The 72,089-nt window shown below is 37.7% G+C and overlaps 1 protein-coding gene across 1 annotated transcript; it reads right to left on the reverse strand.

Annotated features, from left to right (window-relative positions):
• Window positions 1-13,261: 13,261 nt before the first annotated feature.
• On the reverse strand, window positions 13,262-41,686 carry LBR (lamin B receptor). The gene is made up of 13 exons (XM_044676886.1): window positions 41,522-41,686; window positions 39,508-39,696; window positions 37,081-37,164; window positions 36,637-36,829; window positions 30,683-30,879; window positions 27,825-27,879; window positions 24,635-24,826; window positions 23,772-23,875; window positions 22,780-22,905; window positions 19,453-19,621; window positions 18,909-18,989; window positions 18,668-18,790; window positions 13,262-15,455 (listed from the first exon to the last, which is right to left on the reverse strand). The coding sequence occupies exons 1-13, from the start codon at window positions 41,684-41,686 to the stop codon at window positions 15,295-15,297; spliced, it is 1,839 nt and encodes a 612-aa protein (XP_044532821.1). The 3' UTR covers window positions 13,262-15,294.
• Between the last annotated feature and the right edge of the window lie 30,403 nt (window positions 41,687-72,089).

The raw sequence follows: 72,089 nt of genomic DNA on the forward strand, positions 1-72,089 counted from the left end.
CAATAAAAATAATTTTTTAAAAGAACCAATAAAAAAACTGGCATCACCTTCCCCTTACTCTCAACAAATGTGGAAATTATAATGTCCCTTATAGAAAGTGGGGGCAGCTAGATGGGTCAATGTACTGAGAGCCAGACATAGAGATGGGTGGTCCTGGATTCAGAGCTAACCTCAAACACTTCCTAGCTGTGACTCTGGGCAAGTCTCTTAAGCCCTGTTGCCTAGCCCTTCTCTTCTGCTTTAAAACCTATACATAGTGCTAATTCTAAGACAGAAGATAAAGGACCTTTTAAAAAGCATCTTTACATTAAACCTTGATTACCTTTCATTTGTTTTCAAACATTTTTCTTAGTTCCGTCCATGGTGCCAAGAATAAATCTACTACCTCTTCCAGAGATAACCCTTCAAATATATGAAGAGAGCTATCCAAGAGTGTGCTGATAAATGTATACAACTAGCTTTGGAAGGAAAGAGGGAGAGGCAATGTGCATGACACACATAAGTTTAATATCCATTATTAACATTTTCTCCTTTACTTTCCTAAGTCTAGACAACCTACAAAACAATGAAGCAAGCCCTGATTTATACTGTATTCCAATTTCTGAAGAATAAGTGTTCACACTAAAAATTTAACAATAGCTGGTTCTAATACAATCCTGCATCTATCTTATCCCACTTTGAACCTTTATCTTTTCAGGACTAAGAAGCCATAGATCCTTCAACGGTTCCAGGTTTGGGTAGCCCATATTTGTAATTTTTTATAATCAGGAAGCTAAGACTGGAGGGTAAATTGAGTTTGGGAGTTCTGAGCTATAGTAGGGTTAAGATCTGCACCAATATATTAAACCCCCAGGAATAGGGGATGGGGGCCACCAGGTTGCCTTTGGAGGGATGAACTGGCTCAGATCAGAAAGGGAGGTCAAACCTTCCATGCCAATCAATAATGGAATCCGCTGAATATCTGGTCTAGCTGAGACAATGAGACCCACTCTTTAAAAACACACAAAAAAAAACTTTAAGTGAAGTGAACTAGAGACTTTTCATCCTCCAGGTTGCTCTGTTCCAGTTTATCAACATCCTCCCTAAATTATGGTTCCTAGAACTGAACCCCGCATTCCCAGTGTGGACCAACCAAGGCAGAGTATACAGGAGGACTACCACTTCCCTAGTCCTAGACAACATGACTCCCTTACTATAGCCTAAGATTACAATAGCCTTTTGGCTGCCATATTGAACTGATGATTCATGTCAAGCTCGCTATCTACTAAAAGTCCCAAACTTTCAATTAGACACTCTTTAACCATGTCTCTCCCATACTGAACTTGCAAAGTGAGTTTTGAATTTCTAAATATATTACCTAAATCAAATATAGTTGCCTTTCCACATCCTAACTTTCCCCATCACAGTTTCAATATATTGCAGGTAAGCATAAGAAATTAAATAGGAATTTGGGGGGAGTTTTGTGGAAGCCGTAGCTGACACACAAAGGTCAGCAGAGGGCACAGAAAAAGTGTAGAAAGTCAGAAATGCATATTTAACTCAAATTTTACAATAAGGTACTGTTAACACCCCATAAAAGAAAAGAAAAATCAGACTTCTTCTCTGGTAGAAAGAGAGGACCAAAAGATCTTACACAGATTTTCCAGAATTCAGAGATGCTGTGCCCTAGCTCCTGCAATGTGGAAAGGGTAACTGTATAACTATATAAAATTTAATCCAATTTTGAAATGGTTAATAGTTAAGTCAATCAATAGAGTCCCCACCAGTATGCTTTCATCCAAGATTATCAGTCAAGAATCAAATTTAGTTATTAAGGTGAAAGAAGAAGAACAGTTGACACAAGACATCCCCCCCCAAAAAAGTCTCTGACAATCTTCCAAAAGGACCTGTAAATCCCAGAGAAAGTAGGCTCAAACTTAGAAAGCACATGTGACCAGGTTTGCTGGATCCTTTTTTTCTCATTTGTGAGATACTCAAGAAATTCCCTTTACATAAGGTTTATTAGTTGGTCTCCTTGCTGGCCTACCTAGATGGTAGAGTGGCTAGAATGTGTAACCATTTCTGCAAGTAGCAAGAAGATGGGGTTCAGATTTCGGAACCCAAAGAAACTAGAAGGCAGTTGGGGCCAGTTAGAACAGCACTATATAAGGGAGTGAGCCCCAGGCAACTCAACTTAGTCCTGAGTTTGGGTCAAGGGTGGAGGGAGGTCAAAGTAGGACTCTCCATAGAACCCTTGATGATCCATATCAGGATTATGATTGCCTGTTCTACTGTGCTGATTCAAGCTGTGACTCTGGTTCAATAGCCTGCTCTCTGCTGCAGGGAGAGAGAGAGAGAGAGAGAGAGAGAGAGAGAGAGAGAGAGAGAGAGAGAGAGAGAGAGAGAGAGAGAGATCATCAACTGATATCAAGATTAACATCATCAAATCATTACAGAAGATCTACAACCAATACCTGTCATCAATCTGCCAAGCTTACTTTTCATTTATTTAGCTAGTCACTAGAAACAGAAGTTAGACATAGAGTGGAACTCTGAGAAGGGCCTACCCCAGAAAGGGAAGGCCAGCCTCTGATCTATCTTGATTAGTTGATAGAATTTACCTCATCCCTCTCTTCTCTCCCATCAAACCCATATACCATTTACCTTCCCTGTTTATATCTTTCCCAGATAAACTAAAGAAGTTACCTTTGTTACATTAAAGCCTTGGTTTATACCGTTGATCAGTTACAACTTCATACATCCCTGAGTAGAATCCTTCATCATAACAAGGCTTGGCAGTTAGTGAGGGAATCTTGATTAGAGGGATTTCTGTAGATATCCACATATAATCTTATCTGTGGATCACACTTGTTAGCCTGTAATATCCACTCAACTGGCAGAACTTCATCTCTTGACTTATCCATCAGTTTGAGAGACTTTGATTTGATTCCCATTAGGGAGCCATAGCATTTGAGCCCTTTTGTAAGGATCTTCTCAGGCCAACCTCCTGGGGGAACTGGCAGCAACTGGCCCAATAGACTACCCATCCCCCCCCAAGGTGGTCCTGTTTGATTGCTTTCCATCTACAGCCCAGAAATCATCCTTACAAATGCCAAGCCTAGAGTCAAGGAAGATCCATCTTCCTGAGTTCAAATCTGGTCCTAGACAGTACTTACTAGCTATGTGACCCTGGACAAGTCACTTAACCCTATTTGGCTTGGTTTCCTCATCTCTAAAATGAGCTAGAGAAAGAAAGAAAAAAGACTTGCGAAACTGATTATATCTCCTCTCCATCCTCACCTCTAAGAATCATAAAACTTTTAAAGAAAAATTCCAGGTGTGTTTGGTGAGAGTTAATCCTAGGGACATACAACCTATCCCACTCATAATATATTCAGAGAACTCTCCTCCACTAGATGAGAAAAGGCCAGTCTGTTCTCTCACTTTCCAATCCAAAATTCAAAACTATTGCACAATGTTGACATACTGCTTTGCTCTAATCTCGTCCTCTTTATCTATTTTTTGTCCTTGATTCCACCCCTCTGCCAACTCTTCCAAGGATGTTGCTCCATCAGCACTCCCTCTTGTCAATCCTACACATTATAACTCTGTTGCCTACAAACATTCCCAGGTTTCCCCCATCCTTAAAAAACCTTCACTTAACCATGAAATGTGCTAGAGCAAGTGAGAGTCGATTGCTAAATTTTCAAAGTGAGCATTTTCACCCTGAAAATAGCCATAAAGCTACAAATCAGGACTTGATTTATTTTGGTTGTCTAGATTTTTTATTTTAAGGTTTTTTTTAATTTTTTAATTTAATTTTTAATTTTAATTAAAATATTTATTATTTAATTTTAATCCAGATTAAACTTCTATGCTATGAATACTGTTTTTCCTTCTCAGAAAGCCAGTTGTTAAACTATTACCCTACCATCTCTTCTACTACAAAGCTCCAAGTTAAATATTTTCACTACCCCCAATTCCTCACCAATCCTCTCACTTCAAAAACCCTTTCAATCTGGCTCCTCAAACCACTAATCCACTAAATCAGCTTTCTAAGGTCAAATGACCAACTTAATTGCAAATGGCCTTCATTCTCCTTTCTCTCTACTTCTCCTTTATCCCTAAAGAAACTGATCATCCTGCTTCCAAACTAGCCCAAATTCCCCTATAACTGTTGAGGGCACAACTATCTCTAACACCATGATTCTTCACTCTATCACACCATATCTCAAGTCACCTGCTAAAATTGGTCAATTGTCTCCCTAACAGCTATTCTCTGCACTCACAGAGTTTCTGGTCTCATACAAATCCACATCTATCTCCTGGATATAATAATAGCCTCTGATTTGTCTCCCTGCCATCAGTTTCTCCCTTCTCCAGTAAGTCATTCGGTCAACAAGCAGTTCTAATGCTTACCTTGTGTGAGGGGCAGTGCTAAGTGCTTCAAGGCACAAAAGCAAAAATAACCTCTGTCTTTTAGGAGGTTCTGTTCTAAAATACACAATGTGTTATCTAAAAGACTACATGAGCAAGGAAAAAGTATTAATAATCAAATAATTAATAAGTGAGGGGCAGCTGGGTGGCTCAGTGGATTAAGAGCCAGACCCAGAGACGGGAAGTGCTAGACACTTCCTAGCTGTGTGAGCCTGGGCAAGTCACTTGATCCCCATTGCCTAGCCCTTACCACTCTTCTGCCTGGAACCAATACATAGTATTGATTCTAAGATGGAAAGTAAAAATGTAAAAAAAAAAAAATGATAAGTGCATACTTCATATACTAGACACTGTGCTAAACTCTAGGGATTCCAAGAAAGGTAGAGAGTCTCTGCCCTTAAGGAATTCACATTCTAATTAGAAGGCAACGACATACAAATAACCATGCATTTACAGAGGTTGAACAGGGGAAATTTAAGAGCATAGGCACAAGCATTAGATAAGACTTGGTGCAGAAAGTAGGACTTGAGCTCAAATGAGAAGGAAACTAAAGAAGCCAGGAAACAGAGATGAAAACACTGAAGGCACTGAAGAGAAGTGAAAAAGCGTGGTGTTCAGAGACGAGAGTGTCACATGTGTGTAATTAGAATTTTGTACCCCAGGACTCCATTTCCTAGAATCTCACTTTTGTCCTCACATTATGTGCTTACATTTTGGAGATAAAGTTTCTGTAACCCCTCCCTCACACACTCTTCTTCTGCTAACGAGGTCAGGAAAACTCTTTACTCAGGCTTTTACTTTTGTCTTTTTATTTCCTCTACTTCAAGTGATTATTAATAAATATTATATAATATGGTACTTGGAGTTTTTGGATATTAAATTTAATCTTACATTTTTTGCAAGTCACTATGGAAGATAGAGTCCTTGATCTTCTTTTAAGATAGCCTTTGAGTGAAGATAGGAAGTTTTCCAGGTGTTGGGGGCCCACGCACCAGGAGAGCATGTCCGCCTGCCCTGCACCCTCATTGCAAGCTGTTCCCTGGCTTCTGCCTCCCACGGCTGATTCCCTGAGTCTCCAAGTCTCCAAAGAGAAGGTAAAGTATATATTTCCCCTATAATGCCCACTGCTTCCAGTTGTGGCTACACCCCTATCCCACCCTCATGTGGCTCTCAAGCACGGGGTAGCCATTTGAAGTTCCAATTTGCAACTGAGGTAGTTTTTAGACCAGCATTTCAGCAAGTAGGAAAGCAGCACCTTATAGGCTGCCCACCCCAACCCCCTCCTAACTTTCAAACTGATTTTTAATCTGACCCTGGGGGTTTTCATGCTCCTGGCTGATAGGGTGGAAACTGAGGGGTTAGCCCGCACAGGATGGGGGGGTATTCTGTGTCACCCTAATAACCCAGCATAATGGGGTAGGGGAAGGGGGAGATAGCAGGTCAGTGGATTTGAAGCCAGAATTTTTGGAAATTAGCCTCTGGGGTTTCTTGACCCAAACATCAGATGGAGCCTGTATTTTCTATTCAAATACCCTTTTGTTCTCCCTGATGTTTTTGCCCCTAGGGAGGAGGGGAAGGAAGAATGCTTTTCCAAGCCTCTTAACTTTAGCCAGTACATACTAGGGTAGCGCCACCTACAGACAGGAAGTAGAATTGTAAGCATGGCCCACTCTATGAAAGAGCAGTGCATTACAGCTTTAGGATGTCTTTTCTTACTACCATTCATGAGTGTACTGCTTTGGATACCTTGCAGTTGATAGCTTGAGTAATCTCAAGATTCAGAGGGGAGATTCATCTCCCTACACCCCTTTGCCATTTTGGCCTGCCCAGTCTCTGCAACACATCCAATATGGGGTTCATCCACACTATGCTCAGTGCAGGTATAGCGAACCCCAGAGGTGTGACCAAAGGAATCTAGATGGATGATGATACTCAGAAAGGGAAGGAACATTAAAGAGTCTGGAGGTGAATTTTAAGCCTTTTAAGACCCCATTGCTTTATTGATGTTAACTGTTTCAATTTGTACCTCTCCAAATAGTGAAGAAGTCTCTGTAATGCAGCTATCAGAACTGGAGAAAAGGACTCTTGGACTGACTGCTCACATCCTGTCACTATATATTGTATTTGCTGATTGTTTTAAGATTTAATTTTATTTTTTAAGTTCACATATTAATCTAATACCTTCTGTTACACTAAGTCATTTTCAGCTACTGTGTTTTGGCCATTAGCTATATGTTCTATTGCATTGTCTTTATTTGTACTTCCCCCTATGATTAGATTGGAGAAAATACCATTATAAAAGTCCATAAACAAGTTGGACTAATCCTTTTCTGTGGCAAAACCGTAGGTCCTTATGGATGCTGGGTTTGTCACTAGATCCATCAAGATCACATGTTGCCTTAAGAGCCTTTTGTTCCTTTTTGCCTTTGTCAATTGTCACATGGACAACAATGGATAAACTCTATCAAATTAGTTACAACCTGTATACAACCTTTGGAGAATTTAATGACCTAAGAATTTAAATTGACTTTAAGGGGTCTTCAGAAGTGATTTTTTTCAGATATCTAGTAGTACCACCACCTTTGACTGATCATTTGCCTGCCTTTGAGTTGTTTGTGACAAGAGGTAAGAGTCCATTTAGTAATTGAAGTGAAGTGCAGTAGCCCTATTGTATTCCCAAACTCTGCATTTACAAAAATGTAATGGATGAGACATCTGAAGTGATTTTCACTATTGTAGTCCTTGACTCCACATTGCAATGGATGGGACATATAAAGACATGCCTTTTATGGCTCTTAAAGTCTCATACCAGAGGAGATAGGTTTCCCAAGGGGCTTGGTTAACCTGTGATGGGTTATAATCTCATCCGGGAGGTAGGAATGTTATCCCAGGGGGCTTTCTAACCCCCAGACAAGTTTTTATATTTGTACTATTTGGCTTACTCTACACTTCCACCAGAATGGTCTAGATTCTTGGTAACATTTTAGACCCAAAAGGTTTTCGTCAGTAGTACAGAGGTTTGTTTGTTTTTTCTGGGTTTTCCTGCCAAATTTTGGAATGATGGCAGTAATAGACTTTTTTAAAAAATATCTGTTATGGTCGTACTGATGATCTGTATTTAGGGCCTTATGGAGAGATCGCCCAAGGTCCTTGGAAGGTATAAGGACCTAAGCTGAGTAAGGTTGTGATTCCTGAATAGCCACCAAGGTGCGATAGTGACCACCAGGTCTCACAAATATTTGTAACTCAACTGAACACCAGATCCCACCTACAGTGCCCAAGTCAAAGTGATTAAGTGAGGAGCTGTGATCTAAATCATGCAGCCTCTCTGGTTACTTGACTTGGGGTTGAGCTAATGTAAAGATGTTAAAGATGAGGATAAGTACTGAGGGTATTTGGATATTGCTGTTGAATGCGACTTAGCTGAAAGTATTCCCTTTCCCCTCTATATGTAGGGCTCTTAGATCTTTGAAGTAATAACAGCCTTCACCTGTTATTCACCACCAAGATTGGTTTAAAAATTTAATTGTAATGAACTCAGGGGAAGGGTTGAGGTTAAGGAAGAAGGTGTGGGAATCTATGCTAGACTAAGGATGGTAAAACTGGATGATCAAATAATATTCTAGTGGTGTCAGTTTGGCTGGAGAGGTTCCTTTCCCCTCTGGCCCTGGTCAGGCCTAGTACCTTGGCCCTGACCAGGTATAGTGAGTTTTGATGTTATTTTTCTTGGCAATCAGGTAGATGGTATATTTCTCATAGCTCTATTCAAAGTTGAAGGATTGGTGATCAATGCAACAGGATACAGGTAACTATGAGAAGGTTATTGGCCTACCCACCCACCACCCTGGGGTCCCCTTCTCACAACTGAGAGGAAGATTGGATCAGCTCCTGCCCTTTTATAGTGTTAGCAGCAACTGTCTTTTGCCCTTGGCTCATGGCATCTGGGTAGGATTCCAAATTCCATAACTGTTGGTTGTCACTCATCTTCATCTCCATTTTGTTATCAGGCTTTCCTATTACATATCTCAGCCAAAGTTGAAAGATTGGCTAGATCTAGAGAACTTGTGACAAGTATCCATGAGCTTCAAAGATTTTTTTAAATGTCACACACCAAGTGGCTATAAATACTCATGTGAATCCTAATGATAACGGGTTTGTTTGCTAAATGGGCTCTTGTGATTTAGGGATTTTGGTACTTCTTTGAATATGTGTTACCTATTATACTACTGTTTTATAAAGCTGTTACTTAGTGAAAATTATGTGCACTCACACTGAGGAATATGGCCAAGTTGAAAAAGGAAATGGATCTAATTTGGGCATGAGAAACCTTTGTATTGTGCCACTACATGGCTGACCTTTTCATTGAATGTGAAATATATATATATATATATACTTCTGATTTTTTTTATTATTGTTTTTCCTTGTATGTGAAATAAGAGTATTTGAGGGTTTTTTTCTCTCATTTTTTGTACTTGAAGCACATTACCAGTATTAATGTTTTTTTTTTAATTTTGCACTGGGGTAAGTTTAAAATGTCCGTTAGCTCTAATGGCAATGCATACCCAAAAGCTTTAGACTACTGAAACCTGCCATTGATTGTTAAATATTATGGGTCCAATTAATGATTGTGTCTGATTCCAGGAGAAGGGATCACTAAAGAGCCACTGCACAGTGCCAAGGAGTACAAACTTAATCTGCATGGTGCCAACGAGCACAAGGTCAAGGAGACCAACCAATCATAGTGAGATTGATTAGATTCTGTCCCAAGACAGGGGACTTGAATTTATTTGGAGGTTCAAGGAAGCAGCTATTTGCAAAGTCAGATGCAGGATTCCCTCATTCCATATGCACATTTCTACTAAGTACCTCACTTTGGCGGCCATTCTGGCTCCCCTATCCCTGAGTGCAAAGGTAAAATCAGACGAAGGAATATTTCCCTTTCTCCTTCAAAATCTAGTGCATTTTCTCTCTCTTTTATAATATGGCAATTTTCTGTAGTCCTGGTTGCTGATTGGGTAAGTGCATAATTACTACTATAGATTTGTGGGACATAAATCTCTTTAATCAGGCCCTGATTCAAGGACCTGTTATAGGTTTATTTTCCCTTTCTTAGAATTGTTACACGTGAGACTTTGATATTTTATATTCCATCCAGAAAAAGTTACTTTTTCTCTTTTATATGGGTTTTTTAATGATTTTAGTTTCCTTTTGACAATTGATTCATATACCTCATAAATCAGCCATGTATCCCTGGGTGATCCATGCATTTGTCAACACCCTCCTGTGCAGTTTATAATTATTCTGAGCCCTGGGAGACTACATCTCCCAGGACTCCCTGCTACAATTTCCCCCGACACCTCCCACTTCCTTTGTGAGAGGTGTCAGAGAAAGCATGAGAGGGTTGTGGTGCCTTTTCACTCTCTCAAGCCCGAAGGCTGGCTGTTGCTCTCTACCCTGAAACCTGCTAGTAGCTCTCTCTTGGCACCTTTTTTCCCTTCTATCTACCTCCTAGTTTTCCCTAGACCTTCCCTTTTCTGATTTAAATAAAACCTAGTTATTTTAAACCCTAAGTTGCTACCTAATCTTTTATTTGAACCCCAAAGGGCTCAGGTCAACTTCCCCCTGCCAGGGCCAAGGACTGCTATCTTCCTTTCCCTTCTACCTTCCTCTCTCCTTTCACCCATCCATCCTTCCTTCAAGCTTCCTTCCTTCCCAATCCTCAGGGGGAGTTGAATTATTAGTCATAAAATTCTAGATTTATAAAAATTTTTTCTTGTTTGAGGGTAAATTTAGGATAACAAACTTGATACCTCCCTGAATCCAGAAAGTGAACTGTTTGGAGAAGGCACCATGGAGATGCCTCAGAAACCTCACACTGCACCAAAGGATCCAGAGTGAACTTTAGGATGTGGTGATTTGAACTGTGTGGGAGTTGAAAGCATTTGTTTTGAACCTACACTTGTATGCCAAAGAGGACTGCACCCAATTGGTTTTTTGCCAATGCATCTAACATTGGTTTTGTTCTTTCTTTTATTTCCTTATCTCCAAATTATTATTATTTCCCCTTAGAAACTGCAATATTTTATGTACCTCTAGTTGAAGATCTTTAGAAATGTAAGCTGGTTATATGTACTGATTCCATGGGGAAACTAGGCATACAAATCTGGGAGATTTCTACATGCTCATTTTCCATTGGAATCTCAGAGGGATTTTGTAATTAGAATTTTGTACCCCAGGACTCCATTTCCCAGAATCCCACTTTCATCCTCACATTACGTCCTTATGTTTTGGAGATAAAGTTTCTGTAACCCCGCCCTTGCACACTCTTTCGCTAATGCAGCTGAGAAAAATTCTCTTTACTCAGGCTTTTACTTCCGTCTTTTTATTTCCTCTACTTCAAGTGATTATTAATAAATCTTATAAAATATAATACTTAGTTATTGGATATTACTTTTAATCTTACACAAGCAGGAAATGGCAAGAAGGCCAGTGTCACTGGATTGTTGGATATATAGAGGGGACCACACTGGGAAAAGGGAGGAAAGGGCCAAGCTGTGATGGATTTTTAAAAGCCAAAGGATTTTTTATTTCATTCTAAAGGTTAAGAGGAGTCCCTAGAGCAACAGTCGGCAACCTTTTTGGCTATGAGAGCCATAAACGCCTGCAGGAGGAGGATGGAGGCGGAAGGCGCTGGAATATGGGGCGGGGGCTGAAGGGCCTTCTGGGGCACATCCTGGGGCTCTGCCCGGACTGGCCAATTGGGAGGTGGAGCCAGATATGGCTCGAGAGCCATACATTGCTGACCCCTGCCCTAGAGTTTCCCAAGTAGGGATGTGCCATGTTCAGGCTTGCACTTTGGGGCAGGCAAGTTTGGCATCTAATAGACTTGAAATGGGAGAATGAGCAGATATGACATGGTAAGAGTTTGAGTGGTGGCTGTGTGAGTACAGAAAAGAGAAATCTTGGACATGTTAAGTAGAAACAAGGAGGCCTGAATATGGCCTTATGGCAATAATAGAGGGCAGAAGCCAGAGAGGCCTGGGTTCAGGGCTAATGGATCTCTGGGATAGTTCTATCCTAAATCTAACCATATCACTACCCTACTCAAAAAACCTGAACAGCTTCTATAATTGGATTGCATAACAAAATCTTTAGCCTAGAATTTAAGATCCTCTGTGGTCTAATTCCAAAATACCTTTCCAACATTATTTCACATTATTCTTCTCAAATTCTCCACTCAAACTCACCAATACCATTTGATCCACCCAATACTCCAACTCTGGGTATTTCCATAAACCTAGAAATGAATTTTTTTAACTATGCTTCTCAAAATTCTTAGCTTCAAGGAAGGCTCAATCAGGTGCCTCCTCTAACCATGAAATTTTTTTATTTTGTATTCTGAGGTTTTGTCCCTCTTCAAATTACCTTGTATTTAACTTCTCTATGTTTATGTTGTATCCACAAACACCTCCAGTAGAAAAGAAAATGTCTCATCTTTGTATACAGTCTATGCCTAGCATAGAATCTTGATGATTTATACAAAAATGCCAATTCAACAAACATCTATTAAGCATGCTTAATAGATGTTTGTTGAATTGGCATTTAATAGTTCTTCCCTTAAATTGGGAGCTTTTCTATATTACAGCAAATGAAATACAGGATGTGCTTAAAAAAATAAAGCCCCTATTAAGCTTACAATTTTATTAACACAAAAGAAGTTGCAGCAAGCTAAAGTATCTTGAATGAAGGAAATTGCTTGCCCTCCTTCCAAACCCTGAGCCTAAATTCAAAATAAAGTAATATTCAGATGCCTACACATAAGTGCAAATGGGTTCCAAATGTTCCAAATGGGGTAACAGGGGTAGAGGGGGAATAAACACCACAGGGATCTGTAATTGTAGTAGTAGAAAAATACAGGTCAATACCTGGACAATATGTGATTAGACATAGAATCCAATTCATCTTTTCCCTAAATATGAAAGTGCATTAATGATTTGAATTTTAAACTTTTTTGAAATAATTTACTCCATAAATACAAACTTGCTATATATTTACAAACATTTCAGTCTCCCCATTTCCTTAAATGTAAACTGATAAAAACCCTCTAGGTTTTCTATACAAGAAAGAAAGAGGCTTGGGTGCCTTCCCCCAGTCAGGAGATACAGTCAAGGCTAGAAACAAACTTTTGTCAAATGTCCATCTAGTGCAAAACTTCCAAAAAACCACTAACAAAATTAAAAGTCCAGTGGTACTGTTGTACCGAGGACATTGTGCTTCTTAAAAAGGCATTCAACAATAGTTCATTACACAGTGCACTGTACAAAGAGAAGCACAACACCCTTGGACTCAACTTGAGGAACACACAAAATACCGTAAGGTTTGTACAAGAATGGATCCGAGGTAAAATCAAGTTTGGTCTGCTTCCTTTTTCAAAGTATTTCAAGGGGGGCAGCTGGGTAGCTCAGTGGATTGAAAGCCAGGCCTAGAGATGGGAGGTCTTAGGTTCAAATCTGGCCTCAGATACTTCCCAGGTATGTGACCCTGGGCAAGTCACTTGATCCCCATTGCTTAGCCCTTACAACTCTTCTGCCTTGGAGCCAATACTATGTATTGGCTCCGAGACAGAAGGTAAGGATTTTTACAAAAAAAAAAAAAATATTTCAAGACTCATGGTGATTATTATTTTTTTATTCTTGACACTCTGTTCTTGTTTCTTTATAAGGGTAGAATAAAATAATCTCTTAAGGTTCCTTCTACTTAAGTATTTTCTAGATATGAGAACTAGTCAAATTAATACACTGTTACTTCCAACTTTATTTCAACTTAAAATTTTATTAAAAAAAAAAACTCCTACTTATCAAATTTGTGTCCAAAAGGAAAAGGAAGACAAAATATAACTAAAGTCACTCAGAAATCATGTCACTGTGTAGGAAAGTTAGTTTGTTTGGTTTTTACCGCTAGGAAGATTAAACAGCCTATTTGTCCCTTCCCCACCCCTCCCCTCACCAAGCTCATTTAATGAAAATAACATAGACCGAATGGTCTATATTATAGACCATGCCATTCTTAATACTGAAAGTGTTTGTAATAAAAAGAAACTACTTGCATACAACAGTGACTATACAAACATTTTTAAGTGAAATTTTACAATTTTTCCCAAAAGAAATATTCAAAAGCTGCAGGTTACAATGTGCTAGAGGAAAAAACATGATGATCATATTAAAACAAGCTATACTACATATACTTCAAATTGTAGTGTACAAGACACTACAAATCCAAATGGCTCATATACAAAATGTATAATTAAAAACCCCAACATGCACACTAGAGTTTTGTTACAATGCCACATATTTAAGACACTGGGAACTATTTTAACTTTTAACACAAAAATCTCAGTTTAAAAGAAAAACCCTTTCACATTTTCTGACTTTGCTACCATTCCACCACTGACAACTAATAATGAACCCCTATAAATTTAACTAGATTTTAAGGCAGATGCTGCTTCATAAAAAACACACTTCTAATAAAATCAAATAAGAAATACATTTTATACATGCTCAATTCATCTGCAGATGAGGCTTCAAAAGATGAAAAATAACAATTTTAAAAATAAAATCACAACAATGAAGTAGAATTTTTAACTACTGGATACACAAAATATAGTATAAACTGCATAAATGAACAGTAGCAAACACAGTGTTTTAATTTACAAAAGTCAAAAATATACAAAAATATTAGTCCGAAATGGCAAGTTTTCAACCACAGGTTCACGTAAAAAAACGTTTAAATAGTGATGTTATTCCAAAAATATATAAATATATATGTCCAAGCTATTTTTACTTATTTGTAATAGTATAAAAGGCAACTGAGAACCTATAATTGAGGTAGCAAAGCCAAATTCACAAACTTTGGATTAAAAATGTGACCCCTATATTTTCATAGCATTTTCCAATACAATATTTAAATGAACTCAGATTGTTTAAAAAACTTTAATTTCATATCAATACATTACTTTATAAAACTTTCATAAAAGTACAATTAAAAAATACTGAACTTTTTTTTGTTAAAAGATATTTCCTGGTCCTAAATAAGCAACTGCACCTCACATTCAAAATACTGTACAGAAAGAACATAAAGTCACCATATTATACACAAAGAAAGCATGTATTTACATTTTAAAAGTAATTTTAGAATTTTGAGTAAGCTGGCTGTTACTTTTTCCTCTTTTCTCTAGGGCCTGCAACTAAATTACTACTTCCTCATACCTTGGTTTCCAGCACTGAACACGGAATCAGTTTTAATTTTAACTCAAGGAACTCGAAATGATTCACTTAAATTGAAATAAATGAAAATCCTATCCTAATTGATGAAATAAAAATGTAACTAGACATGAAATTCACTCTGAAACCAAGTCAAAAGCTATCATTTTTCTTTTTAAAAAATTAAATCAACTGATCAAACCAGAAGTGCCTATCTGAAAAGCTAGGAACCAAATCCAGAAATCAAAAGTGTTCCATTTCTGTTTGGTGTATTTCCTATTAAGACTGTCCTTTTTTCATATATTAAGAATAGGAAAATTTCCATTAAAAGCTAATTCAAATATCTGTACTCTGATTTTATTTTCCTTTAAGTGTATTAAAACAAACTACATGAAAATCCCAGCTAACTTCAGTCACTATAATGGTGAACAAACTTAACTTGACCTGACAGACTTATTTCTTACATATCTATGACTCAGTATGTTGTCTTATTATGCATTTCTTCAAAAAACAAAACAAAGAACAAAATACCTACAGACCCAGTAGGAAAAAAGAGGTATGTTTTGTTTGCAAGGAAGCTAGAACTGCAGAAGCATTTAAGAATTTAAAACAAAAGATCTTAGTAAATGTATGGGAATATACGATATGGCACACGTTGACAATATTTTGCCCATGCCAAACCGTATTTCTTCTCACAATGGTGTTCATCACGAGCTTCTCGGTGGATAAGCAAGACGGTGAAATAAATCACATAGATATATGGTAAGATATGATTAAAACCTGTGGAAACACAGAGCATTAATATCATAAAGTAGATAAAGACATTCTTCCTGATTAACCCTTAACAATTTTTTTTTTACTTTTGTTTTATTTTTGGTTCCAAAATCTTTTCTTCCTCCACCCCACTCATTGGGAGGAAGGAAGAACAAAGTCATGACAAATATGTATAGTCATGCAAAACAAATTCCCACATCATCCATATCTTCAATCCATAAAGAGCCTCTCACTTCTCTAACTAAGAGTGGAAAACATGTTTCATCTTTTTTTTTTTTTTTTTTTATCCTGGGACTCCATTCTAGGAGCATAGGGCCACAACCAGTAGGCAATGGGACACACAGTCGCTCAGGGTCACCCAGCTGGGAAGTGTCTGAGCCCGGATTTGAACCTAGGACCTTTCGCCTCTAGGCCTGGCTCTCAATCCACTGAGCTAGCCCAGCTGCCCCTACTTTAGGTTGCAGTTTCTTTAGCATATGTAGTTTTTACAGGGTGGGGTTGCTAGCCCCACACCCAACCCTCCTCCTTTTTCATCCCCTTAGCCCAGGAGTTGTAAGGGTGGGCGATAGGGGTCAAGTGACTTGCCCAAGGTCACATGTTTCATCTTTAGTCCTTTGGAATTATGGTTGGTCAATGTATTGATTGGAGTTCTTAAAATTTTTGGTTGATTGACTGTCCTTACAATATTGCTGCTACTTAGATTGTTCTCTTGGTTCTGCTCACTTGACCTTATCAGCTTACATCTAGGTCTTTCCAGGTTTTTCTAAAATTATCTCTCATAATTTCTTACAACACAATAGTATACCTCCACATTAATATAACATAATTTGTCTAGCCATTCCTCAATTAATGGGCATCCCTTAATTTTCTAATTCTTTGCAACTACAAAAAAAAGCTATTATATAAATAGTTTTGCTCATATATGAAATCCCTTTTCCCTTCTTTTGACTTCTTTGGAGTACAGAAATAATAGTGGTGTTAATGAGTCAATACAGAGACTTAAAACAGCTTTTTGGACATGGTTCCCAATGGTTTTCCAACAGTACCTTAAAGAACATGTTTTCCCACAGCACTTTTGGCATCTGATATTTTCCATTTTTGTCCATTTAAACCAATTTGATGGGTATGAAGCACTATCTCAGAGTTATCTTAATTTCAATTTCTTTAATCATGAATGCTTAAGAACATTTTTTCAAGTGGCTATTGATAGCTTGGACTTCTTTTTCTACAAACAATTTAAATCAATCAGGGAATAGCTCTTATAATTTGACTTGGTTCTCTGTATTATCTTAGAAATGACACATTTATCAGAGAACTCTTAAGGAAAGATTTCTCACCTCTATTTTAATTTTAACTGCATTGGCTTTGTGCAAAAATTTATTTAATTTCACGTAATCAAAACCGTCCACTTTATTTTCTGTTAAATTCTCCATCTCTTATTTGGTCATGAATTCTTTCCCTCTCCACAGATCTGACAGTGTCTTACATGCTACTGTAATTTGTTTATGATGTCACCCTTTATAACTAAATCAAATATCCATTTGGAGCTTATGTATGGTAACAGATGTTATTTTAAACTTAAGTTTCTGCCAGATTACTTTCCAATTTTCTCTAATAGTTTTTGTCAAATGCTGAGTTACTGCCCTAATTGTTGGGATCTTTAGGTGTAGCAAACACTAAATTTCTGTGTTTATTTGTTTCTATGTATCATGCACAAAACCTATTCCACTGATCAATCTTTTACTTATCCAGCACCAAACTGTTTTGACATTTTTATTATATTGGCTCAACCTTCCCAGAAGCATTAATATTTCTCCAATTATTGAAATATGCCTTTGTGTAAAAAATATTTTGTAATTTTTTTCATAAAGTTTCTGCATGGGTCTTGGCAGGTAGAGACCTAAGTGGTTTATATTATCTGCAGTTACCTTCAAATGGCACATCTTTTTCTCTTTCTTCCTGCTGAATTTTACTGGTAATGAATAGAAATGTACTTAACCTGTTTGCCTTGAAGATAGATCTGGAGACAGTCAGACCTGAATTCATATCCAGCCTCAAACACTTACTAGCTGGGCAAGTCATTTAACCTCTGTTTGCCTTAATCCACTAGAAAGGAAATGGAAAACCACTCTGGTATCTTTGCCAAGAAAACCACATGGACAGTTCTGGCATGAGAAGGTCCACAGGATCACAAAGAGTCATAATGACTAAACAAAACAACAATGATCAAAGACAATTCCAAAGGACTTACAATAAAAATTTCTATCCCACTTCAGAGAAGAACTGATGGAGACTGAATGTAGATTGCAGCATACTTTTCCATTTTATTTTTTACATGTAAAACTGATATTACATTTCTTGCTTTCACAAATGGGTGGGAGGAGAGGGAGAAAATTTGGAGCTCAAATTTTTCGAAAATAATGTTAAAAGTAAATAATAAATTTTAAATGTTTTTTAAAAAGAGTTGCTTTAAAAGCATTCCTTTACCTTCCACTTTCCTAACAGAATATACAAATTTTCTCAACAAGAAACATCTACATTTGTGCTAAGTTATTTATTGGGTCCTGTGAATTGATACCAGCAGCAGCAGACTACAAACTGTTACTTGGTGGCAGCTACTTTGCACACTGCAAGTAAAATCCATATATACAGCTCTAACATTTAGAACTCAGTAGGTCTCCCCCTTTCTCCTCCCCCCACCCCCAATCATGAACATTTTAAGGCAAAGTCTTCTTAGTACTAGGGATAAAATTAGGATGTACTGGGATTATCTGGTTTCCTTGGCAAAAGTCATTTAAGACAAGAGTATAAGGAGCCATTTTTTGTAAAGCAATTTAGGGCTACAACAGCAAAAAGAAACCATTCACCCCCATAGTCCCTAAAAAGGAATCGCTGCTACAATGTATATATAATTATTCTTAATGCTGACTAAATCAACAAGTTAAATATTTAACAACATCTTAGAAAATTTTCCAGCTCCTCCAAAACACTCAAGTATGTTAGATATCAGCATATATGGTTTCTTCCTAAATGTAAAGCAGGAACAGTCTGAGATATTGAAACCCTTATAACCCTTATATAAGGCAGAAATGAAACATTATTACATTGGATTCAAATTCACATGGCCATTTAAGAACAGTATCTACAGATCTTTCATTCTGCTGCTAAAACACTCAATACAGACTTTCATTACAAGTACTTAAGTATCAGTATCTTACCACATGGTAGAGACCACGACAGAGCCATAATGAGATCACCCAAGTAGTTGGGATGTCGAACAAAACCCCACCAGCCAGATGCTAGAAGATTCTTTCCACTTGAAGTATGAATAACTTTTAGATCTGTGAACAAAGAAATATTATGCAATTCATTCATATAATCAAGTATGTAAGCACATGCAATTTTAGTACATAAAAAGAATTATTTTGTATAATAATTTATAATAATATAACAACTTACGTGCCAAACTGGGATCGTTGGGATTTTTCCGAAATGCATTTTTCTGAGAGTTTGCACATCGGAATATTATATATCCTGAAACTAAAAATTAAAAAGAAAAAGAAATATCCTATTTTAAATGACTTAACAAACTCTAGTAGTTTTCAAAAATTTACTGTTGCCACATTTTCCTTAGTTATGTCAATACTTATTAAACCCTTGGGATCAAGGATGGACAAAGATTAAAAGGAATGTCACGTGAGTGAAAATTATGGCATCAAATTCTAATACATAACCTCAATTATTAGAATAGGTTTTTAATATGACCAAAATATGACTTTCCCCACCCACTTCTAAGGATCACCTAGTTTTAAGGCCATAATATCTTGAATTCTAAGACAGAAGGTAAGGGTTTAAATTTTTTTTAAAAAGCACTTTTGAAAAAGCTGTTTCTGCCATGAACTATGTGCATTTTCAATGACTGACATGCAATAAACAGACATATGGGAGCGTAATGAACGCCATACATAATAATGAACATTAAACAAGTAAAATTATGACTTACGTTTCAAAGCAATAATCACGGATGCAAAAAGCCAAGAAACTTCATTAGGATGACTGACTAAATAAAAGGCTTGTAAACTATAAACAAATGGCACCCACACCAAATCTCCAAATGCCAACATGAACCCAAATCCATCATGGATAATGTCCATTGTTGTCAGCAAAGCCTCCTAAAAATATAGTAGGGAAAAAGACATAACTTTCCTCTGAAATCAAGGTCTGACAATTAAGTTCTAATAAAATTAAAATTAATGATAGTATTCGTTAGTAAACATTAAATAGGAAGATATCAGTTAAGAAGTCATATTCACCTTCTGATTTTAAAAATTATAGTGATTTATCATCTGAGTCCAATTATGTGAAACAACCAGGAAAAAGGCAAAAAAGATGTCACACTAAAGCCCTGAACTTGAACTGTGAGTTCCACAAATCATTATTCTGAGCCTATTACTCCTTTCTAGAAGTAATTTTAAACATTCTTTTAGTCTCATCTCCCTCCCCATCCAGAGACTCATCCTTTCAAGTCAGGAACTTTGCCTTATACACACCTTCTCATGTGTCCACACACTTATTAAGAAGGTGCTAGGAACTATGCTAAGTACATAATTACAAACATCTCATCTTATCCTCACAACCCTAGAACATAGGTACTCTTATTATTCCTATTTTACAGCTGAGGCAAATAGGGTCAGGAGTGATTTGCCCAGGGTCACCCACAGCTAATAAGTTTATGAGGGGAGGTATGAACTCGGGTCTTCCTGACTCCAGGCCAAATGCTCCATCCACTGCACCATCTAGCTTCTTCAAAGAGATTTATAGCCTAACGAGCGGGGGCGGGGAGAAAAAGCAGAAACAAGAACACAAAAAGTATATAGTTTGGGGCCACTTAGTATGAAGCTGAGTCCTACACATTAACCAAAATTATGGAATTCTGAGTTGAAAGAGGCCTCACAGCAGCCTCATCAGGTGGTGCAGTGGATAATGAGTTGGGCTTGGAGTCAGGAAGAACTCAGTTTAAATCCAGCTTCAGACACTTACTGGTTGTGCAACCCTGGACAAGTCACTTAACCTTTGCCTCACTTTCCTCAACTATAAAATGGGAATAATATAAGCACCTACCTTGCAGGGTTATTGTGAGGATCAAATAAGATAATATTTGTAAAAAGTGCTTAGAACAGAATTACAACACAGTAAACACTTAAATGCTTATTCCTTTCCCTTCCCTCCATCTAGTCCAAACCTGAAGTAGTATAAAGAACAGGGTCTCTGGAGTCAGTGGACCTGGGTGCAAGTCCTCTGAAGCTGAATGGCCTTGTATCAGCCATAACTTTCCTTGGTCTCAGGTATCTTCATCTCTAAAATGAAGGGGTTGGAACTGATAACAGCTACAGTCCATTTTAGTCAAAAGGAAAAGAATAGGTAACGGAGAGAGAAGGGAAATACACCATATATTAAGAAGATATCCATTCAAGATCATTAGGAGCACAAAAAGAGAAACCTGGTGGAAAGCATCTAGGTAAGACAACAGAGGGGAATGGTTAAAAGACTTAAATATAAAGAGTGAAATCATAAATAAATTAGGTGAACATAGATTAGTATACCTGTCAGATCTGTGGGAAAGGAAAGAATTTAAGACCAAGCAAGAGATAGAGAATATTACAAAACATAAAATGAATAATTTTGATTACATTAAAAAGGATTTGTGCAAACAAAATTAGAAGGGAAGCAACAAACTGGGGAAAAAAATCTTTGTAACAAAAATTTCTGACAAAGGTCTAATTTCTCAAATTTATAAGGCACTAAGTCAATTGTACAAAAAAATGAAGCCATTCCTCAATTGAGAAATGGGCAAAGGACACGAATAGGCAATTTTCAGATAAAAAAATCAAAACTATCAATAGGTACATGAAAAAGTTTTCTAAATCTCTCATAATTAGAGAAATACAAATCAAAACAACTCTGAGGTACCATCTCACACCTATCAGATTGACCAATATGACAGCAAAGCACAGTAATACATGTTGGAGAGGTTGTGACAAAATTGGGACAGTAATGCATTGCTGGTGGAGTTGTGAATTAATCCAAACATTCTGAAAGGCAATTTGAAACTATGCACAAAAAGCTTTAAAAGACTGCCTGCCCTTTGATCCAGTCATACCACTGCTGGGTTTGTATCCCAAAGAGATCGTAAGGAAAAAGCATTGTACAAAAATATTTAAGGCCATGCTCTTTGTGATGGCAAAAAATCTGGGAAATGATGGGATGCCCTTCAGTTGGGGAATTGCTGAATAAATTGTGGTATCTGATGGTGATGGAATACTTTTGTGCTCAAAGGAATAAAGAACTGGAGGAATTCCATGTGAACTGGAATGACCTCCAGGAATTGATGCAGAGTGAAAGGAGCAGAACCAGGAGAACATCGTACACAGAGACTGATACACTGTGGTACAACTGAATGTAATGGACTTCTCTACTAGCAGCAATGCAAGGATCCAAGACAATTCTGAAGGACTTATGAGAAAGAACGCTATCCACATTTAGAGAAATAGCTATGGGAGCAGAAATGCAAAAGAAAAACATAGGATTGATCACATGGTTCGATGGGGACATGATTGGAGATTTTGGCTTTAAAAGATCACTCTACGGCAAATATGAATAACATGGAAAGATTCTGAACAGTGATACATGGATAACCCAGCAGAATTGCTTGTCAGCTCTGGGGAAAGGGGGAGAAGAGTGGGGGGGGGGGGGAGGGAAAGAACATGAATCATGTAAACATGGGAAAATATTCTTAATTAATTAAATGTTTTTTAAAAGACTCAACAGAGGGAGAAATAGAAGCAATATGTGGTGGCAGTATCCCCAAAGAAGAAGGCAGGCTCAGAGCAGCACACTCTGGGACAGCTCAGAGCTAGTGTAAAGGTATGTTAATACAGTGGAGAACAATGACTCCCTGGATCTAAGAAGGGAAGGGAAACAAGGCCCAACACAAGCTCCACAGGGAGAGGAATGACAGGGCCATTCATGCAAGACCCATCTTCTTCTTTATCCCTATTTCAGAGTCTTGAGTTTGGATGGCCAGAGACTACACACACAAGTGTATGCGGGCAGACCATCTAAGGGGAGAGGCTTTCTGACAGCTAGAAAGATTGAGAGTGACAGCATATGGATTCATGGATGAACCCAGAAGAGTAGCAATAGTTTGGGAGAGCAAGAGTAAACATGAGAGAAGTACACATTAACAAAGATTAAAAACATACCACAGATAATTTTGGTGTCATATTCAGAACTATTAATAATCTTAAATTCTCATATCAGGAATAATTACCTCATACCAAAGAGCATCCACAACATATAAAAGCTGGAAACTGTTAACCAATATCATTGCTAAAGATGGGGTGTCACGACCTTGGACCTTCATCTCTGCCAAAAGCATTATTAAATTAATAATAACCTAAAAGAAAAAGTGTGAAAAAAGTACAAATGAATCCAGTTAAAGGGGTAAAACATGCTTTCTCACTTAAAGGATCTGTCATTTGATACGGTTCCTCCACGCACCATGCAGATCACAACCTTGACTTGGTAGACAGTCGTCAAGAGTTGATATGCCCACATCATCCTGTAACCAATAGGGCAGTGGACATTCCCAAATTTTAAAAAGCTGGTCTTCCAATAATGGAAACAGAGTATACAACAGGGTTTATGCCTGAACCTTTACAATCCATTAGGGTTTGCCACAGCTTATCTTCCAAAAACATGGCTCTTAGGAAACCATAGTCATCTCTATTGCAATGATGAGACATCAAAAGGAGGTTTTTTTTAGAAGACTTTTATATTTAAATGAAAATATGGATGATAAAAGCCATAAAGAAAGAACATTTGTAAATCTCCTTCTTAACAACATACCATGAAAGGGCAAAGTATTTTAAAATACTGGTTTCCATGTAATCTCAACATCAATCATCTAATTTTGCATGACTAAATTTGTGAACACCTTATAATTAGAATTAAAAATAAAGCATCAGGGGGGCAGCTGGGTAGCTCAGTGGATTGAGAGCCAGGCCTAGAGACAAGAGGTCCTAGGTTCAAATCTGGCCTCAGACACTTCCTAGATGTGTGACCCTGGGCAAGTCACTTGACCCCCATTGCCTACCCTTACCACTCTTCTGCCTTGGAGCCAATACACAGTATTGACTCCAAGACGGAAGGTAAGGGTTTTAAAAAAATAATAATAAAGCATCAGGTATTTAGTTTTTTCTTTTTTTAAACATTAATATAGAACTTGATCATCCATATTACTGAATTTAAGAAAGGACTAACCCAACCAATCAATCCTGGACGCAATTCACAGAAGTATTTGAGGTCAAAATGTCCAATTCGTGGATTTAATTCACGGCCAATAAAGAAATCATAGACAACATTTCCTGCAAAAGAAAAAGTATTTTTCCGAAATCATTTCAGCCCAATGATGAGGCTTTAAATTTTCAGCATTTTGTAATCTGAAGCTGTTTTTTTTTGTGTGTACATCTGAAAAGAATGCATATACAAAGAATTGAGGCATGAGAAAAGCATTGGTTAAACTCTAATGAATCTATAAGAACTAGGATTTTAAGAAGAGAAACAAGATTCCCCAGATATTTAAAATATTGGAAATTGCAAACCAATAGTTTTCTGATAAAATCTCTATTAACACTTTTTAAAGAAAAACTATTCACTGAATCAGGATTTAAAATAAAATTATTCATAAATGACACTGCTTGTTAGCCAGAAGTAGGTAATTAGTATAATAGAAAGTGTACTTAGAATCTGAATAACAAATTCTGACCTTCTACTTGGTATAATTCTACACCTGATCTTAGCCAAAAGGCTGAGAAGCAATACATGGTATAATTCTAGGCAAGTCGTTTATGAATTGCTTCAAATGATCTATGAAAACCTAGGTTACTCTAAATCATAGGACCCTATAAGCAAGTTATTAAAAATGGTGCAGTCACATTAAATACTTAATCTATCAAGAAATTATTTCCATTCTTTCTCAAAAAAATTTTCCTCATCTTCTCATTTCAGAAAAGCCCAACCTCCTAAGTATTTGAAAATAAGTACTTGCATCAAGTTGTAAAGTTCACAAAATTCCACATGAAGCCACATTCTAAAAGAAAAAAATGTTTTTAAAGCATGCTCACCTGATTTTCCTGGAGAGAGCTCATCACTGGATGCTTTCAAGGACCGCACATAGAGATAAATGCTCAAGGCTACAGAAAAAACTGTAGCTGCAACTGCAAACTGAAGAAAGTGGTCATACACATAATAGAATTCTATCCCCCAGTACAAAGATGTTCCAATGACTATAGATGTCAGGATAAAAGCATAGAATCCTTTAAAAAGAAAAAAAGTAGACAGTTAACAATTAAATGAGAAGACAGTTATGTAAGGTGCTACAGTCACATAGATTTTAAAATGTCTTTGTCTTCACTATTTAGACTAAGTATAGTTAATAGAAAGGCTTTCTGAGAATACACAAACCATGCTTATCTGAGAACACTTAAGAATATTAACGCTATATCAACTATGTTGAAAAACTGGGAGTAATTTGCTCTTTTAGGAAGATAAATAAGAAATTAATATTTTTTATCAGTAGATACCTAAAACCTTCAAAATTTGAACTGATAATCATAATCTTTTGGTAATGCTACTATTTTTCAGAGCAAAAGTCAGAGTTGAGAAGCATAAAAGAAGTTTGCTTAAGATTCTAGATGCCAAATTCCCACAACCATAATATAGACTTAAGGATAGCTTGAATCTTGCCATCTATGACAAATATGACCATTATCCCACCATACAGCTGGCTACTTCTCCCACAGTTCTAGTCCCTTCTTTTTACCTATTGCTCTAGGAAGAACAATTAAATTAATACCACCATTGCTCCTGAAAAAGGGCATATGATTTGATTATCCCATGGATGCACTTATTACCTCTGTTGACATCACCCTTCCTTAACCTAATGGCTATATGTGCTCTCTCTCCCATTAGAAGTTCCTTAACGCCAAGGATTATTTATTTCTCTTTCATATTTGTCTTCTCAAGATTGAGCACAGTATATGATACATAATGATGGTGAAATCAATGTGGGTGGGGGAATAGTATTTTAATGGAATTCTATGTTAACTGCTTTTGTAAAAATGCATCTTGAAGCAGCATTAAGTATCAATCTTACCTTGTCTATTTTTAGAATCTAGTCTGCTCTCAAATAGGGTTTGAGTAAATACAGAGTAGACTTTTTAATTCTACTTGCTATACTTTGTCCAAACTTATTATATAATATACCTGATAAAGTGATAGGTAAAACACAGCTGCTATGTGAGTTAAAAATAAATGACTATATAAAATTAAATATGCATACAATTGATTGCAGACTTCTTTAGCCATTAATTTTTTAACCTTTACCTTCAGTCTAAAAATACTTAATACTGTTTTCAAGGCAGAAGAAAGGAAAGGGATAAGAGCTAGGCTTAATGGGGTTAAATGACTTGCCCAGGGTCACATAGCCAAGAAGTTTCTGGGACATATATTTTAACCCAGGACCTCCCACCTCTAAGTCTGGCTCTCTATCCACTGAACCACCTAGCTCCCCCTTGGTCATTAATTCTTAATATTTTACTCACTGAATAGACAAAGAAATGAAAGTATTAATCTAATGTAACGTTTCTCAGATCTCCCAAGCCTTAGTACTTTGCTTAACCTTTGAGAATAAAGAAAAAAATGAGACTGCTTAAAAAAACACAAATTGGCACTAAGAGAGAACTATAAAATACTTATGTTAAGAGACCTGGTGGCAAAAACTAAAACAACACAATTTAAAAGATTTCCAAAAACAGGGAGACATACATAGTTTTGTAGTGAAGACAGTATCCCAATCAAATTAAGCCCAATTTTGAGTACTCAATATTATACCAAGGATTATATTGATAAAGAATTTGGGGTTGTAAGCTCCTAGAGAGCAAAAGCTCCTATTACATTTCTTCTTTTTTTGTACTTTTCATATGTACATAGCAGATGTTTAACAGAGCTTAGTTGAATGAGTGATTATAAATTTATAAATAGAAACTGATAAAATATCATGAATTACATTTATATAATGCAATTATCAAGCAGAGGGAAAAGTACATATAGTCTAGACTCTAGGAAAAATGATGAGAATAAATATAAATACACACACATGTATGTGTGTGTGTGTATACACACATACATTTACATAAAAGGTATATTTATAAACAAACTAAAATACTCTCAATGTATATTAACCAAAACTATAGTGGTACTTAGTACTCACTTGGCATAAGGAAATTTCTACACACAGAAGACCCAAACCAATTAACAAGACAACTTTCTCATCCATTTACATGGTATAATCACATGTTTTGTTGAAGTGAACCTAATACTTAAGAATCCACTAAGGGTGTTAGACATGCAAAAGACCTAGGTTCAAATCCTGGCCCTACTTGTTACCCGAGTGACCTTGGGCAAGTTAAGAATTTCCTTCTCTATAATGAAACTGAATTAGTTGACTTCTATGGTACCTTTCAGCTGCAAAGCTATTATCCTATAATTCAAGTATGTTCATTATATACCAGTGGCACATGCTATAAACATCTAAGGCTGAACTACTTCCCTCAAAGGGCTTTTCCAGGTGTTGGAGGAGAGAGGGGACAATCAATTCACACACACAAATTACTAAAGTCAGGGGGGAAAGCACAAGAGAATATAGTGGTATCAATAACTAGAGGGAAAGATGATTTATCATTGGGATATTATGACAACTAGTATGTAGGCATAAAGTCCCACTTCTATTACTACTTATGGACTGAGTTGTCCTGGGCTCTTATAGACAAAGACAGAAGACAAGCATTATGGCAGGTCCAGGAGTCAGCAAAGCTCCAAGGATAAATCTGACCACATCCTTCAGAACAACCTAACTAAATGTGGAAAGATTGATCACCAAAAGATGGCCATTAAGCAATTAATTGTTTGGCCAAAGAAAGTCATAAAGCCCATTTCTAAGACATGGAAAGTCTGCATCCATGGAAGAACTGCCTACACTAACAAAATCAAGCATCCAAAGAAAGTGGGAAAAACCTAATAACCTTTGTAGGCAACAAGGATATAATTTGTTAATTATTGTAGGACAAAAATAAATAATACCACATCTAAACAACAATACAATTCTAGAAGTATTTCATTTAAGGTATAACTTGAGTAAATAGTTTACTCTAAAACTACATACTTATTTTATTAAAAGTGTTTCATGTGCTAAACTAACCCACCTAAAGAGTAGAGGACTCTAAATTACAACTGTATTAATTCAACAAAAATTACCATTTAATCTATACTTCAGTCTTCTTCCACTATAAAGAGGTGTTCCTTCTACTACCTTAGGAGAAAGAAAAAAAAATTATTAAAAGCATGCACAACAATCACCTAAAATTCAAGGTAATCATAATAGTCCTCATCAAACCTGCCTCAAACCCATTTTTACAAATCCTTCACTTTCCTTTTGTCTTTATTTCTAACACTACTCTCTATCATCCCCATCCCACAAAAGCTTTTTTTAAATAAGTTTGTTTTTTTTTATCTCATTCCTTTTCTTCACCACTATATCCAACTAGTCCTATTGATTCTTACTCCAAAATGCCTTTCCCAATCATCTCCTATTTTCTTTCCCAAATACCTGACCACCTTAGTGGTCCTAGCCTTTGTTACAAACAGACTACTGTAAGAGCCTCCCTAAATGATTTCTGCCTCCAGTCTCTTCTTCTCCTAAACTACTCTACACACTATTACCAGATTAATTTTCCCAAATTAGCACCACCTTCACCATGTTACTTCCATACTCAAAAATCTTCAATGGCTCTCAAACTCTCAGTCAATAAAAAAAAAAAAAAAAAAAAAAAAAAAACTCCTCTAATTGAAATTCAAGTACACAGAAGACCCATTCTTTTCAACCAAAATCCAAATACTTCATCTCACCCATTAAGCCTTTCCAGATTACTCATAGTACAATGAAAAGAGCATGGGGGGGAGGGAGGGCGGCAGCATGGGACCCAAATTAAAATCTTGCTCCACAACTTACTATTTACCCTAGGTGAGTCACTTGACCTAAATGGGCCTTGTTTTCCTCACCTCTAAAATTATGAGGGCTACACAAGATGACCTCTAGGACCCCCTTCCAGGTCTGGACCTTCCAAAGGCTTTTATACCACTCCAGCTCATACTTCTTTTTCTCTTCTAAATACAGTCTAAGTCATTGTATGGAACTCTTATTGTGGTACTTATTATACTTATATGGCCCTATTTGTTTAGGAAGTCAAAAGCACAGATGTATTATCTTCTCAACAGTAAGAACCAGCTACTTTCTTTGTATACCACAGCCTACAATACTTAATTATACATACAGTAGGCATTCAATAAATACTACTTGAATTGAACAAATGAAATATTTTCCCAATTAAAGTCAAATGTTACTCCTGAGAATAGCTATTCAGTTTCTTAATCAAACTCCACTATTTCAGAACTCATATTTTGACCTACTAGGCCTAATGTGCTTTCTCAATCTATAGTTATTTGCATTCTTTCTCTCCTATTAGACTGTGAGCTCCCTGAAAACAGGGACTATCTTCTGCCGCTTTGTCTCCCCAGGACTTAGAGCCAGCTTCACACATAGTAGGTGTTTAATAAATGCTAAAGCACTGACCAGATGACTGACTATAAAAAGGAACTGAAGGGGGCAGGGCATGCCAGGAGGGACACAGCTGGGTGGCTCAGTGAATTGAGAGCCAGGCCCAGAGAGAGGAGGTCCTGAGTTCAAATCTGGCCTCAGACACTTCCTAGCTGTGTGATCCTAGGCAAGTCCCTTAACCCCCATTGTCTACCCTTACCACTCTTCTCCCTTAGAACCAATACACAGTATTGATTCTAAGACAGAAGGTAAGAGTTTAAAAAAAAAAAAAAGGAACAAAGGAATGCAAAGATATTTTAACTACTTAAGAATCCCCAGCTTAGCATTGTCCCTGTGGTATTGTCAAATAAAATTTACCTACTCATTAAATCAATTCTAAAAACTCTTTCCTGGTCTTTAGTCTGTGCTGCCATACATAACAGTAAAAAAAATTTTTTTCTTAATAAATATACTGTAATCCCAAATAGCATTTCCCCTCATTTAAACTGAATTAGTAACATTTTACTATATACTATAACCTCACTATCAAAATATTAAGAATCAATATCATACATTTTTGTTGTTACTTTCAGAAACTAAAGTCCATGAAACAAATTCCAAGACAAACCTATGTTCTAATGTATACTGAATTTCAAAATAAATTGAGAGTTCTAAGTGAATCTTATTATCCTCAATGATACTTCCTTCTATAATAAAATTAACTCTAATCTTCTAAGTTTATAGGCAGCTAGCAAACTTGTAAAGCCCAAGAATAAGACCTTTATATCACTTGTTTTAGTAAGCATTCTCACATTGCATATACATTTAATTCAAAATACTATGAAATGCTCAACAATCTCAACAATTATCAGAAGAGGAAGTAGAAATTGAAAGTTTCTGACATAAAATATGAAGTCCAAAGTTTATTCAAGTTCCTTAAACTAACTCCATTTTTTTTAACCCTTACCTTCCGTCTTAGAATCAATACTATGCATTGATTCTAAGGCAGAAGAGTGGTAAGGGCTAGGCAATGGGGGTTAAGGGACTTGCCCAGGGTCACACAGCTAGTAAGTGTCTAAGGCCAGATCTGAACCTAGAACCTCCCATCTCTAAACCTGGCTCTCCATTCACTGAGCTACCCAGCTGCCCCCAACTATCTCCATTTTTAGTACAATCTTAATCTGAAACATGAGGTAATACAAGTGAAAGGAATTTTATTTTGTATCCAACTTCCTTATTATTCAGCTTAAATTCTTATTAAAAGTAAGAAACTTAAGTAGAATAGCTTAAGTCTTAAGTATTATATAACACAATGCAAAGAAGAGACTTCAAAACATGAAGCGTTGAAGGGCTGGGTTTTTTGAGTACCTACTATGTGCAAAGCAATGTACATGGGCTCTATGGAGAATACAAAAATTAAATATATAGATTTTTGACTCCAGAATCATTGAATTTATATTTACATGGGCAAAAATGAAAAAGTCTCATACTATCATGCATATAACAAATAAAAACTTACCTTTCCAATTGGCAGTAGGTGGAAGAGGGCTTGAAGAAAAAACCAAAGCAGACAGACTCCAAACACTCTGGTTTCCCATAAACTAGCCAAAGAGGGCAATGGAGGAGGAAGATTCACAAAACTGGGATCCTTCTGTTTACACATCAACAATAACATAAAAAGCATAACCGGCAGACCAATCATAATGGAAAAAGCTCCTGTAAAACAATTAGTATTCAAGAATTAATTGTGATTAAAGACCCATACGTACAAAATTATTTATAGCAGTTCTTTTTGTGGTGGCAAAGAACTAGAAAGTAAGGGGGTACCTATCAACTGGGACTGGCTAGACAAATAATGGCTTGTTAACACTTCTGTGCTTTAAGAAATGACAGGAAGAGGACGGTTTCAAGGAAAAAAAGACGAAGACTTCTATGAACTAATATAGAGAGAAAATGACAAAAACTGGAGGAAAACAGTTTATAAATAACAATATTGTTTAGACAAACAATTTTGAGAGTCTTAGGAATATTGATCAACACAATAAAAAATCAGAAATCCAGAACACTTTACTATAAAGATGGTTTCAGAAAGCAGACTAGGGAAAAAAAAACATGCAAATAGATACACACATGGGGACGATCAATTAAAGAATTCATTTTGGGGCAGCTGGGTAGCTCAGTGGATTGAGAGTCAGGCCTAGAGACAGGAGGTCCTAGGTTCAAATCCGGCCTCAGCCACTTCCCAGCTGTGTGACCCTGGGAAAGTCACTTGACCCCCATTGCCCACCCTTACCACTCTTCCACCTATGAGACAATATACTGAAGTTAAGGGTTTAAAAAAAAAATAAAAAATAAAGAATTCATTTTGTCTATAAATATTTGAAACAGTTTTGCTTTTCCCTGGCTTTCTCAAACTGGGAGTGGGAAGTGGGGAAGGAGAGAAAACATCTGATAATAACAAATAATTACTGTAATAACTAATCATGATTTTAGAGATGTCATAATGATACGGATGTGTTTTGAATTTTGTTTTTCTTTCTTTCTGTAGAACAGAGTAGGAAGGAGAGATAAAGATAGGGAAGCGGGAGTCTAGCAATACAATTACCAAAATGAAAAAAGAAAAAAAGCTATTAAAAGCATTTTTTTTTAATTCATAGAAGAAAACAAGATCAGTAAGAAACAGACAGGCAGGGCAAGTCCTGAATAATTTTATTAAAGAACAAGATTTTAAGCCCAAAGTCAAAATAATTAAATTTTAGAGAATTCCTTATTATTTAATCAACAAACTCATTATCAACTCACAAAATGCCATCATTTCTACCTATACTTAAAAATATAATATACAGTTTCTTTTCTCTCATTTTATCCTCACAACAACCTTCTAAAGATATTATCCCCCTCTGATTTTAAAATCATAGATACCATCTACCACCTCTTCCTCCAAAATCTCAACCTTGCATATTCCAATAAAGCCAGTTTGTCTACTTAACTCAAGTAGTTTCTTTCCCACTCCTAATATATCCTTCACAACAATACCAGATTTATCACTAGACAATGATTTGCACACATTAGTTTTCTTGCTCAAAAACTTACTAACCCCAATGCCTGCAGTCAAAATCCAAACCTCATTAATTTAACCACTCCCTCCAATCTGGGCCCTATCTATCTTCTCCAATCTTTTATCCTACTCTCCCCAAATAAGAACCCTTCCTTCTAGCCAAAAATTGGCAGTTCCCAGCCACTGTAATATTTTCTTAAATCATTTTCCCCTCAGGGAAATACTTTCCTCCTCATTCCATTTAGATAGGCCCTGCCTTTCTTTTATTTGCATTTACAACAGAGAAAGAAGGATCATAAATAGTTATCATAAATGAGACATCACAAATAGACAACCCAAATGATATAATGTGATCACCAAGAAATCTTATATCCCCAATTGACACATGGTCAAAGGATATGAACAAGCAATTTTCAGGTGAAGAAACCAAAGCCATCAATAATCATATGAAAAAATGTTATAAATCACTCTTGATTAAAAAAATGCAAATTAAAACAACACTATGATAGTCCACCTCATCCCTATCAGATTGGTCAATATGGCAGTAAAGGAAAGTAGTAAATGTTGGAGGGAATGTGGCAAAATCAAGACACTAATGCATTGTTGGTGGAGTTGTGAACTGATCCAACCATTTGGGAAAGTAATTTGGAACTATACTCAAAGGGCTATAAAACTGTGCATACACTTTCATCCAGTAATGCCACTACTTGGTCTGTATCCCAAAGATAAAAAAGGGGAAAGGACCTACTTGTACAAGAAATATTTACAGCTACTATTTTTGTGGTGACAAGAAATTGGAAATTGAGGAAAGATATCCATCAATTGGGGAATGGCTGAACAAATTGAGGTACATGTTGGTAATGGATTATTATCATGCTATAAAATAAATGATAAATAAGATAATTTCAGAAAAAGCTGGAAAGATCTACAGGAACTGATACAGAGTGAAATAAGAGCAATTGGGAGAACACTATACACAATAACAGCAATATTGGACAATGATTATCTCTGAAAATTTGGCTACCCTCAGCAATGCAATGATTTGGGACAAGCCACTGCTGAAGTCTTCTTTCATATCAGTACATTTTTGTTTCTATTTGGGAGTTTGGGTTATGTATGAATTTGCTCTTACAACAATGACCAATATGAAAGTGTTTTACATGAAAAACAAATGAAAAAAATCTTATACTATGAAAGTAACAAAATATACATCCTAATTTTATGGCTATCCTAGCTTTTAGTTACTGAATCATACTTCTTATAAGATTGCATTTTTATGGTATTTAAAGGTTTATAGAGGTGGATAGAACAAGCACTCTTCTTCCCATTTAGCATTTGATGAAACTAAGGCACAGATAATTTATGATTTAACTACAACTAGTGGGCAGCTAGGTGGCACAGTGAGTGCCTGGAGTCAGGAAGATTCATCTTCATAAATTCAAATCCAGCCTCAGACACTTACTATCTGTGTGACCTTAGGCAAGGCCCTATTTGTATCAGTTTCCAGATGTATAAAATGAGTTGGAAAAGGAAATGGCAAACAACTTTGCCAGGAAAACCCAAAAAGAAGTCAAGAAGAGTTGAACACAACTGAAATAATTGAAAACAAATTAAAGTATCAGGACAAGATCTTTTAATTCCAGATCCAAGGCACTTCACAAACTACCTCCTCTTAATACAACAACCACAATACTAATGCATGGGTCAGATTTCTAAAAGCTCAGCCATGTAATTGGGAAAGTAAAATATTTTAAACATATAAGTTCAGTAATTTGCAAATATAAGTACAGTACAAAGTAGTGGTACAGCATCATAGTACAGATTATCTCTAAAAATATTGAGAAAAAAAGTTTTTTAATTGATAAATTATTTTAATACAATTTAGCAAACACTATACTGGGTCAGAGAATATAAGTTCAAATTCTAACTGTGATTTAATACCTGTGAGTCACTGGGCAAATTATGTAACATTTCTGGGCTTCCATTTCCTCCCCTGAAAATAAACTGGACTGGATAACTGCACTTATATATGTTACTTTTTGTATTAAAAAAAAAATACAGTAAGTATTAATTACTGTCTTCACAACTAAATAGTTAACCACTTAAGGCTTGGACTAACTCATATTTTTCATATTCTTAGTGAGTAAGCACACAGAAGATACTCAAATATTTGCTCTTTCAATGACAAAAATGTGGTATATCAGAATTTAATATTATTATCATTTTTGCCAATCAATTGTTATGTAATGCCAATGGCCTCATTTTATACTATTTTACACTGCTACTGTGAACCAGGCATACTTTTAGTTGAAACTTATACCATTACAATAAATACTAGGAAATTTAGGATTGATTCATTCCACAAATTTATTGAGCATTCACTAGGGTTGAGGCACTCTGCTAGCCTCAATGAGGAATACAAAGATGAATAACAAAGTTAAAAGATTATGGATTTGGACCTGGAAAGAGACCTTAGGTTCCACATAATGTAAATTCCTTATTTTAGGAATAAGGAGTCAGAGAAAGGGCTCTGGAGTCACACAGATAGAAAGTGGAAGAATCTATATTCATAACCAGGTTCTCTGACTCCAAATTGAACATTTTCCAAAGCAACAACTATCTCTTTTTTTCTTAATCCCTTACCTTCTGTCTTAGAACCAATATGTATTGGTTCTACAGAAGTGCAGGATAGCCTAGGAATGCATGGGGGTCATGACTTGCTCATGGTCACATGGCTAGAAAGTGCTGAGTTCACATTTGAATCCAGGACCTCCTGTCTCCAGGTTTGGATTTCTATCCACTGAGTCACCTAGCTACCCCCAACCATCTCTCTTCAAGCCCTTGAAAACAACAGTGAAATACTTTCTAAACAGTATCTTCTAAACTATAAGAGAAGGCCATTTTTCATAAGACCTAAAAATAAGAGTTACCAGAAAGAAGCTGAAGGAGTTCAGATCACTCTCTGGAAGTGCAGCAACTGGTTTCAGAGAGGTACTACAGGAGGTAGAACTTGAAGGATGGGGAGAATTTCAATATACAAGTGAAAGAAAAAGTTGGGCAGCCATTTCTGACAGAAAGAATGGATGAGAAAAAAGCCTGAATATAAAAAAGGTCTTTTAGAGGATTAATGAACAGTGTTTAGCTAGAGGAACACAAGACATGTAAGGGTTAGTGGAAGACATAACAAGAATAGTACTTGCTAAATTGGAAGTTAGGCTGGAGCCAGAGGATGGAAGAACTTGACTTTGACTTTATCTAGGAGGTACAGAAAACAACTCAAAGTTTCTGAGGACAGAAGTGAAAATCACAACTATGGAAAAAAAATAATCCAACAGCAATGTATAGGATGAATTGGGACGATCCCACAACTTTTAAAAGTTTATTCAACAATGTATTAATTTTATACAATGCTTTACACAATATCCACCCAGAAATTCATCATGTAACAAACTATGTCCTTGTCTACTGTTTAAATGACAAATGTATCCCACAATGAGGATTCAAGTAGCTCTCTTTTATATTTGTTTTCCTTTTCTGATTCATCCCCAAATACTCACATTACCTTCTACCTCTATTATAGTGAAGCAGTCTGAGTTAGGTACAAATGGCTGCTAATTCTGCTAACAGAGACTTCTCATTTCTAGAGTCAGAAAGACAGTTCTGATAATTTGGTCAATTCTTTACAGTTCAGAAAGCATATAGTCATTACAGTAATGAGCAATAGGATATCTGAGCAAAAAGTAGGAGATAAAAATCAAGTGTTTTAGAATGTTCTTCCTGCAGAGCTAATGGGCTGAAAAGCTGCAAAGAATAAATTGAATTCTAATGTATTTCAACTAGATTAAAAAACAGATTGTAAATTTTCCTCAAATACACCAAATTATACAATGAAAGTATTTAATAGTTTGCATGACCCAAGTTATGCATGCTTCAGTTAAAGGAAGTAGACAGTAAATTGTTCACTAAAGAATTACTGCAATAAGCTGAAAACTTCCTGTTTAACTTGTTTCTCTATATATAATGGTAATTATAGAGCCAGCTCCAAACTTTTGAGATATTTTATTTATTCTTTCCAAGTCATCTATCAGGGACAGATACTGGAGGGAACCCCATGACATCACTACTTTTTTGTCTCCAAAGCTGGATTCTCCTATAACCCAGTCCAAAGATATAAGATTACATAATTTTAAATATTAATACTTGTATTTCGAGTAACAACTATCCAGAATGGTAACCCATAATGGAATCCTTTGGATGTGGAAACACTAGTTTAAAAAATACTCAACTTCTTCAAATCATAAAGGCTAGAATTCTGGTTCTCCCTTAAGACTTAACTAAAATGACCTCATAGTCCTTTTCAGGGTTAAGGTTGTGATTTCTTCAATAATTAAATAAGTAATTTCTTATATACATACCAATCCCTCCTCCAAACTCTAATTCCTCTGGTTCTGTAGATGTCATGTCAAAAGTTCTTATTGATTTTGGTTCTTTTACAACATTTCTCTCTTCTCTAGAAATAATTTCTTCAAATTTGATCTCTTCTTTTCTTGGGCGAAGGCTATACTGTGTGACCAGATAGCTGCTTTCTTGTGACAAATAAGATTTGTCCTAATTTATAAAAGATATTAATCATCATTAGATTTAACACTAGTGTTAGACATATCTCTCCCCAAGTTAAAATTTCAATATCTCTTAATGATAATTATTAATAAACATTTAGTATGGGACATTAGTCTTGCAATTTAAGAAGTTAGACAACGATTTGTGGGAAAACATTAGGGTGTGTAGTTTTTCTCAAAAAGCTACTGTATCAAAAAAGGGACTTATCGAAAAAAAGCAACAACCATTAATTTCCATACTTGAATGTTTCTATGAGAGATGTCATTCCTTTCTATCCGGTCAGGTTCACCATTGTATCTGCTAATGCTGTTTCCACTTTGCTTCTAATTTTAAAAAATGAAATAAGTTATCTTAAATGATATGTTATATCATTTTATATATATACATATATATATCTTAAAATTATATAAGTTAACTCTTAAGAACTTAGAAAATGTTATAATAATTTTTAAGCAATAATCACAAGCTAACAATATATGTGACCTAACAATACATGTAACATTCACATTTTCTTTAACAGTAGTTTTATGATAACCATAAAAACTAACCAATTGATGTGGAAAAGAGGAAAAGGAGGAAATAGCTGTACCACAGAAATTTACAATTGACAATAATAAACTTTGATGAAGACAGAAATGATGGTTAAGAATTTCTGCTATTGAGAGAAACAATGCCAATTTCAAGCAATAAAAATTGCCAACTTAAAATGTAGAACTTAAAGAAATTTCATGTTTTAAATGTTTGAGTGAAATTTGTTAATTGGATTCCATTTCTTTGCAAAGCAGTATTATTCTATGTTCTGCTTTCCTCTTTCCATCTCTCCTCCAAAAACAAAAACATTTTTCTAGTACTGGACTGAGTAATGGATATGACCCTATACATTAACAAAGATTCCAATGAAAAAACACAAATGAAGCAGTAAGATAATGTCAAATCATAGAATACTGATACGTAGTAGAAAAGGACCAATATGTCCCTTAGAATGTTGATGGAGTACAACATAAATACGTCAAGCTCCAGGTCAAGTTATAGGTCTATCCTATTTTAATCTACTTTTTAGGCTATGAATGTAAGCCATACTTCTCTACTAGTCTCATTTACAACCTGCACTCACTATCTAATAGTAAGACAGTAATCAACCATTAATTAGTCCTACAACAGTTGCCCACATATAGTGAAACTAAGTTCACGGAAACTTTGACCAGAAGACCAAAGCCATGACCATCATTAAACTATAGTAGAATAGAAAGCCCAAAAGAATGACTAGAATAGTAACATTCAGACCATGATTAATGAGCTTCAGATGGTTCTTTCAAAGGCAACCAGAAGTTCTTCAAAACTTCTAACTTCCAAAAATTGTTAAGTCATTCAGTGCCAAAACACAAAACAGAGATTAGGTTTAGAACAGGGAGTGGTGGGAGGAGGAAACAGATTCTTCTTGAATAGACTCTTTTTTTCTCTCAGAGTACGGGAAAAAAGCTATTAACAGAAATGTTCCTTTACAAAAATTAATGCTAACTCTACATTCAACTATGCATTATGCAAAAAGTATTGCTGGGCATGGTGATATTTTGTTATGCACACACTTGGGAAATAATCATTATACAAAGAATTCTGACAGATTGATATGACTAAAGTTGCTAAAATATTTACATAGAGAAAGCAATTTAAATACAAATAGTTACATTAAGCATATTTAGTTGATTACCTTCATATTCAATGTTTTTATTAACATATTTAATTGAAAATAGTACCTCAGATAACATCACTTTTAATTACTGAGGTTGATGGTTTAGAATGAGGTTGAAATTTGTTCCATTTAACATAAATACTCATATCACAGAAGCTAGATTATAGAATTTTAGAGTTAAAAGAGACTTTAGAGAGCACCTATTTTGATCTCATTTTACAGATGAGGGGGAAAAAAGCCAGAAATGATTTGCCTATGGTTTCACCCAAGTCTCTTGCACTCCTATTTCATAGCCATCATGGCTCTCACAAATTTGTATATGAATTAAAACAAGCTTATAGTCAGTAGAAATTCATTCCAATGAGTCAGCTTTGTTTCCATTTGTTCTGGAATAATATAATCTGTTTTTTAAATTATGACAAAACTGTAATACTAAAAATACCTATATGTAACTTGCAATGTAAAACCATTCTTTTTAAAATAAAGCAAAGAAATCTTATTCTCTACCATCATATTTTAAATCTTTGCAATTTATCACTTTCTGGTAAGAAAAACACAATTTTGTGCAACTATAAATAAGATTAGTATTATTTAAACACAGCCCAATGTAATGGTAGTACTCTAGCTTCAGAATCAGGAAAACCTAGGTTCAGATCCAAATATGACAAATGATGTACTAGTTGTATAAGTTTGGGACAAGTCAACCTCTCAGCAGTTTGAGAAAATCTCTAAAAATGCCAAGTCGAAGGAGATTACTTCATCTACTATTCTCTACACTAATGAAATTATAAGTCCATATCAAAAACAAAAAATAATATGAATAAATACATACATAATATCTTCAGAAAGGAAAATACCATAATATGTTAAAAGTTTTGATAGAGACTTGCATGGCTAAAATTTACTATGTGAATATTTATATGTATAAGTATTATCGAGATTGATCTTAAAGTCTTCACAAGAAAAGTCTCTATACCAATGGAGACAAGTTGATTTCCAAAATTTCTTTCTTGTCTTTAATATCTGCATGCTGGGAAGCAGAACGACGTATGCTTTTGGGCGGACGGCCAGGGGAACGAGATCGAGAACGAGATCGACTCCCACGGCGTCTGGAAGGAGAACTGGAAGAAGAGCCACTTTTCCTTTGCCTGAATGATGTTAAAGGCTAAAAGAAATTGGGGAAGAAAGTAAGGAAAAGAGAAATCCAATGTTGTTATACAAATGTACAATGTACAAATAGGTTCACTCACAAACGTATCCTCAACAAGTAATTATTACTATTAAATATTTAAAAAATTTAAATTAAACTTAGCATGAAGATGTTTAAGACTTAGGAAAAAAGTATATCAATCAAAATCCCCTTTCCGCAGGGCCAAATATAGGCACACACTAATAACTAAGTTCAATCCACTCTTTGAATGACACTCCCACTTCCCACTTCAAGATGACTGCTTTTTTTTTTCAGCCCACATAATTTAATTAACCCAAAGGTGAACTTTTTTTGGTAAAACTATATTCAAATTATAATTAAGATCAATAGAGATTTAGAGTATTTGATAAAAGACACTAATACCCATAAGAATTTGGCCAACTCAAACAGCCTAATGAAAACTGTTTTGTTCACAACTGATATACACAGAACACATAGTAAAGCTTGAAAGCAAATGGAAAATGCTTCAATGCTTAATTGATGTTTCATAACTTACTTTTAAAAGACAAATCTTAACTATAAAATGCATTTTCAGACCTAACACATCAAAAACACAGCTAGAACAATTGGCCTTCATCCTAATGAGGAGGGGCAACTGAGAAACATTAGTTTCCATATAAGATGGAAAGAGAAATTAGACTAATTTAAACAAGAAGAATCTCAGAAGACAAGTTTCTCAGGCTATAAATTTTTATTAAAGCAAAGGATAACTACAACCTGTTCTAGTTCTGGTTCTCTAGTTTTAAAAATTCAGTTATTGAGAGAGAGAGACTGAGAACTTCTGGGGCAATGGCTCCCAATTACCTCTGACATCAAATTTAAAATTCTCTGACTTTTAAAGCCCCTTATAACCTGGCCCCTTCCTATCTTTCTGTCCTCTTATGTCTTAATCACCCCCACATAATCTGTTAGCCAGTGACACTGGCCTCCTTGCTATTCCTTGAACATGACACTTTCTCTGATTGGATTGCCTCATTTCTGCCTCAAGGTTTCCCTGTCTTAATTTCATCTATGAATCAAAGTCCCACCATCTTCAAGAAGCCTTTTCCAGTACTCTTTTGTTTTAATGCTTCCTCTCTAAATTTATCTCCAATTTATGTTGCATGTATCTAGCTTGCACATAGTTGTTAGCACATTATCTCCCATATTAACTGTGCTGTAAAGCACCTGGAGGGATTTGAAGGGAGGAGGGTAGGAACCATCTTGGGGACATTCTCACTTTTCTATGTATCCCCAACATTTAGCTCAGGGCCTGGAACATAATTTTAATACTTGACTTAATTTTTACTTGGGAAGTAGGAGTATGAGATTGGTGTCATCTTTTATAACCAGTTATGAAAACACAATAAAGCTCTGTTAAGTCTTGATTACAGTATCTTAAAAAGCCAATAGAGGATGACATTATCCCACTAGGCATACTTCTTATCCATGCAACTCTTCTTCCGTAGGCATCTTTGATTCTTTTATCAACTGGAAGTGCATAATTATATTTTACTGAATAATATTTTATACTCCTTGTTACAAAGCAATAATAAAAAAGGAATACTTTACATTCCTTGCCCAAAAAAATTTATAGTTTTAATTTGTGTAATCAGAGACTGACAGGTTTCTGTGGATCACTGACTCCAAACTTCCTCACCTTTATCTTAAGAGTCTCAAACTAGTGTGGAAAATGGTCAGAAGTTATAATAGAGCATTTTCCTAATAAGCTAAATAAGATACCCAATAATATTTATCATTATTTCTTAAATATACCTGGGTACAAATACACAGCACTTACCTTTATATCACTCTCTTTCAATTCAAGTTCAGTTCCATCTTTGTATTTCACAGTGTAAAGATGGGATTTGCTATCTTGGCTAAGAACTTCTACTTCATAATAAAGTGAACTTCCAGGCCAACGTCCTCTTACTATATCACCATCAGCAAATTTTCTGCTGGGCATTTTCCAAAGGTAATCTGAAAAAAATTTTGAACAATAATAAATACATGCAAAAGTGAAATATCTCCCTCTCCTGTTATTACCAGATGCCCTCCATGCCCAAAATGCTCTCTCCTTTGCCTCCCCCTTTTATGTTTCCCTGGTTTCCTTCAAGACTCAACTAAAATCTGCCTTCTCCTAGCTGCTAATTCTTTCCTTTCAGACCCCCTTCACCTACTCTGTATATACCTGGCATGTACCTAGTTGTTTCAAATATATCCCCCCTCATACCCCCACTAGAATGTGAACTCCTTGAAGGCAGGGACAGGGTTAGGTTTATTTTTGCTTTTCTTTGTATCCTCAGGGCTTAGCAAAGTGCCTGGCATATAGTAGGCCCTTAATAAGTGCTTAATGACAGATTATCACACATAATAATAGCAATATTGTAACAATGATCAACCATGAAAGACTTGGCTACTCTGGTCAAGATGATGATCCAAGGTAACTCTGAAGGACCCACTATGAAAAATGCTATCCACCTCCATAGAGAAAACTGATTAACTCTAAGTGTAAACTAAATTTTTTTCACTTTCTTTACTTTTCTTGGTATTTTTTCAACATGGCTAATATAAAAATACATTTTACATTATTTCATTTTTATAACTGATATATTGTTTGAACTATGTCACAATCAAACATAATAGACTTCTCTACTGGCATCAATGCAATGATACAGGACAATTCTGAGGGACTTATGAGAAAGAACGCTGTCTACATCCAGAGAAAGAACTGTGGGAGCAGAAACAGAAGAAAAATATGTCCCTGATCACATAGTTCAATGGAGATATGATTGGGAATGCAGACTCACTCTACTGCATATAATAATAATAATAATATAGAAATAGATCTTGATCAATGATACATGTAAAACCTAGTTGAATTGCTCATTGGCTATGGGAGGGAGAGGGAAAGAATATGAATCATGTAGCCATGGAAAAATATTCTAAATTAATTAAATATTTTTTTAATTAGGGATATATTGTTTGACTTCTCAATGGATGGGGGAGGACAATAGAAGGACAGAGAGAATTTGGAACTCAATTTTTTTTTATAATTTCTAAAAGAATAAAAAAAGAGATACAGAGTACCAATGCAATAAAAATAGTTCTTGTTAACTAACTGGCAGATAATATGTAACATTCTGAAATGTTATATATGTTATTAATTCACCCTATTCTAAAATATTAGAACTAAATAAGGCAGACCTTAGAAATCACCTCTCTTTCAGCTACTTCATTTTACATATAAGAAAATCAAGGTTCAAAAGGTCACAAAAGCTGCATTAAAGATAAACTTCCCTCCCTTAATTGCAAAGCTGGGGATAAGGGAAACGGAGAGGACAAATGTCTTAGAATATTAATATTGCATATGCTGTCGGAGGCAGACCAAGTGTGAGTTGCTTTTACTGAACTCTTTATTTTTTGTTTTTCTTAATCTCTTCCAAATGAAGGCCTATTGAGTAAAAGGGATAAACACTCTCAGAAATAAATGTGAGATATAAAAAAGGTAGCAATGATAAAGAAAAATCAAGGGCCAAGTTAGTTTAGCAGTATGTCGGGTCTAGGAAACACTAAAATTTATTATTATAGCTACAACTAACTAAGTCACACAAGGACATGTGTTGATGAATACTTTCCACTTACACGTTACAAAATCTACCACTAGGGGGGAAATGTCACTCCAAATCTATAAATACATGCCAATTTTATTAGGGTTGAAATAAGATTTTCAGTCCTTATTTGTAGTTCTATTAAATGAGACAGGATCCAAATCATAACAATAACTCCATCTGTGCTTATTATAATCCATGTGGTCTCTGCTTATCAAGTACTTTTCTCTGCTAGATCTTCTGCTTCCAGTCTACATCATAACAAAAACTTCTTTATCTCCTTCAAACACTGGGCTCAAAATTCACCTGCCAATCTTCTGGCCTATAAACTTAAATACTTTGTATATTCATAGATTTGACTCTGTTACCTACTGATGACCTTTTGGATACCCTAATTTAGTAGTTCCTCAATCTACTCAATTTCCACAACCTACTTGTCCACTCTGCCATAAGCAACACAGATGATTCTTGATCTTTCCATTGCCCATAAATATTCCATGTCCATGTTCACAAACTGTGAAATATTTTATCTGATCATATATCAATCTCCTTTTTACTTTGCCTTATAACCCCTAATCCTGACCCCAAAAGTTTTCTTTGTTTACCCTGGCCATCAGTCCTATGCTGGCTATAGTCACCTTCTTTATCTTGACTCCTTCTTAAAACTGTTCAACTATCTACTATTTTCTACACTCAAAACCCTTACCTTGCTAAACCCCAACCCTATATTACTACCACCATCTGCCTCCTTCACTTTTAGTCAAACAGCTTAACAGAGCTGGAAAAAAATCAAAAAAATCATGCTGAGTCAATGACAAATTTGTTTTCTAATCTCAAATGGGCCCTCACCACAGCAAGGCAATCATTCCACTCCTCCCTAATCCATTTGATGTTCCAAATGTTCTCCTTTCTCTCAAGCCCCCTACAAAACTTCCTCTTCCCTCTACCTTGTCTGTTGAGTCCATGCACCAGACTCCTTCTTCTCCTCCCATCCTCTTCATCTCCATTCACTGAAAAAGCTTCCTGTACTCTCTTCTACTTAACATCTGCCTCATACGAAGAAGTGGTCCTTCTTCTGACCAAGGCCAATCCATCTACATGCACCTTTGATCCCAATGTCCATCCCTTTTCCCACAGATTGTTCCCACCATTATTCCCACTCTCTAATCCTCAATCTTTATTGCCTTCTCTACTGTTTATAAATCACTATACCTTTCTCATCTTTAAAAACAAACCAAAAAAATTTTCTCTATCTCCCAGCTCCCCAGAGCTACTATTGTCCTATATTCCACCCCCCCCCTTGGCCAAATTCCTTGAAAAAATAATCTCTATTGGACTTCTGCATTTCCTCTTCTCATTCTCTTCTAAAATCTCTGAAATCTGGCTTCCCACTTCATCATTCAATTGAAACTGTTCTCTCCAAAGTTACCAATGAAATCTTAGTTGGCAAATCTAATGGCCTTTTATCAGTCTTCATCATTCTTGACCACCTCTGAAACATCTGACTGGTTTTCCTTTTACCTGTACGACTACTATTTCTCAATCTTCTTTCCTAGACTTCGTCCAGGTCACACTAAACCTGGATTTCAAAAAAGGAGGAAGAAATGGAGGAAGGGAAGAAGAAATCAAGCATTTAATTGCCTAGCCGCCTCTGAGTGCACAAGTAATCTCCAGCAGATTGCCTCTTCTATGAAGCCTACTCTAATATTCATTGCCTATTAGAAGCTTCCTGGCTTTCTACAAACATGCCCATGTCTCCCTGATCTCCCAAAACTCTCACTTGATCTGTTCATTCTTCCAGGTAGGGTCTGTCCTTAAAGGCCTTCTTCTATTTTATCTCTATACTATTTTACTTGGTGATTTCATCAACTCCCATGGGTTCAACTATCATTTCTGTGCAAAAAAAAAAAAAAAAAATCACAGCCCTAGCCTCTCTCTTGAGTTCTAATCCCATGTCATCTGTTTACTAGATATTTCAACTGGAGGTCCCAAAGGCATTTCAAACACAACACAGTACAAAACAGAACTCATTATTCTCTCAGCAAAATCTTATTTCTTCTGAATTTCATTACTATTGAAAGAATACCATCCTCCTCATCATTCAGGCTTTACAATCTCTGTATTCTCCTGTCCTTACTCACTCACATGTCCAATTCACTGGTAAACCTTTGTGTTTCTACTTTCACATCATCTCTCCTCTATGATCTTTACTCCTTATCCACAGACCACTACCTTATGTATGTAACCTTTTAAGTGGACTCTTGTAATAGCCTTCCAAGTAGTTTCCCTGCCAAGTCTCTACCAACTCCAATTCGTTCTCCACTCAGCTGCCAAAATGATTCTTCTGAAGTATGCACCTGACTATATTTCCCCACCCACCCACACTTGATAATTCCCACTAGCTTCCTCTGACCTCAAGGACCAAATACCAAGGAAAACCCCACTTATATGCACAAGTAATCCTAATTCTATCCTATCTTCTTCAAAAGGTCACCCCATTCTATTATCCTCACTCTTATTAATTTCCAATCTTTCCTTGTCTATGGGCTCCTCTATTACTACAATTATGCCCATTCTCAAAAAATCCTTCCCTTGATCTCTCAATTCCCCATTAGTTATCATCCACAATGTCTCCTCCCTTTTGTGGATAAACTTCTTAAGAAAGCTATCTACAATAAGTGTCTTCACTTACTTTCCTTTTTTTTCTTACTTTCTACAGTCTGGCTTCTGATTTCCATCATCTGCCTGAAGCTGCTCTCTCTGTTACCAATGATTTCTTAATTGCTAAATCCACTGGCCTTCTCAGTCCTCATCCTTTTTGACCACTTTATAGTCTGACACTGTTAATCAACCTCTTCTAGTTGATACTCTCTTCTCTTCTAAGCTTGTGACCCTCCTCTTACCTGTCTCCTCTTAATATTCCTTCTCTGGATCTTTAGCCAGGGCATGCCCAATAACTATGAGTGTCCCTCAAGGCTTTGTCCTGGGCCCTCTTCTCTTCTCCCTCTATACCTATGTGTGTGAACCTATGGCACGCATGCCAGAGGGGGCTGCTCTCCTTCTCCTCTCCACCATGCCTGAGGACATTTTTCTCACCACCTGCTCCTCTGCCCAGCACTTTCTCCCTTCCCTACCTGGGGTAAGGGCAGCTCACCCGTGGTATGAGGGTGCAGTTTGGGCATTCAGTCTCTAAAAGGTTCACCATCACCACTCTAAACTATTTTGCTTGATGACCTCATTAACTTCCATGAATTCGATTATTCTCCCCATGCAGTGTTTATCCAGCATTGACCTCTCTCCAGACCTCCAGTCTCACATCTCAAAATGCCTACTGAACATCTAGAATTGAATGTCCTGTAGATATCTCAAACTATGTCAAAAACTGACCTAAGCCCATCTCCTCCTTCCAATCTTTTTCTCTTACTGTCAAGATCACCACCACCATCCTCCCAGTTACCCAGGCTTGCAATTGAAGTATTTCACTCAATCATTACCCAGATCTAGTCAGTTGCCAGACCCTGCTAATTCTACCTTTATGCCCTTTTATCTCCTGTAACACCATTACCACTCTTCAATTGTTTACCTCTATTTACAAAAACCATCTACTTGGTCTCTTCACCTCAAGTCTCTCCCTATCCCAGATCATCCTCCTCTCACTTGTGAAATTGATCTTCCTAATGGGCAAGTCTAACCATATCATAGCCTATTCAAAAAACTCCAGTGGCTCCCTATTACCTCGTGTATCAAATATAAAATTTCCTAGTATTCAAAGCCCTTCATAATATATGGCCCTTTACAATATTTCTTATCTTCTTACACCTTACTCCTCCCCATGTATTCTTAAATCCAGTGACACTTGCCTCCTTGCTTTTCCTTGCAAGAAGAAAGCTCCATCCCTCAATATTTTAATGAACATTATCTTTCCTCCCTTTCCCACCCCATTAGATCATAAGTTTGATTAATAATATCGAGTAAATATAATGTCAAACAAAAAAGCTAGAGTACATAATGATCATAGAAATTGCTGTATCCTCTCTCTCTTCAGTTTCCCCTCAGCTTGAATTCATAAAATGAGATAAAATAAAATGGGCAGACAAGTTGATAATTCTGTTTTCTATTCTGATGTCATCTAAAAGTCTTATCAATTTGCTATAATCTTCCCACATTTTCCCCATAACCTCAATTCTTGCTAAAACTTTGCAAACACAGACATATTAGTTATTTTCTCATATCCATGGTTACCAAGAAGCTCCTTCAATAATTTGACTTTCATTTCTCTCCAATTGGCCTCCTCATTCTCAACATTTTCTAAACTTACTTTTTTCTCAGGAATGAGCCCCCAATTAAGAGCTAAGGGATTAATATTTCTCTGTTAAGGTACACAAGAATGAGCCTAATTGGGGAAAAAAAGAGCTGGTGTATCCTAAAAGATCATACATTCTGGTCATAACAGATCACCAAGGTCAGTCTTACTACAAATTCTTCCTAATACAACAAATATATATAATCAAGAAAAAGTGCCTGTGGAAAGAGGAAAACTAGAATTTTAACTAGTGATAAAGGAAACTTCAGAAAATCTGAAACCACATGAATATGAAAAGTGTCATTCTTTCCCTTGTTCTTCCTGTTATCCATCCACCCCCACAACCTATCCTTACTGACAAAATAATTTTCCTATGTCATAGATCTGATATGACTCCCCTTCAATAGCTCCCAATTGCCTACAGGATACAATTATGAGGAAAAAATACAAACTTCCCTTTAGTGTGATATTTAAGACCATCTACAATCTCCCCTATCTTTCTAGATTTATTTCACACCACTCTCCTTTACGAATTCTATATTCCCACTTTATTTGAATGTTAACTGTTCCCCAGACTGAATATCACATTTTCACAAGCAATTTCCATTCCTGGAATAGCTCCCTTGCTTAGTAGCTTTAAAGTATCTTCCTTCAAGACTCAATCAGGTACCACTTCCTCCCCCTAACTTGACATAACCCTCAAAGTCATTAGTGCTCTTTTCCACTGAAATTCTCCTTGAACTATTTGTATTTGTACACATTTCCTAGCCCCTCAACAAAATTTAAGTTCTTCAAGGATGGGAACTGTTTCAATTCTGTCTTTGTGTCATGAGTGCCTGCAGAATACATAGCACAAAAATACTTAGTAAGTGCCCATTAAATTGGATCTCTTATATCCAGTGCTCTTAAACTGCTGTTATTTAAGACAAGGTATCCAAAATTTGACTTTGCAATTTTCTGCTTAATGAAGACATCACTGTATTCTTTCAGCCCCAAGGAAAGTGATAGTCAAACACAGAGACAGTCTTAGTGCCATGAAAATGCTCTTCCTTAATCTAAACAAAAGCTCATCCATTATAATCCTTAAAGATAAAATAATTTAGGAAAGCATAGAATATACAACATAAACAAGGATATATACTAAAAAGCTAAGAGAAATAAAGGTATATAAAGTTAAGCTAGCAAGTCTCCGAGGCATAATGGTAGAGTTTGGAAAGCTATGATAAAAAAAATAGATGAAATACTAAGGAATTGATTACATAAAGTTAAGGGAGCATTTCCTTTGTTATGCATAAAAGCACTTTAACAGTTTTCAGGGCAGCAATGCCTAGTCTTCCCCCAGCCTTCTGCAGTAATGTCAGGTTTCTAGAAACACCTTCCCTCGCCAAAAAAAAGTCAGCCTATAATCTTGATTCCACAAAGGGAAGGTGCTTCTGAAGCATAGAAAAAATCAGAACTAATGTAAAGTCCATGTCATATATTACCTCAAAAACTGTACACACAAAATGCATATATTTTTACATGCACTTAAATTGTTTCAAGTATTTTTCTACAATATTTTCCAGCATCAAGAGGCCACAAGTTTCCTGTCTTTAAATTCACATTAACAATGCATTTTTTTTTTTAGTTTATCTCAGACTCATAGATTTCAAGATGGAAAGGACACAATAGGTCATCTAGTTCAAGGGAGTCAAACACTAGTGAACACACAACCCAGAACACTCCCAAGTGCAGCCTGAATTTATTAAAATATAATTGGGAAATATGCAATAAAATAAAAAATACAATGTAATACTGATTTGTGGTTTGGTTTTCTAAGTCTATATATGGTACAGAGAGATTCATTTCCATTTGAGTATGACACCCCTGATCTAGTCTACCCCCTTACTTACAAAGGTAACCGAAGCCTAGAGTTCCTTGTCTAAGGTCAACACAGGTATAGTAAATAGCAGAGCTAATATCTGAACACAAGCATTCTCATTGATCTTCCAATCAATCTTTTCCCCTACACCAACACTTCTCTCACTATGTAATAACATAGAACAAATCAATCCCCTCAAAATATTTCAGTAATGGGGGCAGCTGGGTAGCTCAGTGGATTGAGAGCCAGGCCTAGAGATGGGAGGTCCTAGGTTCAGATCCGACCTCAGACACTTCCCAGCTGTGTGACCCTGGGCAAGATACTTGACCCCCATTGCCTACCCTTACCACTCTTCCACCTATAAGTCAATATACAGAAGTTAAGGGTTTAAAATTAAAAATATATATATATTTCAGTAATATTTTGCATAATCCTGTTTTCCCAGGGTACTAAAACATGTGAATGTTATACAAACATCTCCTCCCCAAACAGATTTTAGAACAGAAACAAAAAAAAATCTTACAAGTTCTTTTCCCTGTTACTTACTACAAAACAGCAGTCATGTCCCAATCTGGGTTCAGTTGAGGGCATAAGGAACCAAGACATAGAACTTATATCTGGATATTCTTGAATGGGCTCATTTCAATCAAATTTGACTTTAACATAAAATTCTATTCACTGAGTTCAATATCCTCATTCCTACTGTTCCCTTGGAACTCTTCTCTATTAAACCACAAGTCTACTTTGTTCCCTGAAAGATTTTACCACAACAGGCTAATAGTTCTTAATTTTTGTTGCATCCAAATGTCTACAATAGTAGTTCTAAACCGTTTTTTTTTTTTTTGTCATGGATCACTTTGGCAATCTGATGAAACCTAAGGACTCAGCCAGAATATTATTTTTAAAAGCAAAAAATATATAAGATTACAAAGGAAACCAATTAAATTGACATAAAGATATATTTTTCTTCCCACTCAAGTTCAGGGACCCCCTGAAATCTATCCAAGGATCCCTTGAGGGTCCTTGGATTCCAGGTTAAAAGATCTAGAGTTTCCCTCCAATTTCAAGACAAATCCAGCTTTGTTATGGAAATTTTAAGAATGATTTCACCTTTTTAAATGCCTGAAGATCTAAGTAACAAAAAAACTGAAAAATACTTTTAAAGTTTATTCTTAAGTTAAAAGTGGCACTGTCAAAACCAAATTGCCATAGCTCCATAGGAAAGAAATAGTTCATCTGCTCTCTAAGCACTTCTGCAAATCTACCTTTCACAGCTCTACATTATATTTTTAAAAAAGGAATGGATTAAGCAATAGTGGGAAAATGTCAAGGATTTTATGATATTCTGCAGATTTTGTGTTATACATTCTAATTCTGCAGTATGTCTTTATATTCTAAAACATTTTGCCTCAAAACATCCTTGCAATTTCCTAAGAAGGCACTTTCCATAGGTTCTAATTCTTACAGTTGTTTCAGGATAGAATTGGTCTTAAACTCTAGTCACCAATAAGATAAAAGATGAAATGAGGAGCATTTTAACAACCAATTGCCCTGGTGGATCTCTCAAAGCCAAAAGGCTATATCAGCTACGAAGGAAATGGACAAAAATAACCTTTTCTTCCATAAAAGAAGTTTGTAAACAATTTTCTACCACAAAACATTTGATATTACATTCACTTTATAAATGACAAGCAGACACAACCACAATAAATAATTGCTGAACTGAATGCTAACTTATGTCAAGCATCAGAGGTTGGAAAGAGGAAGTTACCTTAGCGTCCATTAATGTGCTGGTTTAACGTTTCTATTAGGCTGTCTGAATGTCCTCTAAGCATGTATCAATTTCATTAAGTGATCAACTTAAGACAGCAAAGTCCAGGTGTTGTAATCCTTTCTGAACAGTGCCTTGCAGAGTAAGCCCTTGCTAAGCACTCCCCAGCCAATCAAAACTCTCCTTCACATAACAGCCTCACAAAAACCCGGTCAAACTTGATAATTATCAAATATAATTACGCCCATTTTGCAGACAGAGGGAAAGGAAGCCCAAGCACAGCAACTAAGTAATGCACACCCAGTATCAGCCAATCAGGGCGAGAGCCCAAGTCCTCCAGACTTCAAGTATTCTTACTTTTCCACAAAGGGTGCTTAATAAAGTACTTTTCGAAGGTAACAGTTTGTTAAACCCACCTCAAGTTTTAATCATTAGCTGGGACCATTATAAAATAACTATATACCGTCAATGACTTATAAGAGCCTACTATGTACTAAGCACTGTGACAAGAACTGGGGATGAAAAGGGGGGATAAAAGATAGCCCCTGGCTGCAAAGAATTTACTGTAAATTGTATATTAAACGTTAAAAACTTTTAAAACTAGGGCCACAAAGCTTGACGCCTAAGGACCCTGTCTTTCTTTACAAATGACCAGGACAGCCTATCTCTAAGTTGGCAATTCAAACTGCATTGACAGTTTCTATCTTTTTTTAAACGGCGTCACAAACCCAAGCGCACTAACAGCAGTTATTTAAAAAAAAAAAAAAAAAAAAAAAAAAAAAAAAAAAAAAAAAAAAAACACTTCATCAAGGGCCGAGTCAGAAATAAATATGCTTCCTGCCCTCAAGCTTCTTTAACTCCACGAAAATCCCACTTTCTCTAAGAAGCCTTTCCCACCCCTCTTTAAACTTAGTGCCCTCCATTCTCTCCAACCTATCCAGGATCTAGCTAGTTTGTGGCCAAGGTGTCTCCCTCCTTCCCCGTTAGACTATGGGCTCCCAGATGGCAAGAGTTGTCTGTGGCCTTTGGTGGTAACCTCAGCATTTAGTATGATGCCTTGCACCTAGCAGGTCCTACACTGAACACCAGTGGCCTTTACTTGATGACGTAAACACAAAATACAGGTCAAGCTCGGAGACCACCCCAACCCTCCCCCATCTTGAACCGCCTTCACCCTACTCCTAAACTCTGGAGTATTTCCAGAGTCCAAAGCTTATGTCTCTATTCTCCGGCCCCTCACCACCCCGCCTAATAAGAGTGCAAAACGAGGGAGGGTGGCGTGAGCAATAAATGCTAGGCCGTCGGAGGACGCGTCCCGAGAGGCAAGGAACCCAGAGTCCCTCGTCTCGGAGCGCAGCCGAAATGGAGGGAAAACGTCAGTCATTTAAAGTCCCAGTGAGTCACTCAAAGGCTCACAACAACTCGCGTGGCCTCCGAGGGATGGGAGCCCACCAGCGGAAAGGGATGGGAGGGGGAGCGCCAGAGGACCCTCTCCCTACTCTCTCTCCCTCTCGACCCCCCACCCCCGGGAGTGCAAGCTGCAGCTGCAGGAAGCACAGAACTCAGGGCCAGTTTAAACCACCACGGTGGGGGAGGGAGGGAAGAACCATCTCCCCTTTGCGGAGAGGGGGGTCTCCCTCTTCCCCTTCCTCTTCCTCCTCTTCCCAATCGTGAGATCGAGATCGAGGCAGTTGTTCTCACCACCACCACGATCAGCCCCAAGCCTGTTATTCCGGACCGTCCCAAGCTCCGCTTCGGTGGCGACTCCGCGCCCGACTTAAGGGAGTGGGGGACCGGGCGCTGTCCCGCGAGGACACCAGATGAGGAACGGCCTCCGGACCTACCCTCCCTTCACTGGGCCTCAGAGTGGAGAGGAGAGGAAGGAGAAGGGGTCCATACCTGCAGCCGAGTCTCCTACGGGGACACAAACAGATCCAAAAAAGTACAGAAAAGTAAATCCGGCAGCGACGGCGGTTCCGGGCGCGCGACTCGCCTCCAGCCCGCGCTCTCGCGCTCCCGCGGCGCTCGCTGCCTCCACCCCTCCCGGGACGCGCACTCGCGCTCCTCCCACACCAACCCCTCCCCTCCCTTCCTTCTCTTGCTCTCTCCTCCCCAAAACGTGCTGCTGAGTGGTGGCGCCAAAAATTCCGATTGGTCTCTGTCCACGATTTGAATAGTCCGCCTTGCAGCCGATTGGCCAGAGGGCTCGTGGCGTGTGCCGGACGAGTATTTGTCCTCCTCTCAGGGCTACTCCACCGAAGCCGCCCTCAGCGGGTGAGCCTCGGACGGAGATCTGGATCTGCGCGGTGGGGCGGGGCGGACGCCGGGGACGGGCTCGAGCCCTTGTTTTACCCCGGTTTTATCTCGCCCTCGCAGACGCCCGCGCGTCTGACCCGGGGCAGTCTCCAGTGGCCTCCCAGCTACCCGCCCTAGCCGTTTCCCTCCCGAAACCCGCCTGGACCTGGCAGCCCCAGTTCCTCTGGCTTTCCTTTGTGCTTTACGGAGAGCCGAGAACTGCGACTTGAGCACTTTGGCACCTCTTAGGAGCTTAGGCAAATTACATTAATAAGGGGTCAGCTCCGGCCCTCCGCCTGTTCTGTAAGGTTCTCTGTTAGAAAACTGTCTCCTGTTGGGGGAACAGTAGAGATGCTTTGATAAATAAATGAATGGTTTTGCATTTTCTTTGAATCCTGCTGTAGAATTCTCTTCCCTCCTCCCCAAACTTGCATTTGTCTGGCTCCTTTGCGTCCCCCTGGAGCATTTAGAGACCTCCAAGACCGAGGGAAAGCATTGTCTCCCTTGTGACTGACTTTCTGCAACTCCGTTAATAAGACATTACTGCACTTAGATCTTTTCGCTTTCTTTTCGCAACCCCCAAAGCTAACAATTTTAGCACTTAATAAATGTTGAGTACTGTCCAAGACAGGTTCTGAGAGATGCAGGGTTCATAGGTTTTAGGTTGGAAGAGACCTCGGTAGTTAAATGGTTTCATTTTACAGATGAAAAAACTAAGACCCAGAGAGACATAAGTGACTCGCCCAAGATCGACCTGAGAGTTAAGTAGCCGAGCCAGGACCCTACAAATTCCAAATCTGACCCTTGTGGTTGTGGGAAAGGGAAGCCTCTCCCTCTAAGGCAGCTTTTTGCCTACAAACGACTAGACCACCCCCTTCAGAGAAGAATTCTGATAATTAAGAGTATACATTATGCCAGTGAGTTGCTTTGAAGCCTGCTAGATTCTTTTGACTTTGTTTCCACTACAAAGGCTTGGAGAGTAAGCTCTCCACCGGCTCTTCTGTCTTCTGGTTCAAGTTTCTACTTAGCTGATAAAACGAGTTTGGTTTTTTTTTTATTCTCAGCAATCCTATGAGATTACCCCCATTTTACAGATGAGTAACCAAACTAGTTTTTAGAGAAATAAAAGAGACCTGAACGGGGATCAGGTCAAGAAATGAGGTTGCCAATTCTGTGTCCCGATTCTAAACAAAGCTATAATGTATATTGTGTAGGGCATAGGACTCCTTTTGGGAACTTTGTAAATATTTTAAAATGGAAAGATATCCTTTTGCTATTTGTGTCTAAGAGCGCTTACAAATTAATGGAGGATGACTTGGGAGGCAATTTTTTTTTCTCCCACGAAGTTTATATGACCACTTGTCTATTAATGTCGTTTTGGTTTGGATTTGTTTTTTGACATTTTTTTTTAGAGCTATCATTGAAGCATAAATGGTAGAAAGATTCGTTCATCATTTAAAGCAAATCATTTTTTTTAGGAATGAAGGCTAAATGCAAAAATCAACAAGAGTATTTAACATTAAATTCATTACTGCCTTCCACAGACTTCACCAAAATTCACAAAGTTCAAGGTTGATATAAGAACAAACCTTCAGGGTTTTGTCAGACAGTGGATCCTAGTGTGAGAGATGGTATAGAAAGATTTTTAGCCTGGTTTGGAGGCCAGGCTTCTAATTCTAGTTCTAACTAACTGGATGGCTGTAAACAATTTACAGTGACTTTAGTTTTCAAATCTGAGGCATTTTACAGGAACAAGCACTGGCATTAGGGGTCAGGAGAATTCTGTATTCCAAGTCTAGCTCTGGGTCAGCAAGGTGACAAAGTCACCTAGAATCAGGAAGATCCAAGTTCAAATTCATCCCTCAGACACTAGCTCTGGGACACTAGGTGAGTCATTTAAGCATATTTGCCTCAGTTTTCTCATCTGTAAAATGAGTTGGAGAAAGACATGGCAAACCACTCCAGTGCCTTTGCCAAGAAAACCCCCAAAAGGGCCACAAAAAGTCAGAACTGAAACAAGCAATCAAAAAAAGAATAAATCAGGCCCCGATTTGTGGCACCAATTTCCTAGGTGTAAATGCTCACACTGAAAAATATGCCAATTGACCTTGAAGAGCAGGCTTCACCACACCCCTGGTCACAGATTACCTGTACAAAACATACTCTAAGTCAAGATCAGGATCCCTCCATGACACTTCATTATGAAGTTCCAGAAGCAGTCTGAACAAACCTCCCAAGGGCATTGGCAGCTGGACTCCTCTTGCCAGTCTCTCTGTTGCCAAGGATCAAAGGAAATATTTTAAGAGAATATGCTGGGAGGAGGGGAGGATTTGTCCATCACATCTGTGGGTGGAAATGGTCTAGAGCAGGGGTCGGCAACGTATGGCTCTCAAGACATATCTGGCTCCACCTCCCGACAGGCCAGTCTGGGCAGAGCCCCAAGCTGTGCCCCAAGGGGCCCTTCAGCCCCAGCCCCATATTCCAGCGCCTTCCCCCTCCATCCTCCTCCTTCCGCAGGTGTTTATGGCTCTCACAGCCAAAAAGGTTGCCAACCGTTGGAGAGGGAGGAGAAATGTATGGTAGAGAAACCAGTTGAAGGCTCTTGCCTTGGCCCAGGTGAGGGGTATATAAATCATAACAATAGCTTTTACATTTTCGAGCATTTTCTTTGTAACAGTCCTGTGAAGTATTTACTAAACTTTAAGTCACATCTAACACTTCGTGGCCTCTTTTGGGGTTTTCTTGGCAAAGATGCTGGAATGGTTTGCCATTTCCTTCTCCAGTTCATTTTACAGATGAGGAACTGAAGCAAATAGCAGAAAGATTTAGGTCCCCAAAACATAGGATGGATAAGCAAAAATTGCTTATCTCTTACTTTGTATTGCCCCAGACAATAAAGATTCTAACATCACAGAAGAGTGGTCTATAAGTGCTGAGAGAAAGTTTCACCAGGAATTCCCTGCATTAATGAAATCATAGGTCAGGAAGAAAAAAATTTTTATTTTTAAATTTCCATCTTACAGTTAAAGCTCAGTGAGGTTATTTAGCTGGCAGAAAGTCGCACAGTTATTAAGTGTTAAAACCCGGAATTCAAACCCATAGTTTCTCATTCCAAGTGCAGTGTTCTTTCAGCTTAAATGTAAAACCAGCTTAATAAACTTTATAAAGTCACTCTTCTCCCAGCTAGGTGTAGTCCTCAGTACAAAGGGCAAAAGAATTGTAAACAGTTAAGTTCCTCTGTCCTCTCTAGAAAACCAAAAGCACATTACTGAGGACTTTCGTTTTTTTGAGAATGTTATATGAATAAAGACCTTGATCTTCTTGTGTAAGACTATTTCCTGGGCTTTGCTGAAGCCATATACAGAATCTGAGCACAATAATATGGCTCTTAAAAACTCTTTTTTCTAATGGAATTCATTACAATAGGATTTTACCCATAGTGCCACTCTGGAATGTACTCTAAAAGAAAAAAGAAAGAATCAATAAGGCATCAGGAGCTTTTTGCTTGTGTGTGTGTGTGTGTGTGTATGTGTGTGTGTGTGTGTGTGTTTAATAAGGAAGACCAGAAAAGTAGGATAGTTTTGAAAGCTACATATTGAATTTATTATACATTTAAAAAGAAAAGCAACTGAGAAATCTACAGTTTCATGTACAGTTCCCTTTTCCTGTTCTACTATGACAATATCCATTTTATTTGGCATTTGTTAAGTTCAGAATAAAAATAAATTACTTTTCTTTTAAATTTAATTGGGGGCAGGTAGGTGGTTCATTGGATAGAGCGGCAAGCCTAGAGATAGGAGGTCCTAAGTTTAAATCTGCCCCCAGACACTTCCTGGCTGGGTGACCCTGGGCAAGTTACTTAACCCTAATTGCCTAGCTAGTCTTCTCCTTCGCCTTGGAACTATTATTTAGTGTTAATTCCAAGACAGAAGATAAGGATTTTTTTTAATTGTTATTAATTAAAAGTACTCAAAATTAGTATAAGAATTAGATAACTTACTCCTCTACGAGCTAAAGCAAACCACATTAGGTTTTTGTACCTCCATTTCCTTATTAGTTATAATCTTCACCAAATTTTAGGACTAAATAAGAAGTAAAAGTCACATAGCTAGGACATATTAGATTTAGAGTTGAAAGGGCCCTTTGAGATCATCCAATTGATGGATCATCACTCCATTTGATAAGGGAACCAAGACCCAGAAAGTTTACATAGCAGGTGATAAGGGGCAGATCTGGAATTTGATCCCAGATCTTCTGACTGTCCCCATAGAGTCTTTCCTCCCATTTTACGTATGCCAATTACAGTAAAAGTTTTACTGAGGACTGCCCAGGGGGCAGTCAGTCAATTCTGATTCGTCACCCACTATTGTACATGTGGGTCACAGACCTCCCCTACTTGAGGATAAGTGGGATGTGTACACTTTTGGTGATTAAATCTAAAAATGGGCAAGGGGAGAGTTAATCACATATTCACAACCCCCCACTGTGATCATTTGAGAGACTAGTCTCCCCAATTGTTCATTTGACATAATCATCTTGTATCCCTAAAAATCTTCTAACTACAGGGGTATACAATATTGCACCTTCTAAGAGGAAACTACCTCTTAGTTGTCTACCCAAAGTTAATGGAGCTAGTGAGTGGCTGACCTGTGACTAAATAGAGGACTCTTTCCTATCCCAAGTTGTGCCATTTGGCTGCTGTTCTCTTTTTCTGTATAGCTTTATATTAAGCCTGCAAAACTAGGGGAAAACAGAGGGTTCCCTTTGGGAAATGACAATCATGTTGTTCTCCTGGGGGAAGACTATCATGACTTGGCAAACCAGATAGCAATCACTTATTAGAGTCAATGGGGGCCCTGTAGCAGGTGTGACTAAATACAGGTCAAAAAACCACAGCTCTGGGGCAGTTAGGTGCCTGAGATGGAAGATCCTGGGTTCAGATGTGACCTCAGACATGTCCTAGCTGTGTGACCCTGGGCAAGTCACTTAACCCCAAAAGAAGAACATAGCCCTTGACTGGAGTTCTTCCTCAACTCTTCACTTAGTAGAGATTCGTGTAGTAGACCTAGGAATGAAGGGAAAGAACGAAATAAAACCTTTCAGTCTCATATTCCATTATAACAGGAAACAGAGCCTCTCTTCTTTCCTATCAAATCTTACCTTTTGTTAAGATTCTGCTGCATTTTTCATCATGAATTCTTCAAAACTGTTTAAGATAAGTCTCAAAGTACTTTGTAAGTCTGCAGATTGACTAATAAACCATAGCTCAGAAGCCCCCACTGATGTGCTTGCTTTTACAAGTTGGCCCAAAGACATAATTTGTTCAAAACAAAGGCATTTGTGGAAAAAACATAATAGGAAAAGTATAAGTCATTTCCCCCCATAAACCTGAGGCATACTGTTCCACAAATGTACACCCACCATTAGGAAGAGTACACTCATGGAGGAACAAATACATAGCAAAAATGTATGGCCAGGACATGTACATGAAAGACACACAAAAACATACAGCCAGGGTGCATATGGAAAGGGGTAACATGCTCCTAACACTATAGGACCACTATCCGTCTAATAGAGATTCCATCATGCTGGTCCTCTAGGCATGTTCCCCATCGGTCTCCTATGACATATAGTCTCTGCTAGGTATTGATCCCTGCTAGTATCACATAGCTGCTATTTGATAGTGTTCTACTGGCTCCAAGCATTAGTCATTTCCAGACTTGGCTCCCCTAGACAGAACCTTCTCTCTTTTCGAGCTTTTGGCTTCACCTTCATCTCACCTCACCCCCATAAAAGGAAGAACAGACTTACCATCTCTCTGCCTAAAGCCCAGAAAGTTAAACTCCTAGAAAAGCAGAGCTATAACACATCAAGTCAGCAAAGTAAGGAAAGATCCCTAGATACTTTTTCTCATCATACTAGCAAGTGGAGGAAGAATTACATTTGTTCCAATTGTCCAGAGAGTACAAATGGATACAATGGGGGAAAGTAGCAGAGAAACCAAATTCAGCTTAATGTCTAGAAAAACTACCTAACACTGAAACTATCCAAGAATGAAAAGGCTTGCCTTAAAAATGTGGTGGTGGGGGGGAGGTAGATGGGGAGGGAAGGAGAGAGGGAGAGAGGGACGGAGAAAAAGAAAGAGAGAGAGAGAGAGAGAGACAGACAGACAGACAGACAGACAGACAGACAGACAGAGTCAGAGAGAGAGAGAGAGAGATGATATAGGAGTAGTATTAGGAACTGGGGAAATGAAGAAAAGTCTCAGGAGGTGTCACCTGAATTGAGCCTGGGAGGAAGTGATCTAGGGATTCTAAAAGGAAAAGATGAGGAAAGACAGCATCCTAGGCTTGAAAGACAGCCTATTCAAGGACTCAGGGATAGGGGTGGAAGGGCACCTGCAAGAAACAACAGATTGTCTGCATAGAGTACACCAGGGAAATATTGTGAAATATGTCTGGAGGAATAGGTTGACAACAGACTGTAAATGGTTTTAAGTATCAGCGAAGTTTGTATTTTATCCTAAAGGCAGTCAGTGTTAAAGCTTCACAGAAGCCTTGTGCCTTAAGACTATCCATTTGGTAATTTTTAGGATGATGAACTGGAAAGGGATAAGACTCAGCTCAGTGGAACAAACCAGAATTGATTATGATCTGTGCTAAGGTTGTAGCTGTGTGAGTATAGAGAAGGAAAAGGATATGAGGAATGTGGTAGAAGTAATAATAATAGCTATCACTTATATGATGGTTTAAGGTTTGCAAAGCAGTTAAATGTATCTCATTTAATCCTCACAACAACCCTGTAATACAAGTGCTATCCCCATTTTACAGATGATGAAAATAAGGCTTAAAGTGGTTAAACGACTTGCCCAGAGTCACAGGACTCATCATTACCTGAGTCAGGATTTAAACTCAGGTCTTTCTGACTCCCAATGCCAATATTCTTTGGCACAGTCACATATGCCACCTGCCTGGAATCAATTAAATTTGGCATTTGTTTAGAAATAGAAGGGCAAGAAATGAAGGACAATGAACCTGAGTGACTAGTATGATAATAGAGTTCTGTTTTTTTTTTGTAAAGATACTTTATTTTACCAATTATGAGTAGTAGCAATTTTCCACATAAGTGTTCTGAAGTTATATGATCCAAACCCTCTCACTCCCTTCCCTCCCTCTTCCCAGAGATGGTAAGCAATTTGATCTGGGTTATACATGTATTATCATGCAAAACATATTTCCCTATTGTTCATTTTTTTTTTAACCCTTGTACTTCGGTGTATTGTCTCATAGGTGGAAGAGTGGTAAGGGTGGGCAATGGGGGTCAAGTGACTTGCCCAGGGTCACACAGCTGGGAAGTGGCTGAGGCCGGGTTTGAACCTAGGACCTCCTGTCTCTAGGCCTGACTCTCACTCCACTGAGCTACCCAGCTGCCCCCCCTATTGTTCATTTTTAAAGAAAATACTCATATAAAACCAAAACCCCAACATAAAAAACAAAAACAATAAAGTGAAAAACAGTATCTTTTGATCTGCATTCTGACTCCAACAATTCTTTCTCTGGAGGTGGACTGCATTCTTTATCATGAGTTCCTCAGAATTATTCTAGATCCTTGTATTGCTGAAAGTAGCTAAGTCTTTCACAGTTGATCATTCTACAATATTGTTATTACTGTATACAGTGTTCTCCTGGTTCTACTCACTTAACTGCATCAGCTTATGTAAGTCTTTCCAGGTCTTTCTGAAATAATTTCGGTTCATCTTTTCTTACAGTACAATAGTATTCTATCACCATCATATACTACAATATGCTCAGCCATTCCCCAATTGATGGACATTCCCTCAATTTCCAATTCTTTACCAACACAAAAAGGACTGCTATAAATATTTTTGTACAAGTAGGTCCTTTCCCCCTTCTTCTTTTTTTTTTTTTAATTTTAAACCCTTGACTTCTGTGTATTGACTTATAAGTGGAAGATTGGTAAGGGTAGGCAATGGGGGTCAAGTGACTTGCCCAGGGTCACACAGCTGGGAAGTGTCTGAGGCCGGATTTGAACCTAGGACCTCCTGTCTCTAGGCCTGGCTCTCAATCCACTGAGCTACCCAGCTGCCCCTTCTTTTTTTTTTTTAATCTCTTTGGGATACTGACCTAGCAGTGGTATTACTGGATCAAAGAGTCTGCACTGTGTGTAGCCCTTTGGGAATAGTTCGAAATTGCCCTCCTGCGTTGTTGGATCAGTTCACAACCCCACCAACAATGTATGAGAGTCCCACTTTTGCCACATCCTCTTCCACATTTATCACTTTCCTTTACTTTCATTTTAGCTAGTCTGATAGGTATGAGATGGAAGATGGTTATGTTCTTAAAGAGAAATAGGATTATTAGGAGAGGAGTTGGTTTATGGCAAAAGAAAATGAATTCTGTTTGAGACATTATGAATTTGAAATGCCTATGGGACATTCGGTTATAGATGTCCAGCTGGATAGACACTTGGAACCAGAACTCAAGAAAGAGTTCAAGGGATAGATATATAAACCTCTACATAAAGAGGAACCCACAAGAGCTGATGAGATCTCTGAGAAGAATGAGACCCACCATAGAACCATTAGGATCCCCCCATGCATCAGAGGTGAAGTGCTGTGCCACTGTTTTCTCTGCCAAAGAGAATGATCTTTGGAATGGAAAGAAAAAAAATGAGAATTGATGCCCAAAATGTGTAAGACTAGAGTAAGGAAGTACTTAACTACCCTATAAGAAGTCAAGTTACTTTGCATAGATAAACTTCATCCTGGAGCACTGAAAGAACTGGCAGGTTTGATTGCTGAAATACCATCAATGCTATTTCAAATATTGCAGATAATAGAAAAGCTACCACAGGGCTGGGGAAGGGTATAATGGTGTCCCAATTTTTCTTTTAAGTAAGAGACTAGAATCTGCAAACTATAGGCCTGTAAGCCTGAATTCAATTCCTGGGAAAATTCTAGAATATGTCATTAAATAGATAGTGAACATCTAGATAAGTGAGTGATGGATGATCACTAGTAGCCACTATGGCTCCATCAAGAACAGGCCATGCCAGACTAACTTCATTTCATTCTTTAAAGGGGTGACTTAACTACAAGGGAATGCTATATAGATTATAAGTACATTTAATTATAAATTATATGATTTATCCAAATTTTAGTTTAATAGAATTAAGATACCTCCTCCCCCTCCTTTGCTGAGAATAGTATTCCACAGGTTTGAAACATATATGTTTTTAGATATTTTTTTTAATGTGTTGATCGGTTTTGCTGATTTTTCCTTTCTCTTTTGCTTAAAATGTTTTTTTGTGATTCTCTGGGTAGGGACACAGGAAGAATACAAAGAGAAATTTAGGCCATATAAGAACAAAATATGATTAAATTTCATTTTTTAAAATGTATCTCATGCTATCATTGTGGAGAAGATAGATAAGAGGTAGGTAATATCCCCCCTCCTGCTTTTCTAGTCTTCTTAAACTTGACTGGTTCAGTCAATTCAGTTGTGTCTGATTCTGTGAACTCATTTGGAGTTTTCTTGGCAGAGATACCAAAGTAGTTAGCCATTTCTTTCTTGAATTCATTTTACAGATGAAGAAACTAATGTAAACAGGATTAAGTGACTTGCCCAAGGCCAGATAGTATCTGAGGCCAGATTTGAACTCAGCTCTACACACACAATGCTGTCTAGTGAACAAAAATGTAATATGTGTAGAAAGTCTAAATAGGTGCTATGTGAATACAAGATAAGGTTCTGAAGGACTATACCACATGACATTTTTCTTTGATAGGTTCTCAATTCTAAGTCATGTATACTGGGTATCCGCACACTGAGCTACTATAAGACTTCATTGTATTCCTCCTGAGGTTCACATTTCCGAGGCATTGTGGGTCATTTCCTATTATGAAATTTGCTGTAAAGGTTTTGGGGTTTTTAAAAAAGTTAATTATGCATTCTTTTTTTTTTCTTTTAAGATCTATCTCACTGAGTATTGAAATTGCAAATAAAGATGATTGCAAGTAGTTAGAATTGGCTCTATTGTCGCCAGTCCTTTTAGATTATCTATGAATGGTGAATATTTTAACACAAATGTCTAATTGAGACATCAGGAAACCCAAGCAATGATGATTCAATAGTGTTGCTCATTCTGAACTACTATAGATGTTGTGAAAAATCAGATAAAAATACAGGATCTTTTCTCAATAAAGGAAATGCCCCCAAAACATGTTTTTAATGGCTACAGATAGAGCAGTAGGTTAGGAGTAGAGAACAATGCCTACTGGTATATTCAGTGTTGTGAGGCACATACCACTGCACCAGAAGTTTCGTGGGTACAAGCCCTTGACTACCCAGCTCTGTCCTTGAGTAGCAGTAAGAGCAGGCTTTACCATAAAGCCCCACCTGCCCATTCTTAAAAAAGTTTTTCTTTACTCAGAGTCTCTTCTCTTATATCACTTCTTTTTTTTTTTTAAACCCTTACTTTCTGTCTTAAAATCAATATGGTGTATTAGTTCTAAAGCAGAAGAGCAGTAAGGGCTAGGCAATGGGGGTTAAGTGACTTGCCCAGAGTCACACAGCTAAGAAGTGTCTGAGACCAGATTTGAACCCAGGACGTCCCATCTCTGGCCCCGACTCCATCTGATGAGCCTCCTAGCTGCCTCCTCTTATATCGCTTCTGATCACAGTCCTCATTTATATTTCTAGCCTACGTAATTCCCCCTGCTTTTCCCTAATGCAGAATCCCTTTACCATCACATAGCCTCCTCTGTAGTCTGATGGATGGGTGGAATGTGCCAAGCCAGATCCTTGAAGAGCATCCGGGGTGCTAGAGTCCCTCGTGTGACTTCTGCCACGAAACATCATTCATTCATCTACACAGAGAATATTCTTTGACCTGAACTAGAGGCAACTGGGACAAGGGAATCTATTCAAATGCATCAACTCAAGGAGTCCTCAATGCCTACCTTGATGGAGCATCCTTTTCTGTCATGGAAAAGCAGATCTTTGCTAACAGTAGGGCCATCCATAGGGAACAGCAAGGAACAGGTTTGTCTGGATCACGGGGGAAGAAAAATGAGGTGCTAAGAAAGGTAGACTGGAGCCATATTGTGAAGGACTTTAAATGCCAAAATAGAGTGGCTTATATTTCATTCTAGATGAAGCAGTTAGGGACTATAGCTGCTCCTTGAGTAGGGCATTGGCATGGTCAGGCACATGCCTTAGGAATATCAGTTGGCAGGGGTATGGAGGATAAATTGGGGCAGGGAGACCAATTTGGAGGCTACTACTACAGTCCAGGCAAGAAGTGCCAAGCACTGATGTATTTCCATAATGTGTCTTGACCTTAAGGAGGCTGTTTCTAAAAATGATGTAGATTTGTGGGTGAGATAACAACAAATAGAAGGTTCAGGCATAAGGATTGGTCGAGACAGGATGCTGCTGTCAAAACAGACCTGGATTTGGAAATAAGGGATCTGAGTTCAAGTTCAGATTCTGCCCCGTACTACCAGAGGACTTTGGATAAACAACTTTACCTTTCTGGGTCTCAGTTTACTCCTTTGTACAATGAATGTGCTAAATGATCTTTAAGGTTACTTTCTGATCTCAGAATTCCAGAAAATAAATCAGACAGGAAACTATTCATGGTACAGTAGGAAAAACGTCAGATTGGAATCAGAGGTCCTGGGTGCAAATTCCGATTCTGTCACTTGCTATCTTTGTCACCTTGGCAAGTCACTTGATCTCTCTGGGTTTTAGTTTCCTCATCTCTAAAATGTGAGAATTGGATTCAATGACTTCTAAAGTCCCTCTTAGTTCAAAAACTATGGAGCTATGATCCGACTTCTTGAATTGTAACCTGAGTTGTTCTCACTAAATCCTCCTGCACTATGGTCAATAGTGAGCAAGAGAAGAATCTGAAAATTTGTCTCTCTAGTGTTACATGCTCTCTATCCAAGATTTCTATGTATGGCATCAGAATTTTACCAACTACTGCATTAGCCTGGGTTACCTATCACCCTAAACAGGTATTTAATATTTTCAAGATTCCTTTTCTTTTACTTGAAAAATAAAGCATTAGGTTAATGATAGTAGTTATGTAATAATGAAAATAACAACTATAACAATAATAACTAGCATTTATATATCACTTTGAGGTTTATAAGCACTTTACAAATATTATCTCATCTGACCCTTACAACAACCCTGGAATATGGGTACTCTTTTTATCCCCATTTTACATATCTGGAAACCAAATAGACAATAGTTAAATGACTTGCCCAAGGGCACACAGTGAGTACATGCCTAAGCCCTTGAACTCAGTCCTTCCGGACAACAACTTCCCAAAGTGTCTGGATACCAGGGATAGTTTTATTTTTATTTTTTTTATTGATTAATTAAGAAAATTTTTCCATGGTTACATGATTCATGTTCTTTCCTCTCCTCTCCTATAGCCAATGCGCAATTCCACTGGGTTTTACATGTGTCACTGATCAAGAACTATTTCCATATTATTAATATTTGCACTAGAGTGATTGTTTAGAGTCTACATCCCCAATCATATCGCCATCCACCCATGTGATCAAGCAGTTATTTTTCTTCTGTGTTTCAGCTCAGGGATAGTTTAGAATGTCATATTCAAAAGAAAAATGATACCAAATTTTATAGACTTTTCCTACAGTTTCTGCCAGTCCTTCCATTGTCAACATGTATGCCTCTAGACACTTCATCCTCACTGTCTTCTTCTTAATTATCATTTTCTCCATATTTCCCTTATTTATTTCAGATGGATCTTTACAATGTACATGAGGATTTAGAACAAATTGCCCCACAGCTGTATAGCAAACACATCTTCCAGCATCTATTTCCTCCTCTGAAACTCAACCGGAACCTTACTATTGTTCTACTTGGCATCTGCTGACGGAACCACACTCAGTAAGAGCTTTCACTCTTGCTTTTTAGGGGAGAAAAATTGTGTTTTGCAATTTATGTCTCCTCTCCTTCCCTGCCCCCAATTATCCTGGGTTGGGTCACTGGATATCATGAACTAGTAAAGAAGGGGTGTTTTGTGGAGTATTAATTTGCCAAGTATGTTGCTCTTTAGTCATTGATTTAGGTACCAAATTAATCTCCCTCCCCAAAGAGATGAGGAGCTTCTTTAGAGGAAAGACTATGTCATAGGATCATAGAGTTCAAATTGAGAACATAACTGAGTTCAACTGATTCATTTTACCTCAAAGAGGTTAAAGAATTGATCGCGGTCACACGAGTAGTATAGGTTGGCATCTGGCCAAGAACTGAAATTTGCCGATCCCATAGTATTGAGGGTGGTCACTCAACATTTATTTTTTACTTCCTGATTAGTTGGTATCCTTCTTCACTGTTAGCGGTAAGCTTGATGCTGGTACCCTGTTAGTTCAGATTTAATGTTGGAATGAAATTAGGCACTGGTAGATCCCTGAAATGTTAACAAAGGTGGTTTATATTGTACTTAGCCATAACATAGCAAGGATATAGGGACACTAAGCTTTAGTAGAAGCAGGAACCTCATATCTGTTTGGGAGGACATGGTGTGGTAGCCCTCGTTGTCTTCAGATATCCACCAATTAGGAAGACATTTTATGACCCTAGGTGACCAGGATGCCCCATCGTCTCAGCCAGAGGCCATTAGGAAACTCTGTAAAGAGAAACACACTCCCAGCCACACTCCCAGCCAATCAAGTCCTGCCTTTGTCATTTTTTAGGGAAAACCCAACCTAACCCTGGGAATGGGAAGAGCCCTAGTGGATACTGGTCCAATTAGCCATGCTAATTCATTAAAATTTTATTTCTAATAAAAATTTTTTTAATTATAAAAACTGGGTAAAAGCAAAACATAATTATAAGGGCAGCTAGAGGGCTCAGTGAATAGAGAACCAGATCTGGAGACAGGAGATCCTGAGTTCAAATCTGACCTTAAGACACTTCCTCGCTGTGTAATCCTGGGCAAGTCACTTAAATCCATTTGCCTAGTCTTTACTACTTTTCTGCCTTGGAACCAGTATTTTGTGTTGATTTTAAGACAGAAGGTAAGATAAATATATAAATATACACATATATATAAAATTAAATAGGGGGCAGCTGGGTAGCTCAGTGGATTGAGAGCCAGGCCTAGAGACGGGAGGTCCTAGGTTCAAATCCGGCCTCAGACACTTCCCAGCTGTGTGACCCTGGGCAAGTCACTTGACCCCCATTGCCTACCCTTACCACTCTTCCACCTATAAGTCAATACACAGAAGCTAAGGGTTTAAAATTTAAAAAAAAAAATCTAAATCTAAAATTAAATAAACTGTAACCCTTGTGTCTGAGGTTCACATATGGCAAAGTATATACAAGAACTTGCATATACTTTGTGGAATTTTTTACTTTTCTCTCCACATCCTCATCCAGAAAATCTGGGAACCTCCATAGGATGCCATTAAGGATATTGTCACCCAGTTCCCTTGCAAACAAATGGTTCACAAGGCTCAGAGAATTAACAGGTTCATGACATAGAGACGTCAAAGAAGACAATTAAGAGCCTTTCATAATTCATGGGAAATAACAACCGGAGTCCCTGACTGCATTCCCTAGGGGTCTCTGTAGCCATAGTCACCTAGAATCGTGCCCAGCTTAGGCTCCCTGGAGCTCCTGCCTCTAACACAACTCCACAGCTTGCAATTCTTCCTAATGCTGTCAGTGTTCCTTGATGCTTTTCCCCAGGGGTCCTGTGGCTAAGTTTTGGCCTACAGAGTTCTGGGTTGCCCTCAGGAGATGTCAGGTTCTGCACTCTCTTCACCACTTCCTATTGTGGTTCCTGCTCTGCCCTGCATATATCACTGTCGTGCCCACAGTCCTCCAAGAGATGATTGCAGTCTTGGCTTCTGGAAGAGTTTATGAATCTTAGCAACTGTTCAAAAAGACTACAAGAAGCTGCAACTGCTTTTTCCATCCATTCCCTGCTAATCCTCAAAATATATACAGGCTCCCAGGGAACCCCATCTTATTTTTCTTTGTGTCTCCTCCACGGTTTTGCACGGTGCCTGGCATATATTTGCTACTTACTAAGACATAAGATTTGTTTTTAGTGGCAGCTGGGTCTGGAGTCAGGAAGACTTATCATCATGAGTTCAGATCTGGCCTCTGACACTAGCTGTGTGACCCTCGGCAAGTCACTTAACCCTGTTTGCCCCAATTTCCTCATCTGTAAAATGAACTGGAGAAGGAACTGACAAACCACTCCAGTATCTTTACCAAGAAAACCCCAAATGGGGTCATGAAGAGTCAGACATGATGAAACAACTGAACAACAGCAAAGACATAAGATGTAGAGCCAGAAAGGATATTAGAGAATGTCTAATCTTAATTCCCTTGACTAAAAGGAAATCAAAGTCATATGGAGTCAGGTTTGCCAAGACAACATCCAAGGAAGTAACAACAGCAGAGATTTGAACCCAGGCTTCCCGACTCCAAACCCTTATTTATTTTTCCACTGTAGCAATGTCTTGTCAAATGCCAAGCAGTTTGCTGGATGAATTAGCCAGCAGATGGTACAACCATATTGACCATAGCCAGCAAAATGGATCAGAATAGCTGGCCCCCAGAAATAGCTAAATTATTTTCATCCAACATGCTGCAAGAAAAGACTGATCAAATAAGATAAAATACATAAAAGATTTTCTAAACCTTAAAATGCTATGCAAACCTCAGTTATGAGTATTTTTATTTGTCTAGTAGGGGTTAAGTCACATATTAAATTAAGAGCCTGCCTCAGAGCCCCAAATGCTCTTCAAGACATACCTCTGGCATAATCGAGGACTCTGGGCAAGTCACTCCACCTTTTCATATTCTAGGCAACTTTCAAAGAATAGAGCTAAAGAAAAGGTACCATCTGCATTGGTAAAGGGAATCCCCTCTTCAGGAAATTTTCTATATCAGTGAAATCATGGGTCCATCATCTATCTATTCCTTTTTATTTGTCCAGATTTCATTTCCCTGATGTAGAGTATTCCCTATTAAAGCAACTTCCTCCATTGATATCTTGGGAATTTCCTGGATCTCTGAGAATTTTAATGACTTTGGGGCAGCTAGGTGGCACAATAGATAAAGCACCAAATCTGGAATCAGAAGGACCTGGGTTCAAATCTGGCCTCAGACACTTCCTAGCTGTATGACCCTGGGCAAGTCACTTAATCCCATTTGTCTTGCCCTTTTGACTTAGAGTTATTACTAAGACAGAAAGAAGTAAAAAAGAAGAAAAAATAATTTAAAAGATTTGCTCATGTTCACGCAGATAGTTTGTATCAAAGGCAGGACTGGAACCTAGGACTTCTTTATTCCAAGATTAACCCTCCATTCATTATGCCTCTCCAGCTATTATTATTATTATAGAAAATTGGACTGACCTAATCTTTGGTTACCATCTTAATTAGAAGACAGAAATCCTTAACTACCCAGCCAAATGCAGATTAGAAGGCAGCCTTTATAAAACACCTAGAATTTGCAGACTCTGAGGCCACCATGTAATTGGGAACAGCCAGTGCCCAAAGAACAAAACAAATCCTTTCAAATGGGGAAATGGACACCTGGTGACTTCTCACTTCCCCATCTCGGCATACAAACCCCAACACTAGTCTTTTCTCTAACATTTCTTAAAATACAGAAAATTGACTCCAGGAGTACCTTGCCCCAAAGCCATAAAGCAAAGTAGATCTTTTCTCCACCAGGCATCCTACACATCCTATCTTCCCTCAGGGAGAAAAAAAAGATCATCTTTATAGGATGAGGAACTGACTTCAACCTTGGGGAAGAGCAATCCAGACCTCTGATTCCCAGGAGTCTCCTGGCTTCCTCTGCCCTCTGGCTTTCTGCTTATACCTGGGGTTGCTTGATTAAATTTGCGCTTTAGTGACCCAGTGAATTAGGTGGCAGACATTGTACTTTTAAGCAAGCTATTAGCCACTGGAAAAGAAAATGTTTGGATGGCATACTCAGGAGTCGAGTGTTAGAAGAATTGATTAATAACTGGTCCCTTTCTTAGGCTCCCTCTGCTGGTATGAACAGCACTGGATGCAAATAAGAATAATTCTGAAGCATGTCTGGGCTGTCCTTGTGACTGAGAGGGTGGATAGTTTACAGTCACAGAGAGAAAATTAGGATGAAAAACAGGAAAGAGGGAAATATTTCTAGTCTGATGGATGCTTCCCGCTGAAATATTAGAGTTGAAAGGCAGAACAAAATTGAGGCCTACCCTAGTGAGTATATTCTAAGACCTGCTCTGCTCGTTTTTTCTCCTAGAGAGTGTGAACTGTGCACATTGTTTACGGATGGTGTGGAGCCTGGGAAGGTGTCCAAGAACCTTATCTTTCCCACCAGCTTTCACAGATGGTAGAAGAACTACAATCTTTTGGCAGCTTTGTTTAGATTTCTTTTAGGCCTGGTATGCACCTGAGGAGTTCAAAGAAGAAAATAAATAGGACCTTCTTGTTTTCTGTTAAAACCAGCTAACCAGCTGAGCAGCAGCTTTTAATACACTGGGGAGTCCCAACTCCTCACCATGCCTTTCCTCTTCTCTTTGTCCCCTGACCCCGCTCTCAGAGGAGAATTATGAAAAAATCAACAAAAGTCGTCATTGGCAAAGATGGCTATTTTTCTCATTGTTCTGAGTCTCTCTTTTAAAATATATTCTATTGATAGCTTTTGCTTTAACATCATCTAGATTTCCCCTTGTATCCTGCCCCTTCCTCCACCCAGAGAGCTGCGCCTAATAACAAAGAAATTTTTGAAAGAAAAAAAGAGAAAGTAAAAATTAAAAATAGAAAAAAAAACCAGTAAAATTGATCATTTGAAAATTGTACTTTTGTTTACAACATTCCAAAACCATGGACCCCACTCCTCCTCCTCCTCCTCCTCCTCCTTCTACTACTTCCACTCCTCCTCCTCATACTACTACTACCACTACTCCTCCTCCTCCCACTACTATTTCTACTCCACTCCCATAGTTTGAATTCTCCCCTTCTGAAGGTAAATGGAGTTACTGAACAAGCAATCCTCCCCTTTCTGTGATATCTGAACTATGCAAATAACTTGTTGGCTTTGTTTTTCCAGCTAGAATACTGCTCGGGACCTATATGGGCAATCTTCTTCTTTTTCCAAGTAGAACTAGGAAACCTCCTTATTCTTTCTAGAAGGTCTAGATCCTTAAAATCTTGAACCTGAGAACGCTTGAAGGAGAAGGAGTTTGGGACTACCCACAGGGGAACAACCCAGGCTAGCACTGCCTAGTATATTTTCCGTCTCTGGCTAGAAGTCTAGACTCAAAGATTAAACTGCCTATTGAACTTTTAAAAATACCTTCCTGCTCCCAGGAGTTTGGAGTTAATGAACACTGTCCTTGAACTACCCTATTGTGCCAAATGGGTATGCATATATCTGCCTGCACCATGTGCTTCTGCAGGAAATCTATCAGTGACTGGATTGCTGCTATCTCTTAGGT

The sequence above is a fragment of the Gracilinanus agilis genome, chromosome 4, assembly GCF_016433145.1.
Source record: "Gracilinanus agilis isolate LMUSP501 chromosome 4, AgileGrace, whole genome shotgun sequence".
Lineage (NCBI taxonomy): Eukaryota > Metazoa > Chordata > Mammalia > Didelphimorphia > Didelphidae > Gracilinanus > Gracilinanus agilis.

Coding starts and splice junctions, on each gene's coding strand:
- LBR (XM_044676886.1), bottom strand. CDS start 41,686: ATGCCCAGCAGAAAATTTGCTGATGGTGATATAGTAAGAGGACGTTGG. Junction 22,906..23,771: donor GTCCAGGATTGATTGGTTGG/GTTAGTCCTTTC, acceptor TTTTTCTTTTAG/GTTATTATTAATTTAATAAT. Junction 19,622..22,779: donor TGGATGCTCTTTGGTATGAG/GTAATTATTCCT, acceptor CTATATTTTTAG/GAGGCTTTGCTGACAACAAT.